Source organism: Dermacentor albipictus, chromosome 1 (genome assembly GCF_038994185.2).
Source record: "Dermacentor albipictus isolate Rhodes 1998 colony chromosome 1, USDA_Dalb.pri_finalv2, whole genome shotgun sequence".
In the NCBI taxonomy this organism is placed as follows: domain Eukaryota; kingdom Metazoa; phylum Arthropoda; class Arachnida; order Ixodida; family Ixodidae; genus Dermacentor; species Dermacentor albipictus.
The window spans coordinates 499,509,953-499,570,900 of NC_091821.1; the positions used below are offsets into that span (position 1 = coordinate 499,509,953).

At 47.3% G+C, this 60,948-nt stretch overlaps 1 protein-coding gene across 1 annotated transcript; it reads left to right on the top strand.

The window, feature by feature from the left end:
* The first annotated feature begins 16,943 nt into the window (after positions 1-16,943).
* On the top strand, positions 16,944-38,576 carry LOC135920348 (uncharacterized). The gene is made up of 9 exons (XM_070531790.1): positions 16,944-17,121; positions 19,535-19,594; positions 23,805-23,879; positions 25,721-25,778; positions 30,277-30,476; positions 31,306-31,578; positions 32,295-32,511; positions 35,009-35,167; positions 38,386-38,576. Exons 1-9 carry the CDS (start codon positions 16,972-16,974, stop codon positions 38,574-38,576), a joined length of 1,383 nt encoding a protein of 460 aa, XP_070387891.1. The 5' UTR covers positions 16,944-16,971.
* The last annotated feature ends 22,372 nt before the right edge of the window (positions 38,577-60,948 follow it).

Below are 60,948 nucleotides of genomic sequence, written 5' to 3' on the forward strand. Positions count from 1 at the left end.
CCCAGGGGAGATGAAGGCTTCGCCGCTGGTGTATAAGATCACGGTATGCATCCTTGATGAGCACAATAATCACTCTTGAAAAGCTCGCTTGAGGTGTCTTGGCTGGTAGGAACGCTAAGTGGTGTTTGGGGATCCTTGACAGATGGCGAATGCGTGCTCTGAGAGAGTCTACAGCTATGTGTGTCTGGATCATATGGTCTTCCGCGATGACAATTGTTGCTGCTGTTCAGGTGCACCGAGGCTGTCCTAAACACGTGCGTAGGGCTTGACCTTATATGCTCTCCATAGCGCGAATGTTCGTCTTGCATGTATTTGACAAAACTGGTAGACTGTAACGTAGGAGTCCGAGAAACAGTACCCTGTGCAGCTGCAACATAGAATGGACTCGTGTACCCCAGTTTTTCCCACAGAGAAATTTAAAGACCTGAGCAATGGCAACTAAGTTATTCAGATAGACTCAATGAGGGCTCCACCAGAAGTTACGGTCAATGATGACCCCCAGAAAGCGATAAGTCTTAAGGTAGGACAAAGCTTGACCGTTGATTGAAACAGGATACAACGACGTTTGTTTGCGCATAAATCCAACCAATGCGCACTTTTCAGTAGACATATTGAGGCCTTGCTTTCGGAGATAAGACACCGTCATGGTTGCTGGCCGCTGAAGCCTGGCTCCTACCTGAGAGCGAGCCATCGCAGAGGTTCAGATGCAAATGTCGTCAGCGCATATTGAGACATGAACTGTCCGCGGTAAGTACTCCACTAGTTGTACCACGAAGAGGTTGAACAATATGGCGCTCAATACTCCACCCTGCGGCACACCACGGCAGATGTAATGTTCCGAAGTTGGGCCGTCTTCGGTATGTAAGAAAAAGCACCTCTCAGTCAAATAGTCTGGAATACATGGACACATCCGCCCACAAACGCTCACAGCCTCAAGTGAGTTCAGTATGGCCTCAAGGGCGATGTTGTCGTATGCCTACTTCATATCTAGAAAACGTGCCGCTGATAGCCACTTGAGGCGTTTTTGTCCTCAGACCCAGGTTGCCATGTCAGTGACGTTGTCGATGGGCGAGCGACCTCGATGAAAGCCCATCATGGCGTCCCGATAGATGTTGAATCGCTCTAGGTACCATCCCAAGCAAGCAAGAATCATTTTTTCCGTCATTTTGCCGATGCAGCTCAAAATGACAATCGGACGATATGATGATAGATCAAGCGGAGACCTTCCACGTTTCAAATTGGGGATCAAGCGGCTCCATTTCCGTTGTTTATGAAAGATGCCGTTGTACCAAGATTCATTGTAGTAGTTAAGCATTTAGCACTTAAAGCCACTTGCGGACGTCATTCGGGAGGGAATCGGCAAAGTGGTTCATTCCTCGCCACTAACCCTTACCGAACCCCCCGAACCCCCCCCCCCCTCCCCTCAGGTTCTCGTACGCGGATGCTGTTCGGTTTTGCATGCAGTCGACGGGCCATTTCTCGTAGCCGCTTGCTGGCATTCCTCGACTCTTCCAAAGTCCAGTCCACCGCACGAATCTGCAAGCAACCTTTCATTCTGGTGCGCGCAAGTCTACAGTACGGCGCGCTCCCGACAACAGTCCGTGACGCTAACACTGTGGTGAGGCTGGCCACTTGTATCGCGACTGCCAGTACCGACAGATTGGTCTGCTGGGATAGCACCTGGACACCCGTTGCCCGTGCTATGGCGAACGCCCGCACGAAATCGAAGAATACTTGGAAAGTAACCGGCTTCCTCCTGCCCCGCAGCGAAGACAGTTACGGCCGCCATCACCTCGCCGGTACGCGTCACCAAACCACGATTGACTCGCCTTTGATTCCGTTGCAGTCAACGGTGGAAGCCCGCACCGGGGAAACTGAAAACGGCAACCTCCGGGGGTGTGGCCGCTGTCAGCCGAATCGCCAAATATCCTCCGCCGACGCCACCCCCTCGCGACGTACCGCTGACGCCTTCAATCGAAACTGCCAAAAGAGCTTCCGCTGCTATTACTGTTTCCCTCGACGGTTATCCGGTAACTGCCCTTGTCGATACGGGTGCTGATTACTCGGTTATGAGTGCCTCACTGGCCATTCGGCTACGCAAGGTGCTGACAGCGCGGGACGGCCCACATCTGATTACGGCTGGAGGATACCTCGTGTCACCCATTGGACGATGCGCCGCCAGAATTGCAATTTGTACTTCGACTTTCGTAGCCTCTTTCCTTGTGCTGCCCCAAGTCTTGTCGGCTGGTAATACCGGGCATGGATTTTCTCCAGGAATATGGGGCGATCATTAACCGGCGTGACTTGTTCGTGACTTTTTCTACGTTTCTGCGTATTCGAGTGTGGAGGACGAACATCACCGTGCGGATTTACGCGAGGTCGATGACTGTGAGGTTACCGCCTCGAAGTAGCATCTTCGTCCTCGTTGATTGCCCGCAAGACCACCTAGGAATAGGCATCGCTGAAGGTAACCCCACCTTTTTGCTGGATCGAGAAGTCGGCGTCGCACGAGGTCTCGTAGAGCTCCAAAATAGGCAAACCACGATCCTAGTTACCAACTTCAGTGGCGAATACAAGCACTATGCGAGGCATACCACCATGGCTTACCTTGAAACAGTGGCCGAGTCCAACGTCTGTGCTTCTTTAACGACTATCTCGATTCCGGAACCGAGCGATGCGGGCTTGACCAGTCACATCAACGTCAACCCGCAGCTAGACCAACCCTAAAAGGAGAGGCTCTTCACTCTGCTATCGTCATTTACCGACTGTTTCACCATCACGTCGAAGGTCAAGCAGACTCCTTTGACCAAACACAGAATAATCACTGAAGCGACCGTCCAACCTGTGCGCCAACACGCTTATCGCGTGTCGCAGAGAGAACAGGATACTATTCAGGCACGTACCCGAAGGGGGGGGGGGGACGTGTCTATCAATTTAAGGTCCTCCCTTTTGGATTGTATTCCGCTCCGGCCACATTTCAACGGATGATGGAAACAGTTTTATCTGACCTAATGTGGCACTCATGCTTAGTCTACTTAGACGATGTAGTTGTTTTTTCCACCACGTTTGAGCAACACATCTAGCGGCTTGAGGTGGTTCTTCAAGCCATCCGCACCACCAGCCTGTCTCTGAAGCCCGAAAAATGTCACTTTGGCTACGAGGAGCTTAGATTTGTAGGTAATACTGTCAGCAGCACCAGTATGCGCCCTGACCCTCACAATGCCATGGCAGTTGCTCTGTTCCCGATACCAAAGACATGCACAATATTTGTGAGATTGCCGAACCTTTGCAACGACTCATCAAGAACGACGTCACATTTGTTTGGGGTCAGGCACAATCCGAAGCCTTCCACGAGCTTAAGCGACGTCTACAGACACCACCGATCCTTGGTCATTTTGAAACCGAGGCCGACACAGAAGTCCATACTGATGCTATAACGTTGATCTCGGAGCGACACTCATACAGTTTCAAGCTGGCGTTGAACGCGCTATTGCGTATGCCAGCCGAACGTTGTCTGCCACTGAAAAAAACTACTCACCAGCTCAAAAGGAATGTCTCGCAGTCGTATGGGCAATCCAGAAGTTCCAGCCATACTTGTATGGACGCCCCTTCCGTGTCGTCAGCTACCACCACTCTCTCTGCTGGCTGGCGAATCTCAAGGATTCTTCCGGCAGTCTCGCAAGATGGAGCCTTCAGTTGGAAGAATTTGATGTGACAATCGTCTATAAGTCTGGCCAGAAACACACGGATGCCGACTGTCTCTCCCGCACCCCTGTCGGACCAGCACTACTAGATACTGACGACGACTCTGGTTTTCTTTGTACTCTTCCGTCTTTAAACCTAGCTCAAAAGCAACGCCAAGATTCCGAGCTCCAGCCCTTGATTGAATACGTTGAAGGCATTCTTTGTCCTCTTGCTGCCTACGCGGCGACATCCTATGCAAACGGAAATTTCACCCTACGGCAACCGTTTCCCAACTTGTTGTTCCCGCTCCTCTCTAAGGCGGCGTTGTACGGGCATGCCACGACGAACCAACGTCCGGGCATCTTGGTTTCACACGTACTCTAGCAAGGATCAAGCAGAAGTACTACTGGCGAAAACTCACAAAAACCGGGAAGCAGTACGTCAGAAGTTGTCGAGATTGCCAGCGTCGCAAAGTTCCACCATTGAAACCAGCCGGTCTGCTTCAGCCTGTACGACCTGCTTGCTCATTTTTTGAACAAGTCGGCATGGATTTACTTGGCCCGTTTCCGAAATCGTCGGCTGATAACCGCTGGATCATTGTCACCACCGATTCCCTCACTCTATACTGCGAAACACAAGCCGTTCAGCTGGCTACTGGTTTAGATGTAGCCAACTTCTTTGTCAAAAATATTGTCCTTCGACATGGTGCTCCCGCTGTCGTCATCACAGACCGTGGTACGGCCTTCACCGCCCAGTTGGTTCGAGATATTTTGCAACTGTGTGGAACAATTCACCATACGGCAACTGCGTATCAGCCGCAGACTAACGGGTTAACTGGGCGTCTCAGCAAAGCTTTCTATGTATGTTTGCTTTCTATGCTTTCTTAGCTTTCTATGTATGTCATCATGGATCATAAAAATTGGGACGAACTGCTCCCGTATGGGACATTCGCGTGTAACAATGTGTTTCAAGAAACCACCTGACTTCCTCCTTTTCGACTGGTCTACGGACGCGACGTCACCACTATGCTCGACGAGATGCTCCTGCCAGCTTCGTCTCAACCTACCACACCAGATACAGACGCCTTTGTTCAGCGTGCCGAAGCAGCGCGGCACCTTGCACGGCAACGAATTCTATCCCGATAAAGTCAAGATGCTCGTCAATACAACATACGTTATCGAGACGCCACATACAACACGGGAGGTCTCGTATGGGTTTGGACCCTTATTGTCAACGAGGCTGCTCAGAAAAATTATTACGCCGATGCTTTGGACCCTACACAGTTTTGCATCGTCTAGGTCCTGTCAACTACGAAGTTATTCCAGCCGAAATTTCGCACCACTCCCGTAGACTACGTTCCTTTGGCATTGTCCACGTTACCAGGCTGAAGTCCTGCCACTCGCGCTTGGCTCCCGCCCAGAAACTTTGTGGTGTGGCCCCGGTCGTCACGCCCATTGTCTTTCTCATTTCTTTTGTTTTCTCCTTGCGGCATTTAACACCTCCCCAACTTTTTTCTTATGGGAGGGGGGGGGGGCGTGCTAACTTTCGTCTAGTCGCATGGAAAAGTAGCCTCCCTACTTTTTATTCTTTTTTGTGGAGGGAGGGGTAATGACACGCGCTAGTTGCGCTAGAAGCCGAGGAGGAAGAAATATGCATAATAGCTGCTGCAGAAACGAACAGGGAACGGCCGTTCGCTTGGCACTGACTGCGTGCGTGCCTTTCCCTCTCGCGACAATATGTAGACACACTCTCCCGTCCCCTCTGTACCTCTACCGTTTGACCGGAGTTCCACACTTGACACACAGACATTTTACCTCTTTAACAGTACTATTGCTAACACATTAAGCAAAAAAAAAAAACCGCACTACACTCTCTCAAATTGGGCGCCGCTACCTTAGTGGCGGTGCGTAAGCATAACGTTGCGTCTTTCAAAGTATTTTGTCCTACTAGCGCCGTTACGGAGAACGCAAAGATCGGGAGGATTGCTGGACTGAATCTTTTCTCTTTTTTAGCATCGATGTTGACCTTCTTTACAGATAAGGAATGAGGCAGACTCTATCAGACTCTGTCAAAATCCATGACGTTGGGAACTTAGGGTGGCGTCGACGCACATTTTTCGTATCTGCTGGCTTACGCCGCTCACGACAAGCGTGGCCGTTTCGCCATTGCGGATTCCCTAATGCAGCTGCATCTTTCTGTTTGGTGCGATTTTCTGTGTAACACTGCAACCAAGTTGCCGTCACTAGCCCCGTGTGAGGAAGGCAAGGCGCATTCTGAGGCATTGTCATATTCTAATATACACCAGAATAAAGTTTCCTAGAAGTCTTGTCGCCGTTATAACTTCTCTTGATTCGTGCTTTTATGAAGCATAAGCTTGAGTCAAAAGTATGCGCACGCTTCAGAGTGCGTGCATACATCTTTACGGTTAAAGGTATCAACAGCAATAAATGGGCTAAACAGGGAGCGAGGCTAGAGAAGGCTCGCGCTTATGTTGATGTATTTTGTAAGGCTGTGATAACATAACCAGATTACGCTCATAAATCTGCATTATATCGCCTAAAATGACTCATTTCCTTTCACTTGGTAAGAATACAGTGCAGTTTCGAGGGCGCACAACGGTAACGCAGGTCCTGCGAGAATGAAACACTTGCAAAATCTTTATTTTCGATGCACCTCACGGCCCTTGATCATTCTGTTATCAATGTTGCGTGTTTTCACGTCGGGGTGGTGCTTTATATCAGAGGTGCTCGAAATAATTTAAGCACGACCATCCATAGGGATGCAACAAAACTCGCCGTCTACAGGCAACAGGAACTTAAACTTTGAATCAACCCGATTTTTTTTTTTTACTAAATAGAACGAACTGCATCATCCTTATTAATTGCTGCGGTGACAGCTTGTCACATGTGTCGCGAAATAGTTACCCAAGACTGGAATGGTAGCTGTGGTAATATCTACGAACTGCAGAAAGCGTATACTGTAACCGTAATAGTCCTTCGTTGCGTACTTCAAACCTATATCAAAACATAGAAGGCTTGTAAACGTAAATAACGTAGCAATATTGTCATGATCAGCAGCCATGCGGGCTGGTTATGTTCATGAGCGCCGATTCAATGGATGCAGGAATGGAAAAACTTTATCGAGGGTCCTGAGGATACGTGATTATCGTGAAGCGGGCCACTTGCCGATTCAATGGTCATGGTTATTTAGTTCGCTTTTATTCCAAAATAAATAAATTCGTCCCCGTCCCCGAAAATAAATAAATTCTTGAAATGCGAAAACCCAATTTCACTTTAATAGGTCATATTGTCATACAAGAAATAATTAGCTACTTACGATTATACCATGAACATGCGTCTACAAGTAATCTTGCTGCATACACGCACACACAAAATAACAGAGCACTGAATAAAGGAGAATTTGTTACGCGACTAGAAGCGAGCTATTATGCGACATGTTTTTCCCAACGACTTCATTTGCATCAATTAGCGCACTTTGGCGGCCCAGTTTCCAGCAATTAGCAAGTATACGTTCTTAAATGAGCAATGTTATGAAATTTTTGTAAACTGCAGTCCTCACGTTGTGCAAAGGCGCTATGACGTAGCACATAACCCAACGCAATTACAGAAACATCGGCTACTATACACGGTGTCCATTTAACGTTAGCCGAGGGATTTAAAAAATATATTATTTCTGAAACACGGTGCAAGTTGCAGTTTTAAGACCGACCTCTGATGACCGAACACCATAGGTCTTATAATTGTATCTCGAGTGAGATAACTTTATTTTGAATCCGGCGATTGGGAAGCCCGGGCCTGGGGCCGCCTAGGTGGCCTGTGGGAGCTGTTGCTCCCGTAAGGCTTCCATCGCTCGCTGGGCGGCCCACAGTTGGTCTGGGAGTTCTGGGCGGAGCAGTGCGGCCGAACTCAGCACCCGTATATTTTCTGGCAAGACTGCCATTTTATCTTTATGTGCATCTCGCACCATGATTTTTAATCTTTTCTTACTTTGAATATATTGCCTGACGTTCGCTGGGGCACACGGTACAAACGTACAATCACCATCGCAGAACATGGCTTTGCTGACCGAACAGGCATACCCTTTTGGATATTTTACAAGGTGAGCTGTTATGGGCTCATTCCAACAGCCATTTCGGTTGGCGATGTCCGCCGCCGCCTCCGGTGTCCGTCGCAGCTGCCGCCAGGCGCCCATCCACTGTGGGCCAAGAAATGGTTGGATTGTCATGAAAAAAAAAAAAAAACTGGCTGTGGCTTAGCTAAGGTTAAGCCCAGGATGCGAAGCATACTAGCCTTTATTTTAACGCGACAGCGTTAAGGAGCTCGTGTCGCAGAAAAGCCGGTGTCGTCGGCGTCGGCTCAGGCGTGCGGCGCTTGCTCAGGCGCACATTTCGTTGTCGCGCCGAACGCTGCGTTGCTCGACGCTCACCGCGTCCGATGCGGGGCGCGTAGTCGCTGCGCCGTAGCAAAGCCATCTAGAAACAGTCTCTGTAGCACGCCGCAACCTTCGCTTCTCCTCCCAACGAGCAGCTCTGTCTCCAGGAGGCATCTCACCTCGTGAGTGTCTAGCAGAGGCAAGCGCAGCTGCTTATATACCGCCGCGACGCCGCGAGTTGGAGCCCCGTTTCTCCTCTGTCGTGACGTCATGGTGTCACGTGGTATTGAAGGCGACACCGCCGCGCCTGAGGAGCTGGGTTGAGCTCTAGTAATATGCTTCGCATAAAACAAGAGTCACAGGCCGGCACCATACATGTATGGCATACCTATGAACTCAAGCAGGCTAGGTGACTAATTTGGCTAGGTTTCAAATTTGATGCCACTAAATAATAATGATGATGACGATGATGATAATGATAATAATAATAATTAGCATCGTATCGTGCCACTTGTCACGCGATGGCAGATGCGTGCAGCGTAGCGTCGATACGTGCGCACTTTGCACTGCATTTGCATATTAGTACACCAGGTCGCACGCCATGTTGCAGTTGCATAGGAAGCGGTACGAGGTTGTTTCAGTTTCCGATCACGTATGTGGCTCCTGCCCACTTTGGGCGAATTGTCAAGGTATGAATGGATTGTCTTGAAGAAGAAAAAGAAGGTTAATGAGATGTATATAAACGCCAGAAGGAAAAACATGTCTATCATGTCTGATTACGTCAAGCAGCCTAGGCTACCATCTCCGCCCCATTTCAAAGGGGATGCCCATAAATCATCATCGACATCATCACCATCGAATCGTGGCACTTGTCACGTGATATGACAGCCGCGCAGAGTAGTGTCAATCGTGCAAACTGCATTGTAGTTGCGTTGTGTTCCACCAGGTGTCTGGGCATGTAGCAGTTGTTTGTAGCAGTTGCAGGTTGCGTGTAGCTGGATCTCGTTAGTGCAAGTAGGCTCGGTGACTACTTATCACGCCCCGTATCAAAGGGCATGCCAATAAGTCATCATCATCATAAACAGCATTGTATCGTGCCACAGGTCAAGGGATAGGACATGTGCGTCACGTGGTCTGCAGTACCTGCGTTTACTCTTCGGTACACTCTAAGGCGACTCTTCACAAGGTACGAATCGCTGCTGAAGAAGCGAATCATAGCGCTACGGTTGCAACCAGCGAACGTCGGGCTCAGCAGACCGCTGTGCAGAGAGCAGGACAATCCATAGCTCGCCGTCGACGCCGGGTAGACAGTTCAGATCGTTCATAACGCAAAAAGAATGCGCCGCGAAGACCTTCTAATGCGTGCTGCTAAAAATGGAACTGCTATGGACACGCTCCTCCAGCTTACACTGTGACTGGGCTGGGTGCGCCGCGCAGGCCAGTGACATGCTTTTTTTTCGTCAGCTGAATAGCTAACTAAAATTCAGTAACGGTTAATGACATACCATAATTGCTGTGTTGCCGTCGTATAATTTGCTATTATAAACATTTTGCCGACATTTATCCCAAATTTATTTTAGAAATGTGTTGCCTCTAGCGTAAGAAGAGCGCACTTTCTTTCGGTATGCAATTATTTCAAGCTTACTGCAGTCGTCAGATGAGTGCAGTATCTTGCCTAGATACTTGGCTTTTATAATAATCTCTAATCACCTAGGAGAGCAACGATGACAGAAAGCGAACATGAATAGTGGAAATGGCGCATAACTCTCATTCTTGCACTTTTACTACACGAAGACATCCCAGTATGCTTGACATAATGGCTAGAAAATTACCCACAGCCCTTTTAATCCAAATCGTTTGCGTATAAGTTGAGCACGTAGTCACATTTAAGCAGGGCACGCCTATAAATTTGGCTTCGCTAGGTAGTCAGAAATGTAATTTCCGACTTGAAATTTAAATCGCTGCAAGTTTAATGTTAACAGAACCTCATGAGGGGCTACATGCAAAAATTGGTTAGTTTTCTACGGTTGAAAATTTTCACATGTGCTTAGTATTGGAGATCGTTACAATAAAATGCAGTAACTAGGATGCCCTTCTCTTCCTCACCACCAATTTTAACGTTTTAATACATTAGTATCTTTCTGCAGGTCTCAAGGCTAGTAATAAAGGATAGTAATAAAGGATAGTAATAGAGCTTACAGATTTGTTGGAATTGAGTGAAAAAGTATAGTGTCTACAGGAAGCAGCATATTAATTTAGGGTGTCTAATTTTCTACAAAGGATCGCCGAAAATTCGTAAGGTGCAAACGAATTGAAGCACGCAGTTTGCAAATCCGAAACTTTCCCCCCAAAATAGATATCGCATTTGTCTTACCTGTATCCACCGGAGCATTAAAACGAAGACATTTCATATACAATAATGCATATTACGTGAGATAACAATATTTATAAGGGTCTTGCAATGTCCTACTGAAGAATTTTGCTATATTTTTCAAAGCGCTGTATAACATATCAATATTGTGCAATTTAGATTAGTACTTATGTGGAAGTCACAGAACTGTGATAATGTTTTTATTTGCTGAGCGACAGAGAGATAAAATGACAGTTGAATATTTTGAAATTGTGCAATATTCAGGAATCCATCTCCTAAACTAAAGGGTCCCTAAATTGGTTTTTGTCGTACGCCTAGGCACAGAGAGTATCTCTCTAGGAATGATTTAATCCTCACAAGAATTACGTGTCAGCGCGTCATAATAAAGCAGGCACATGTGGTTAAACGTTGCCCTCCTGTCAAGCCATCATGCTTAGCCTTTACACCGTGTGGCCATCGCTATGTCCCGCCTCCTTCTAGCGGTGACTCAAGTGCTGTCTACTTCCGGTTCATTCGAAACGTGTTACCGCGGCACTATTTCCCCCGTTAAGAGGCCCCTCACCGGACCGTACATACCAAATTTTGGTTATGCCCTGGGAATTTTTGCGTGCCCTCTAAGGGGTGTACTGACGCAAGAATTTTTCAAGTGAGTCAGTTAACAGTGGAGATAGAAATACTTGAAGTGACGCGAACCCGTAATTTCAGGAGGCGAGCGTCACTGCCAACATAAACGCTCCTTGCACTTGCCCCGTCCAGCTACAACAAGAGAAATTCCTTTCCTGCGTTCTCCCACACCAGAGCCGGAGGATCGCGTGGCGAATATGCGACGGTCCCCACCATCTTTCTTCTTTTTTTTTGCAGCGCAGTTCTTAGTCGCCCGTTCCTGCGTTGAGCGTCGACGTCCCTCGGCGTAACCGAGCGAACGAGCACAGCCATGGATGAAAGTGCGAACTAGGAGCTCAGCCGGGGATGAAAAACGGTGAAAGCGAAGAGAGCGCGCGAAGAAAAAATTGGAGGACGCTTAAGCTTCGCCTTCAAGAGTAGAACGCGACAGCGTTCCCATCGACCCGCCAAGGGGTGTAAGACAATGCGCTACGGCGCAGGGATCACTTACGAGGCGCCCCGCATCGGACTTTGCGCCCACCTATCACACGGAGAGCGTCGAGCAACGCAGCGTTCGGCACGGCAACGAAACGTGCGCCTGAGCAAACGGAACGAACCAAAGAACTCAGTGTCTCGGAGGGGGAAACGATCTACGCCAGCCAAACGTCGTGATCGGCAAGGGCAGAGAGATAGATAGATAGTAATCTAAAGAAAGTAACGGCGCTTGATTCTGCAACCCGCGTGGGAGCACGGCGAAGCGTCGTCAGGGGAGAGGGACTCGGGGGAGAGGGAACCGGTCCGCGCACAGCCCCAATGCGCGCATGGCTCGCCACCTGTCGGGACAGCGCCGTACATTGAGAGGAAGGGGTCTTCTGTGTTTGCCGCAAGATGGCTCTGCGTGTGCGGTAAGCGCAGAAGAAATGTAGCGGAAACGCACTTCGCTATCGTGTAAATGCGACTTCTGTACGTTACAGGCTCATAATTACCCATATACACCGCAGTATAACTTTCTACGGCACGTTTTTAAGGCAACACCGCGTTCACTAGACGCGCGTTTGTACCGCTTTCAAGCATCGAACTCGTGGCTGAGTGGTAGCGTCTCTGTCTCACACTCCGGAGACCCTGATTCGATTCCCACCCAGCCCATCTTGGAAGTTGCTTTTTATTTATGAAGTGCCTGCCATGATTTATCGCTCATGGCCAACGCCGTGGACGCCGACCCCGACACCGACGCCGACGACACCGGCTTTTCTGCGACACGAGCTCCTTAACGCTATCGCGTTAAAACGGAGGAGGAGGATAAAGTGGAAGCACGACGAGGAATGTGGAGTGCCGCACGATACGCGCTCAACGGCGGCGACCAGACATGCGGCGAGCGCATAAATGGGAAGAAGGCGCTGGCGTGGGCTTCGGACCCACTGCGCATGCGCTACTTCACTTGCGTCGCCGCCTCTGGAGAATGCGCTCCGCGCGAGCCACGCGTTCCCGTGTTCGCGGTTTTTTTCTGAATAATGGGCGACGCCACCGGCAGAATTGTTTCGTCTGCTGGTGTTTCTAAACGAGCTGAGAGCCTCAGCACCACCGCCGAGAGGACATAGTAGTTCAGAATCAAATTATTTGCCCCAATATCTCGCGAGTTCAAAACACATGAATGGCAGCGCTCAAAATTCGCATTATGGGGCATCGTAATCGCCGGTGAGTTTTTTTTTTCTCTCCCTCGTGCGCTTTCGCCGAGTAGCGCACTTCCGATGATGCTTTCGCGTGCGAGCCGTCGCGTTCGTCTCGTTTTGCGCGGCGGACGATTTTGAAGCAACGTACGCGGAAATGCTAAACCATCACCGAGGCAAAAGGACAATATATCCACCACCCCACCCATCTTTAACACAACACGAAGCAGTCGGCTGGCGAAGGCTGCAGACAGGAACATTTTCCAATCTACACATCCTACATAATATGTTTCCCAATCAATACAGGGACACATGCCCATGGTGTGGGGCCATCCCAACGCCATATCACATCACATGGGAGTGCAGAAATAACTTCTCTTTCCACAAAGAAAAAGAACCCAGTGCGGAACAGTGGGAGGGCCTGCTCACCAGCGGCGTGCTCACAGTCAAAAAAGGATTGGTGCAACACGCTCTCAAAGTGGCCAGGCTCAGCGGTGCTCTGGAATGCCGACCACTCAAGACGACGGAGACTCCAGTAAAACATGAAGACCTCTGTTGGCCGCTGAAAGCTGTAAATAGAGAGATACATGTTTTCTTTCCTTCCTTCCTTCCTTCCTTCCTTCCTTCCTTCCTTCCTTCCTTCCTTCCTTCCTTCCTTCCTTCCTTGCGCGCTCTGAACGAGAACCCTTGATTAGCGGTATACATCAGTGCCACAATGACGCGCACCGAGGAAAGCACGAGAGGATGAAGGGGCATGATCGCGGCGCTGGATCACGGTAGAAATTGACACGTTCTCTGCACGCACGACTGCACGACGTGGGAACAAGCAGACGAAACGGAAGTACACATATCTTGCTACGGCGTGAAGTAACACAAAAATACGCAGGCGTTGGGTTTGCGTGTTTTAAATATTTCTATCCGCGTTAATTCACCTACTGCAGCAACGGATCACACAAATAACTGATGTTACCTTGATTATTTCCCGAGGTGACGTGTCACTATGAGTGATGGGAGTCGCCACGTGTGTGCGAGCGTGCGTGCACAGAACAAACTGCAAAGCAAGTATTTTCGGTATTATTCTCCTTTGATAATCGCCTGAATGAATACCTAATAATACGTTGTCTCACAAATGTCTTTAATGTACGCTCGTAAGATTTCTTTGCAGCCGTGAACGGAAAATGTTAAGCGCTGCCCCATCTAGGCTAGATCTGTTGCGAACTTCTAAACGCGGTGAAACGGGATATTTGTAACGTTTGCTCTACTCCCGGACTAAAAAGAAAACGAAAGAGCAAAAACAGGGGCAAAAGTACGTCGGCACCGGGAACGGCGTCCACGCCGTCTGTGGAGGCGGTGCCACTTCAGCAAAGTCAAATTTTTCGTTCTGTAATATAAATGGGAAACCGCACATGGAAACAGCGCAAAGAGACATTCAAAATCTGTACATCTTACACCATATAACTAAAGGTCAGGTAGGCACACGCCTGCATTCAGTATCTGCATCAAATCTTGCTTTGCTCCTGAGCAGCATATACACTTCTTACATGGGCTCAAGACTCCCGGTAAAAGGCTCTTGTAGATCTCAGGATTTCATGTCTATCGCACATATATGCAAGCCAAAGAGTGCAATCTTATTTCCAATGTCGGTATCAGGATGTTCTTAAGGGAGTCCGACGGAATTCTGGGACGAAAGTGTTCTTCTTAAAGTACTGTAAGGAACGCTTCCAGCTAAAGTACGGTTGCAAGCAATGGACTGTTTTGTTCCGACGTCGACCGATTGTCGCCTGTGTCCGTGGCCGGAAATAAGCGATTACTGTTTTGCAGATTGTGAGGACGCCGTGCTATTCTGGGAACATCCTACAGAGAACACCACTGAAATATATGCAGGGTGTCCCACATAACTTGAGCCAAGAATTTGAAAATGAAAGGCGCGTCGGAAGCGAATTGAACCAAACGCATAATATTCGCAATAGCCCATAGTAACTCAGACATTTTTTTCCCCATAACTCACTAATTAAGTTTAATTACCCAACTTTTCAATTATTCGCTGAGAACCCTAAGTATGATACGCATGTTTGTAAAGTACCTTCAGAGGCCACTGACCCAGTTTTGTCTTTACGATGTGTCTCACGTAGTCCTTTTTTCCGGATTGCAAAGAAAGCCGCAAAATATGAAAAAAGACACGTGACGGAGCGCTTGAGAAGTGGCATCGTGCTGCTCACAAGCGTGTGTTCGGTGAACAAGCTAAATGTTGTCATCGCTTCTTTAGCGGCGTATATAAAACATCTGATTCATGCAATCAGTAAACTTGAATTTCTTTTAAATGCTTTAAACCTCGTGAAAACTTGCATGCTGGTTCCGGAACGGAGAAAACAATGTTTTCTCCGTTCCCATGTATGTACATAGGAGCGCCCGAGCTGAAGCTTCATGTTAACCACCATTTAGCTTAACACGCAATAACACTAAAAATAAAGACGACAAGTTTGCACGTTTCACTGCGCATGTCGCTGCTTGCAGATGTGAGCCGCCATTTTAGGACATGATGTTTCTAAGGGTGAGTGAAATGGAATAGCACTCTTGGCGATAGAACTTGTCGTTACGTTAAAAACAGAAAATACCCGAGAATTCGTGAACTTCCTCGTTGTTGGTTGTGTCATGCAGAGTCCCTCCATGTGAAAAAAAAGAAACATGGAAGGACCATGGTTGTATGCTGAATTGTGTTTTCTTTTTTTTGAGGGATTAATTATTATGATCACAACATGCGGATTCAGATGATGGTGGTTTATGGTCCACCCCCATGCACACGTGATGCATGCGTATGCACGCGATTTTCATTTCTCCAGAATAACGCGATTGGTAGTCAGCGCTTGCGCTGTATTTTTCCCAATGTGTGTTGTGCGTTGGGTACTTGTGTTATTCTCAGAGTAATTAGTTCCTAAGTGTATAAAAGAAAATCTCAGCTAATGAACCTAAGCGTGACCTCCGTCGGACTCGGTTTGTTGCATAAAAAAACTAAAATTAAATGAGAAAACAACTTCATAGCGTAATGAATTTCGCGACTTCCATCGGTAAACGCTATGCAGAGTCGACGCCAAAAGCTGACGGACCGCAGGACCTGCGAACAAATCTCTGTCTTCTTTTTTTTTTTGAGCCTGAACAGGCAGCCTGGTATTTGGATTTCCAGCTTGCATTATTGTAAATGCGAATGACAAAGTCATTTAGGCTTTGGCGGCTGCGGTCACAATCTGCTCAGACATTTGTTTTTTTGCAGATAGCGCAATGTTTCGACAGAAACTGAAGCCGAATGTAGCCGGTGACTTTACCCGTTGGATAACGGACAATAAGAAGGCTAGTTCACTGCTGCAATGTCTGCACCGAACAGGGCTGCATGCATTTATTTCATGAGTATGTTTTATTTTGGTACAAATGACTTGACGAACGTCCACGAATAAAAAGGAAAAGCTATAACGTGATTTCTTTGTTTTCTTTTTTCGTAGTCTAGACCTGCTCTCTTCAAGGCTCTCTGCTCTCTCGGCTCTCTTCAAATTTCCAATGACCTGCCAGGTCATTGGAAATTTAGCGTTTCTAGGAAGCCTTTATAATCAGGCAACCCGTTTGGGGACGGAACAAATCCCCATCGGAACTGGCCAGCGCTTGTTCTTAGGACACACTGCTCGTGCGGAATACGTTTCCAACACGGTATGCGTAGCAGTTTCCCGCCGTCGTGGCTCAGCGGCTGTGGTGCTCCGCTGCTTAGCACGAGCTCGCGGGATCACATCGCGGCCGCATTTCAAATTGCGCAAACGCCTGTGTCCCGGGGACGGGGGCATTAAAGGACTCCGGGTGGTCAGAATGAATCCAGGGTGCCACCCCCCCCCCCCCTACGGCGTGCCTCGTAATAAGATCGGGGTTTGTATCTGCCATCCCCAAATGCGATATCGGTTTAAACACTTACGTTGAAGAAGATACGCTCTTTAGCTTTCGTGACGTCGATAGGAAATTACTGCTCTCGATTTTTTTCTTCTACACTCTCATTTCAGAGCGTCCCATTTCCTGACATGGAGCTCTCGCGCTTTGTGTTGTTTGCGGAAATGAACACGAGTAGTTGGGGCACCAAGGAAATCAACGGCGAGCAGCGGAAACGGCCGAGATCACACACCCAGTCGCCCTCTCGAACGGGAAACGACTCGGGGTATATGAGAGCGGGCGTCTTTGAAGAGCCCCTCGTTCGCCCTGCTCTGCCCGCCTTCGCCCGTCATGTTCGACCGCCGCGTCTTCCCCGCAGTCCTCTGCGCGATCGGCTGGGCCTCGCTGTGCCGACCGGTGTGGGCGCATCACGTGGGCAAAGGCCAGCATCTGCCGGAAGTGTTCCGGTTCGCGCGGTGTCGTGCCAGCTGCCTCGACAAGGTGGGTGCACCCGGTCGGCTGCGCCGTCTTTTTTACTCGGTGTTTTGAAAGGGACACTGCACGAGGATGTCGCGTTCAACAGCTACTAAAGACAAACGTAGCTTGGGATTTTTTTTGTAAGAAACGTGTGTACAGCACCGAAAAACGCCACTCTTACAGTGGTAAGGCAGGAAAGACGCAGAAACGGAGGGAGACGCGCCCTCGATGTTGCAGCACTCGTTAACCTTAACGCATTAAGAAATCACAGTGGACTAAGTTAATCGTTTGTTATCCATAAAGATGGACCACCTGGCATTTTCAATGGGCCTGGACTGGGCAAGTTTCCAGGACTTACACAAAACCGCGACGGCGCAAATACGTAAAAAAAAAACACTAATTTAGGCATTGCGCTGACGCGAAGGCGCTGGAGTCTTGCCGCTAAATTCCAAAATGTAACTCCGACCAATTTTATTTTATCATATTAATCGACGTCTTACGGCGCAGTTGACCAAAATAGGCTTTTGAATGGATCGTTTATTACTGGGAACTGATTCAGTGTTCCTCTTTATAGTCCTCGAGACATAACACTAGCAAAGCGTGGTAAATATCACAGCCGCCAGTAATCCCACAAGCGCAGCTCTGATACGGCCATAAAAGTGGCAAACTCTAAAGGCGACATCACTGTTCCCGCGTTAATTTCTGATGACTTTTGTGATACCTCTAACGTAGTAAACTACAAGCGACATTGCATAGTTTGCCGTAAACATTACGCAGGATGCGCTTTCAGTTAGTTTCAGTCAAGGACCTGTTATTGGCATCCACAATCAACATGCAGCTTTATTTCTGTGTTAGATTTTACGCACAGCCGCCTTAACTAAACAAGCTGACAACGCTCAGGTATCGGGCCCTTATCATAAAGTACCCAAATATTTATACAAATAACTTTATGGACAGAGCGTATGCTTACATACGTATATACGTAAAATGATGATGATACTGTTTTCTGACACTGGAGAAGTTTTTCCAGTAAAATGCCTGACCACAACTCTGCATGTCTGCGCAAAGTACGCAAGCATGCAATGCCCACTTATCGAGGAGAGAAAGGGAGGAGGGCAAAATGCACAGCACCTAGGGTATGAGCGGAGGCGAAACACCTCTCATTTGAGAAGGACGCCAAGCAGCTGATCCTGTCGAAGCAGATTTCAAGTTCTTCAAATAAATCCTAGTGGTGTCAGGATGCTCGCAAAAGACTCCGCCTTGGTTGCCTTCCCTTACTTTCCAATAAACTCCAGGAAAAATATGTGGCTGTTCCATTATCGCTTCCCAAAAGTTTCCGGTCGTGCTTAAATGAGCACGACCAGCGTGGTGTAGTGATCTAGCACGGCGCCGTGTTCGATCCATGCCGGTCGGGCTCCATCGTTGCCCGCGAAGGTTGCTCTATTGTATTGGACATATTGCATGCTTTTTTAGGGTCACCCTATCGTATTAGCGCATTGAAGAGGGCGTTGTACATACGTTTATTATCTCTAACCGACTTCAGCCTATCAGAAATATGTATCAAGTACGAATGGATTAGAATAAGGCTTGCAATAATTTGGCGGATTCACAAGTGAAAATTTTGAACACGTTGTGGTGTTTACTCTTACAGCTGGGGAGAGCCGGTGGCTTTTTCCCTGACCACATCTAATAAACGAAGCATGCGTTGTTCGATAAGGAATCACGGAGGAATGGTTATTCGCTGACTGATCCGAATGATTAAATAAGTATTGATAGGTTTTATAGTAATGTGACATCGTAGTGACCGCAAAAACACTGTAGCAAACCTGTGAATGACGAAACTAACTTTTATTGGGCGAATTTGTGCCCAGAAAAGTAGGTTACAGTCCAAGCACAATGATAGCAACGGACACAGTCGGCGATCGTCGCAATCTGATCTGCGGGTCAAGCATGTCGGCTTTTTACGGGAATCATCAAAGGTTCGAGAGTAATCGCTGGTGCCCGCGGGTCTTCCAGAAAGTACTACAGAATTCGCGTCGCGCATAACATCAGATCACAGACGGTGCATCGACAACAGACAGCGGGAGGAACCACCGATAACATTCCAGAAACTTCCGATAGGTGCAGGCCCGTCTTGCGCTGAGCGTTTATGTTAGCCGGTAAATCGCGGTCACCGGATAAAAAGAAGCACACGCGTCAGTATTATATATGTATACAACTTGTATTGCCGTTTCTCCGGTAATAATTTTTCTTCTTGCATTATACATACGGTCTTACTGTCCTACATTGAAGGTGCACTGCAAACATCAGCGGGAAACTCGGACTCTATATTCGCCAGGATGTAGTCACAACAGCTTATCCCGTTCAATTTTTTTTCTTCCTCTTCCAAGTGCCACAATAGCTGATTTACTATTTTAACTACTACCTTGACTTCCAGCTTGGCCTGAAGACCGATAACGACGACATCGAATGTACCGGAGACAAGGAGTGCAACATGGTGAGCCCGATTTCTTAGCCGTTAGTGTTTGGTCATTCTGAAGTATTAAAGATATTTTGAATGCTCTCGAAGACCTCAATGTCATCAATCTTCTACGCTCTCCAAGAGATTCTGCATTCACGCTTGAGAAGAAAGTGGCTCCTAGAGTTAGAAAGTATTTTGTGCTTTCTGCTATCTTTTTGCGTGTCATAAATGTTCTTTATAGGCGCATTTTTAAATGTTTATTTCCAAATGGTGTAATGAGTATAAAATAAATACACAAAGTTGTGTTTTTTCTGCAGCCTTACTGTACTTCACCAACAATTTTTATTGCGACTCTGCCTTTGTAGAGCAGCATGGCCTCGTCAGGCACTCATATAACTTTAGCCATGTTTTCTCAAACAATTTGTACGTTGTCTTATAGAAAGAAGGAAAGAAATGAGAGCCAAGACGACAAGCAAACAGCGCGAGTTTTATCTGCACATAGTAGAGAATGAACCTTTTCATAAGAGAGAAGCCACCAACCTGCTACGAACCTCAATTGGATGTATGACAAGTGTAAGAATATTGACTGTGAGAAGCCGCAGGAGTATAAACACACAGTAAAACCCCGCAAGAAATTTCCGCGAATACCGCTGAAAGTGGCGCTGACATGTGCTCTGCATTTGATGTAATGGGAGAATGAATCTGGATAGGGTCTGCCCCAATTGGCACCTTTCACCTGTATACCGTCTCCGCGCGCACTCTTTAAATCCTTCTGGTCCACTGTATCTCTGCCCTGTATCTCGCGACTTCGCCATGTGTGCATGTCGCTGGTACTCTGAACAACGAGCTGTGTATGCCATGAATTATTGGGCACTACGCACCGCCAACGCAGCATAGCATGAACCTGCAAAATTTATTGCACTGAAAACGTGGTTATTCCGTAGGCAAAAACTTTATGATAGGGGCGCCGTCTTCTTCATTATGCAAACTTTGCTTTCGTCAAGCGCTGATGACAAGCATAACCTTGATACATAGCAGAAGATTCTCATTCAAGGATTCAGGCAAGTGCCTGATCTCTTCCAGCGCATCTTTGTAAAACTGCTGTATGCTAACGATGAGCAGACGTTGTGGCCAGCAACTTGGTTTGAAGGGTACTTCAGGCGGTAAGTATCCGGCTAACTTCTTTTGAACTCTGGCTGCTCTGTTCGAACATAGCGCCCTTTGTTCTCGTCTACCCGCCGTGGTTTCTCAGTGGCTATGGTGTTAGGCTGCTGAGCACGAGGTCGCGGGATCGAATCACGGCCGCGGCGGCCGCATTTCGATGCGGGTGAAATGCTGAAGAACCCGTGTGCTTAGATTTAGGTGCACGTTAAAGAACCCCAGGCGGTCGAAATTTCCGGAGTCCTCCACTGCGGCGTGCCTCATGATCAGAAAGTGGCTTTCGCACGTTAAACCCCATAATATTTTTGTTCTCGCCTGACTTCGTGAACATGTCAAAGTCAGTGGACTTGCCTATATAACATTCTTATGTTGTCTTCTCCTCCTTCACTTGTTGATTACCTTCTTCGCAAGTGCTCGTCTTCTTAATTGGCTGCTGCATGCAGCCGATTTGCAGTAACCTGTAGGCGAGTGAAAATAGACGCATAGGCTAGCCGAGCGGGCAAGCCTAACACTGTAAGGGGGCCTTTCGACATTGATCTCACGCTCCATTTTCAAACAGGCGTGCATTCCGGTAGAAATAATTCAACTTGTTCCATGTGTCTGTGCTATGAACGCGACGGAAACCTATAGTTAATCGTAACCGGGATTCTCTTGCGGAAACAATACCCCAGATACCTGCGGTAAGTCTAATATGGCAACACTGTGGTTTATACCAACTCATTTCAAATTAAAGATTATGTCAGCAAAAATAGCTCGCCAATGTCGGCAGACCACTGATGTAGCAGGAAATCTATGACTGCTGCGCGCTGCCACATGTCCACTTCTTCTGTTATAACGACGACATCGGCTACGATCAAATCCGCATGTCATTTTTGGCGAGGCAGAAGCTTGCAGACAGGTGTCGCTTGAAAATTAGCACATGTGTATAAAAGGTAAAAGCTTCAAGGGCACAGCGCCGCGTGTATGTCACAACTATTATTAAAATAGTTAAATTCGTTTGTTGTGGTCCGAAGAGTGAACCACGTGCAACGCGTACCTTTAGTATTCTACATGTGGCGATGCCCTAAGTTCAAGCGTAAATTTTGCGATGCATGATCACAGTACCTAAAGGCCAACGTCAACGAACTTTCACGGTGCCTAAACTGCCTCTGAAATAGTATTATACAACGTTGGATCAGTCGCGGCAAATCTGCACGGCTCGTAATTGTCTCATTTCCATGCTATTACCACTTAAACAGCACCTTATCCGAGGACTCCTGAACTTGGCCCTTAGCGAATGTGACGCGAATCCCAGAACTTCGCCCCCGAGATTTCCAGCCGCCACATCTCGGAAGCCATGTCGAAACACTACGATGGCACTCAACAATCTACAGCTTGTGCGTAATTTCCGGCGCATATTGATGGCGGCGTTTCTTCGTTTCAGTCAGTCAGTCAAGAACTTTATTGAGGTCCTAAGGGGGTTTAAGCCGTTGGAGATCGCACGCGGAGAGCTCCTTGGGCCGAAACCGTAGGCGACGCCCAAGTCGGGACGGGAACGTGGTGACGCTCCGCCAGTTCTTGGGCCCTCTGGACGGCCCTGAGTTGGAGTTTGAGGTCCGGGCTTTTGAGGACTTCTTCCCATTCGGGCTCACTGGAGAGAGGGCCCTCTGGTAACGCGGTACATTGCCAAAGCACGTGCGAGAGTGAGCAATAGATTTCTGGGCAGTCTGGGCAATTTGCCGGGATTTCTGAATTGTAGTGGCTTAGTAGGCCTCGTGACGGATACGAGTCCGTTTGCAGCATTCGAAACGCGGCCGCCTGCGCGCGCTCGAGTTTGGCATGCGGGAGCGGGTATTTTATTCTGACTTTTCGATAGTGTGAGGTGATTTCTTGGTAAGTGAGTAGCGGGTCATTAAACTGAATGTCCAGCCCCTCCGAGGCCGTGGGACCGTCGCGGCGGGCAAGTTCTCGCGCACGGTCGTGGGCAGTACGAAAAACATCGTTATTCGAGGGCTATTTTTAATGAACATGCACCTATTTCAGACGTAAAAATTTTCACTGAAGCTTGTAAATATCAAGGCTATCTCAAGCTATAGGCTGCCTGCGCAGTGCAAAGCTTTGTTGGAGTTGGTCATAGAAGCTTTGACTCGTGATCTGCTCTCTAAATATGTGAACAGACAAATAATTTTGCTAGCATCCACTGCACTCAATTTAAAAGCGCTTGCTGCAACTAGAAAAAAAGATCTTATAATCTTCTGATAGCGGAAAGCAGACTTTGATAGAGGCCATCAATGTTTAAATAAAATTACTGGAATCGGAAAATCCTTACGCATAAGCATCAAGTTTATAATTCAACATCCTTGCGAAATGAACCATATATCAATATTATGCATTACACCACATCTACTGTGTCATCTATAGCGGATATAAACTATGAATTGTACACCGCATATAAATTTGTGAAGAGTTTTGCGAAAACTCCACAAACAATTTCACATAAAGCGCAGCCTAATACATATTATTTCTTTGCGTCTAATACAAAAGTAGCAGCTTACAGAAGTGGGATAAATATTCTTGTTGCGGATTTTCGAAGGCGAACTGTATGATTTGTGCTTCAACCATTTTTCAAGTTTCTTTTCAATTTCCGTAATGTTAAATATTGTGGCTATAACTCAGAACTATGCATCTCACATTTGCTGGGAGCTAACCTTCCTACATGCAACAATTTTTATATAATTTGGTTCGGCGGTCATGTAATAAAGAGTATTTATGCGTTTGTCCTTATTTTTAACAGGTAAATCAGAGTTAGCCTCTACCTAAAGCATCTCAAGTCGGGATCTCATTATGTTTTCTGTCGTTATTTATTAAATTGAGTTCACCATGGTACGCAGTCGAAGAATATAAGGTGTCGTTTTCATACAAATGCACAATGAATCTACAGTTCTCGATCGAGTTCACAACCAAAAACACATTGAAAATAACTTCTATGCGCTTCTCGCTTTGAGCATCTATCCGCGCTAATTATATCTGTATGCGACGTCACAACGAGTGGCTCTTGCTTGTACTAGAGGCAATGTTCCCTTACTTTGCGCAATATTTTTTGCAGTGTTGGGACGTGTGCAAGTTTTTCAACAAAGACTTTGAAGTTTGGAAACACATGTGCACCGTGGAGGAATTATGTGTAAGTACTCAACTGCTAGCTATTTGCAGGTTTTCAATTAAACAAAAAAGGGCATGTCGGTGCAGACTACGTCACTTGCGAGTAGAAAACGAAAGGATTCAACACCAGTGAAGGGTGTCGTTTGGGTTTCTCACGTCTTATAAGAGACCCTAAAAAATTGCGCGCATTTGATTTCTCTTCTCGATAGCAAACTTCCCAGTGCACATTTTTTCTGCTTATGTATGAGTGACCATTTGGCTCGAGGTTGGGAGGCCACCATAAGTTATGGGAATGCTTGAAAAAGAGTTCCTTTCACAGAATTACCAGAGGATGGAAATGTGGCGCTACTCTTTGCAGGGTCATTGTGGTTTCATTTCAGGTAGCACTGAAATGTTGTCAAGCGTATAGATTTTTAAAAATTCCAATTTTTGTGGATGTGAGTATGCGTGACTGCTCCATCAAAATTTCGAAGAGGTCACTTCATATCGCGAATTTGTTAAACAAAGTGATTGTGATAACACGACCCCCTCCTCCGTCCTCCCCCCACCCCTCTGGGCTTTACTGGAGTACGTTTTCTAAACATCATGCTGGAAATTGCAAAAGAAAACAAACAAATACAGTTTAGTTAGCTATGGTATGTTATTCTGATTATACAACGCACATTTATTGCGCACAAGTAAGCTAGAGCACCGTCGTTTATTGAGTGTTTTATAGCGAAATAAAATTGATCTGTAAGTAAAAATTGTTTGTTCCGCTAAACTAATGTGCTGATCACAAAGGGTAAATGCATGGATCGCTGAAGAGTACAGAAATTTCAGCGCCAGTATGACCACGAAGAAGAAATTACGAAGCCTACTTAACACATTTGCAAGGGTTGTGGGGTTGCAGCTGCATCGGCTGTGCCTGTGTCCCGTGCATGCGTCCCGTGCATGACCCGTGCTCTGTGTTTCGAGCCTTAGTATTTCTCACTATAGAAAAGTCAACCGTTCGGTTAGTAATGCCATTAAAATGATGCATATTTTTCTTGAGATGTCGCATGTTCATAAGAACTTGCACTTAGCGAGCGAGGAAAATGACTCAATGGACTCAATTGACCGTTATTTAGAAGCATGCGGAAAACCAGACAATTAAGATAGAAAGCATCTGGCTTCATTGACTTGTGTAATTTTTGTAAACCATGTCTGTAATAGAGCTCTTTAAATCACGAACGTTGCAGAAAACGGCCGTTGGCGCAGCTTTTGCCTCCAAGCTGCTCATGAGCGCTGAAATACAAGCATAATTTATTTATCGAAGATTGTCCTCAATCATTTAGTTTCAGTTTCAGTTTGTTTATTCAGACATACATTGCCTGGGTTGAGAGGACTAAAGGCAGATGAACTCTGCCTGACTAGAGTCCCTCCACCCTTACATTTATGCGTTAGGCTGCCCTGATTTTTACCTTTCTAGCAATGTATTTCTGCGTTATCCTTTACAATTGCACAGTTGATTTTGTTCCTTCGTAAATACGAGTGGCTAACTAAAGTGTCTATGCAGCTGCTGCTGATTTATTGAGCGCCTAAACAATATTTTCGCACTACATCATCTATGGCAAATACTTGTAGACAGAAGTAAACTTGCTTACTTACTTTCACGAAACTAACGACAAATGAGAGGTTCTTCAATGAAGGCCCAATGGCTTTCCTTTATTCAAAAGAACGCCATTTATTTAGCGGATGTTCTTACTGCAACTTCTTCCCTATAGAGGATTTAGTGGTAGTGCGCGAACTATTCAACTTGTTTGCAAATTTAGAGTGGTTTTCACTTGCTTGCTCATTTGAGACTTCTGGAAGCAGTCTACCCATATTACAACCCCTTCTGTGCAGTTTCCTGGCTGCCAAGTGGCCTGCTCGTTCTGGCACAAGGCGTCCCAGAAGCCACCCGGTATGTTGCACCTTTGTCTTTTCTCAACTAAGGACTACAGATAGCTGGAACAGCCGTTACTGCTATATCAAAACGGGAACAATGAGCACACCGGGGTGTCTCAAGTTTACAGCAAACTAACACTTGGTTACGTCAAAAACTGTGCTAGTTGGTTCTGCATGATTCAAAGGGTAACCGCCCATCTTAAGATTAACGCAAAGAACTAAGAGCAAAGGCAAGCGTTTTTCTTTGCTTATGGGCTGTGGTCCTAGCCTCAAGATATGCTGTTACATCTTGAATTTTAACATTCAAACGTGTGGTACGATATCAAGGAGACATGCAAGAACTGCAGATTGCATAATATGGGGCCCTATAACGTAAATCTATTCCAATATTTTTTTATTCCAATCTCCTAACGTCAAATTTGCGTGAAAACCGACGCAAGCATCGGGCGGTCACCCGGGGGCAATCTGAACAGACCAATCAAAAGCTCTGCTCGTAGATAGGAGCTTACTTTTGTTTGCTTGAAAAACAAATAACATTGCCTACACTGCGCGGCTTGCCTTATCTAATTGGCTGACAAGAGGGGAGGAGCACGCTCAAGTGGAGAGGGATCCGATGGGGCCGAGCAACTGCACTGAATATCGATAACCGGATGAAGAGGGTGGTGCCCGGATGAAGAGGGTGGTGCCGGCGTCTGCGATTGGTCCGCTTTCCCTTACTTAGCTTGCGGTGGCTAGGGGAAACTCGCGGCGGCCTGCAACGGAAGCTTAAGAATGACGCTAAAACGGATCCTCAGCAAAGAAGAGTTGGCAGAACGAGGTCGTAAACGTGCCGAAAGTGCTCGAAAGTGTTACACGGCCACGCAAAATGTTTCATTGTACGGAAATAAACCCATGCTCCCCGGCAGGTGCGAGTAGCCAGGGCCTGAGCGATCGGTGGCCGCCATCTTTTATTACTTTCGGAACGGGGCAGCTGGTGGCTACTCAGAAGAAAATTCAGTTTTGCTGCTCATATTAATGCATCTTTAACGCGTGCGCGTCCCTTTGATGCGGTGAGTTTATGCGATATTGTGACGTCGCGTGAAAGGCAGGTGAAGTGGGTGCAGCCCGAGAACTTTTGACCAATAGCCGAGGGCTAATCGCGAAAAGACGTCGAATCAGAAATAACTATTTTTCTTTCGTTCTTTCAAGTCATGCATAATCAATGTTAGAGTCTTTGATACATTGGCGTTTCTTGATCGGGAGACGAAAGATCTCATCAAGAAACGCCAATGCATGAAAGCCTCTAACCCTACAGCTAGAATAGAACTGGCAGAACTTTGCAAGTTAATCAACAAGCGTAAGACAGCTGACATAAGTAAGTATAATATGGATAGAATTGAACATGCCCTCAGGAATGGAGGAAACCTAAAAGCAAAGAAGAAGAAACTAGGAATAGGCAAGAATCAGATGTATGCGTTAAAAGACAAAGCCGGCAGTATCATTACTAATATGGATGAGATCGTTCAAGTGGCTGAGGAGTTCTATAGAGATTTATACAGTACCAGTGGCACCGACGACGATAATGGAAGACAGAATAGTCTAGAGGAAGTTGAAATCCCATAAGTAACGCCGGAAGAAGTAAAGAAAGCCTTGGGAGATATGCAAAGGGGGAAGGCAGCTGGGGAGGATCAGGTAACAGCAGATTTGTTGAAGGATGGTGGGCAGAGTGTTCTGGAAAAACTGGCCACTCTGTATACGCAATGCCTCATGACTTCGAGCGTACCGGAATCTTGGCACAACGCTAACATAATCCTTATGTATAAAAAAAGGGACGCCAAATACTTGAAAAATTATAGACCGATCATCTTACCGTCCGTTGCCTACAAAGTATTCACTAAAGTGATTGCAAATAGAATCAGGAACACCTTAGACTTCAGTCAACTAAAGGACCAGGCAGGATTCCGTAAAGGCTACTCAACAATGGACCATATTCACACTATCAATCAGGTGATAGAGAAATGTGCGGAATATAACCAACCTTTATATATACCATTCATTGATTACGAGAAAACGTTTGATTCAGTCGAAACCTCAGCAATCATGGAGGCATTGCGGAGTGAGGGTGCAGACGAGCCGTATGTAAAAATACTGAAAGATATCTATAGCGGCCCCACAGCCAGCGTAGTCCTCCATAAAGAAAGCAACAAAATCCCAATAAAGAAAGGCGTCAGGCAGGGATATACGATCTCTCCTGTGCTATTCACAGCGTGTTTACTGGAGGCATTCAGACACGTGGATTGAGAAGAATTGGGGATAAGACTTAATGGAGAATACCTTAGCAACTTGCGATTCGCTGATGATATTGCCTTGCTTAGTAACTCAGCGGACCAATTGCAATGCATGCTCACTGACCTGGAGAGGCAAAGCCGAAGGGTGGGTCTAAAAATTTATCTGCAGAAAACTAAAGTAATAGTTAACAGTCTGGGAAGGGAACAGCAGTTTACGATAGGTAGCGAGGCACTGGAAGAGATAAGTGAATACCTCTACTTAGGACAGGTAGTGACTGCGGATCCGGGTCATGAGACTGAAATAATCATAAGAATAAGAATGGCCAGGGGTGCATTCGGCAGGCATTCTCAGATCATGAACAGCAGGTTGCCATTATCCGTGAAGAGAAAAGTATAAAACAACTGTGTCTTACCAGTACTCACGTACGGGGCAGAAACCTGGACGCTTACAAAAAGGGTTCTTCTTAAATTAAGGACGACGTAACGAGCTATGGAAAGAAGAATGATAGGTGTAACGTTAAGGGATAAGAAAAGAGCAGATTGGGTGAGGGAACAAGCGCGAGTTAATGATATCTTAGTTGAAACCAAGAAAAAGAAATGGCCATGGGCAGAACATGTAATGAGGAGGGAAGATAACAGATGGCCATTAAGGGTTACAGACTGGATTTCAAGGGAAGGGAAGCGTAGCAGGGGGCGGCAGAAAGTTAGGTGGGCGGGTGAGATTAAGAAGTTTGCAGGGACAACATGGCCACAATTAGTACATGACCGGAGTAGTTGGAGAAGTATGGGAGAGGCTTTTGCCCTGCAGTGGGCGTAACCAGGCTGATTATGATGATGATGATGATGATGATGATGATAATCAGTGTGTTCACGTCATATCAGATGGAGAGGTATCGCGGTATTTGTGACGTCACGTGACAGACAGGCGAAGTGGGAGGGGGGGAGGGTTCGAAGAAGTTTTTGACCAATCGCGGAAGGCTGAATGCAGAATTGCAATATAAAGTTTGGGATAGTCACGTTATAGTGCCCATGTTCAATCACAAGTAAACGTACACAGCGATGTTCAACCACATTATTCAACCACAATTCAGTGAACGTTCTATGTGGAATAATTAAGAAAGGGAGGTAACGGATGCGACACATGGTAATATTTGAAAGACACTTCATTGGCCAAGACAAAGGTGAGTTGGATCAAGAGGCGATGACTTTTCCTTCAGAACTTCAGCATGGGATGATTTCTGCAACTATAGCTGCATCATCTAGGCAAAATATATGCGCTACTGAGAAACTTCGTGAATCTCCTTGAACACACAGTAAGGTTCATTAAACAGTTGCCGCATTCCGAGTATTTGAGGAAATCGCCGTCGCCGTCTTTCGTACGACACAATTTCTCGGGATACAACAGTAGGCACAGCGTCACCACCTAATGTCTACTAATAACGGAGGGTCATTCTATAGTTCAAAAACAAAAAAATGTCGCAAACAATAATGAGCCACAGGCACGGTTGTTCTTACGTATTAGCATGATGCTTCAAAAAAGAGTACCTAGAAGTGTTGGAATCGATGTTACGGGAAGCATTTTGTAGGTAGACGGCTATCCAGCATTGTTCAGGCTTCCGCAGAATATTGCCAGCTGGAGTAGCGTCAGGCGAGCATTTGGGTGCGGGAAGAGAGTGTGTGGTGACGGCATCTGAAGACGCTGATGACAAACGTATGACGGCGACGTCATGCTTTTTACTCAGGCTGTTCGACTGGAGTTTAGGACATGGCGATCGCTGGATTCTAACAGCTACTGGTGGGGTATAAGAGAGGGAAACACCGATTATAACTTCATCTTCGAGTAAGTTCTGTACACTCGCATGTACTTACGTCATGTGGTGTCTGTCAAAACGACAGGGGCATTTGTGATTTGGCGAAAAAACGCGAAAACCAATTTGACCTGGCCCAATCATGAAAGCGGTACAATGGCGCACACCTTCTGCGTGGCGGTGCCTGCTAGGAGCACGCGTCTCAATCCAGTTCAATCTGTTGCAATGCCAATTCACTGCCGCTTGAAGAGCTCGTTAGGAATCGCATCTACAGAAACCTTTCTAATCTAAATTAGTCTGTATACTGACAGCGATAGAAATTATGCTTTTTAGAATAAGTGAACAAAGCCCAGCTTCGTTTTCGCGAGAGCATACGTTTGGGTCTCAAACTCCAGTTTGGTAAAGGTTTGGTTCGTTGTGCCTTGGGCCGCCTTTGCAGGCAGCGCAGTGACCAGCCACTCTGAGTACCGGGCCGTGTTCTCCGAGCCTCCGCGGCTGGAGGCGCATGGCGCACACGATGTGCGTGTCACGTGGTCCCGGCCTCTCGGTGCCCAGGACGACCTTATTGAGCGCGGGCTGGTCTACGTGCTCTTTCTCAGAGGGCTCGTCGACGATCAACGCTGGGAGGACGCCGGACAGGTACTGCACCTACGCACTACAGATTCGCCCTTCCTCCTGACGCACGTTTCTAAATAGTTTGTGTAATTACTTTCCCTATGAATTACGTAATTGTTCTTCCACCTTTTGTGGCTTACGAAGACCCTTTTTCACGGTAGGAGAGGCACTCAAAAAACGTAATTAACTCAGTCAGCCTAACGTAATGTTCCTCTTTGGTGTCTCTTTAAAGTGTTTTGTATTTACAAGACTTTTCGGCTTTATTAGAGTGGCGATCAGAAGATCATCTTTCTGCAAAAAATTGAGTGACATACGGAGCCTGTGCGTAAGCGTTGTGCCTGTTACTCTCTGGGCATTAATTCATACGAAAGGAACCACGGAAGACAGAATGTTGACAAATACCGGCCGCATTTGTTTGATCTAGTAGATTCATGAGAAGCGCCAAATAAAGGCGAGGACATTAGCAAATATAAAATTCTCACACGAGCGCCAACTGCCAATCAACTGTTCGTTCTTTTCTATAAGACGGCAGTTATATATCTTGCAGCAAAACTTCCTTATTGGTAAGCTGTGTTGCCAAGTGGCAAGTTTTCGTCTGAGGAATATAGAGAGAGTACTCTGAGCTCTTCTTTGCCTGAAACGGTATTTCAGTATTAAAAAAAGCGGTTATATCACATAAGGCTACACCAAAGAGGCTACACCTGTAGTAAAGAAGGTTATATGACATTTAGTTATATATCTGCGACGTTGGCAGCGATGCTTCACTGCACACATCGGTCATAATGGTGCTGTGACTGACCACTTCAGCCATTTAGCCGATTTACAGCGCCATGTTTCGCGTCCGAAAACGCAGACACAGTACCACAACGCTACCCTGAGCCGCAGCCAACTGAAGGATTCCTCGGAGCTCGAGATCATCGCACTGTCGGCGTACGGCGTCTTTGCTCACACTCGAGTGTCCCTGGACCTGGAGTCGGCAGCCTTCGACTCGATGCAGGCGGACGCCTCCGCCTCCTCCGGCCTTCGCTGCTCCGAAAGTGGAGGAGCTGAGGCACTCCAGCGGACCCCGGGTCGAAGTAGACATCGTCTGGGACATCAATCTGTCGCCGGAGGCCAAGGAAGTCAAGTATGAGGTGCGACCTGACTCCCACTACATTCAATTTCGGAATGTAGAATTTCTTCGCGGTCCTTCTCACATAAAAGTACGGTCTATGGCTGGGCAGAGAGAGATGGGCGCCATGTCATCTCGTGCCGAGGAGCAGGATGAAAGAAAGGGAGAAGTCAGGGATGTTAACGAGAAATCCGTCTCGTTGGTTACCCTACACTGGGTGACGGGAAAGGCTGAATAGAAAGATTAAATGCCGCGCAAGACGTCTGTAACGGACAAAAGGGGACGCTGGGAGGGTCACTTGATTGCTAATGATAGGCATGTTGTAGCACTTTATTCTGTGGGGCCACTTACAGAGCCTTTAAGTAACGGAAAGCTAGTGAACATTTTGGGCATGCGGAGTTGCACGCGTAAAAGCATTTATGCGCCGCCGTGCAATACGAGACGCCTGTCTCATAAAGGTAACTGGTTGCCGTGATGAAAGCTCTGCTTTTAAACGCCAGCTTTTGTTACTTCTTGATGACAAATAAAGAAAGCGCAAATGCATACATTCGCTTTAAAAGACCGCCTTAAAAACGAACTTTCGTTTATCGATTGCTAGGAATATCTTGCCGACTCGTTTCAGTGGTAGTACTGATGTTTTGCAAAACACTGTCGCAGAATTCTGCTTTACGCCGTTTCCCCAGTGCTAGTCATAAGTTATTTAAAAGTGAACTGTTACGCGGCCCCGGCAGGTCATGTGGAAGGTCCTTGACACGGCAGTAGACGTGACGGGCCGCTTGTACACGTCGCGGCCGTCAGCCACGCTGCCGCTGTGGGGGGGAACCTCGTACTCGATCTTCGTCCGACGCCTCTCTCCCGTCACGGGTGAGCCCGACGCTGAAACGCTCTCTCGATTCCTTGACACGCCCGTCGTCGAGCCAGAGCCGAGCACAGAAGAATCCGCCTCAAGTAAGCTTATTCGCCTATTATAGTGTGTTAGCATTCTTACTGTACTCGGACTTTCCGGGGTCTGTCTGTCTGTCTGTCTGTCTGTCTGTCTGTCTGTCTGTCTGTCTGTCTGTCTGTCTGTCTGTCTGTCTGTCTGTCTGTCTGTCTGTCTGTCTGTCTGTCTGTCTGTCTGTCTGTCTGTCTGTCTGTCTGTCTGTCTGTCTGTCTGTCTGTCTGTCTGTCTGTCTGTCTGTCTGTCTGTCTGTCTGTCTGTCTGTCTGTCTGTCTGTCTGTCTGTCTGTCTGTCTGTCTGTCTGTCTGTCTGTCTGTCTGTCTGTCTGTCTGTCTGTCTGTCTGTCTGTCTGTCTGTCTGTCTGTCTGTCTGTCTGTCTGTCTGTCTGTCTGTCTGTCTGTCTGTCTGTCTGTCTGTCTGTCTGTCTGTCTGTCTGTCTGTCTGTCTGTCTGTCTGTCTGTCTGTCTGTCTGTCTGTCTGTCTGTCTGTCTGTCTGTCTGTCTGTCTGTCTGTCTGTCTGTCTGTCTGTCTGTCTGTCTGTCTGTCTGTCTGTCTGTCTGTCTGTCTGTCTGTCTGTCTGTCTGTCTGTCTGTCTGTCTGTCTGTCTGTCTGTCTGTCTGTCTGTCTGTCTGTCTGTCTGTCTGTCTGTCTGTCTGTCTGTCTGTCTGTCTGTCTGTCTGTCTGTCTGTCTGTCTGTCTGTCTGTCTGTCTGTCTGTCTGTCTGTCTGTCTGTCTGTCTGTCTGTCTGTCTGTCTGTCTGTCTGTCTGTCTGTCTGTCTGTCTGTCTGTCTGTCTTTGTTTGCATCTAACCGTTTTCCTGCCAAACTGGTCTTGTCAAATGGTTACAGTATTGGGCTTCTGTGCTGAGGTAACATGGTTCAAAGCTAACCGTCGGACCTACTTGAGACACAGAGTATGTGGCAACGTGTAGTAAAGTGCCGATCTTCAACGAATCTCTTTCCCGCCGACATGGTACCTTACAAAAGTACCATGCATTTTAAATGTTTCAGTGCTCAAGATATGAATGTGCCCCCGATCAGCTGCGAGAATAAAGCAGGATTATAACCTTGTACAGTGGCAAAATGCGATAAGGAGGCTTGGTATGGAAAACGTCCTCCAATATGCCCGTGCATAAATGGCCACATTAGTTGCATTCTGTAGTAATCTCAACAGTGCCCGTAAACAGCCCACTCAATGCTACTGCTAAAATATTCCGCCTTTTCTTCAGGCTTCTTCTTCTAAAGGCAAAACGATCTCATTTGTCATCGCAAGCCTAATAATTAATTTCGCACATTTGAAATTTCACTTCAACCAATGCCAGCCAGCTCTTTAGTTGATCTGAATTATAGCAGTGTCACAAATAGCAACATGCGCGCTGTCTGCGCGATTGCGCTCGCTCAGCACAGAAAATCGTGCAACCACTGTTTTTTTATTTTTCTCATACGTACACCTCTTACACACTTTCGTAATCATTTCTAGCCCTTATTTAATTGATTCGTTCATTTCTTTCTTCGTGCCTGGTTTTATTTTATGCTAGAAGCTGGTTATGGAAACATGTCCTACTCACGTATTGTTCACCGCTTCTACCGGAGCTAACCAGCTGTTGGCCCACTTACCCCAGCTTCCACTGGAATTCTCTGGAAATCAAAATAGCATTGACAAAGATTGAAGTAGCGAAAAAAATATTGTTTGAACGTCAAAGACGTCGGCAAAATCATTTATGTGTACGCATACCCTGTTCGATTGTTGTATTCATATAGGACGTTGTGGCCAAGTACTGCACCAGGGTGGCCTGTCCTGCTCTGGTGAGGGAAGGGAGTGCGTTACCGGTTCTGGTCGCCGGGATCAGGCCGCACTCCAGGCCTGTTTATGCAATTTTATCAACAGGAGGATTTTTTTTTTTTTAGTCTGGTGGAAGATTGCGCGACAACAGGATTTGAACCACGGTCCTCCTGCATGCGAGGCGGATGCTCTACCTCTACACCACGGCTGCACGACGACGCGACGTGCTATGGAAAGAAGAATGATGGGTGTAACGTTAAGGGATAAGAAAAAAATAGATTTTGTGAGGGAACAAACGCGAGGTAGTGACATCTTAGTTGAAATCAAGAAAAAGAAATGGGCATGGGCAGGACATGTAATGAGGAGGGAAGATAACCGATGGTCATTAAAGGTTACGGACTAGATTCCAAGGGAAGGGAAGCGTAGCAGGGGGAGGCAGAAAGTTAAGTGGGTGGATGAGATTAAGAAGTTTGCAGGGACGGCATGGCCACAATGAGTACATGACCGAGGTAGTTGGAGAAGTATGGGAGAGGCCTTTGCCCTGCAGTGGGCGTAACCAGGCTGATGATGATGATTATGATGAAGATGATGATGATGATGATACCCTGTTTGGATATTTCACGTCGTCATGAAAACGGTTATCAGCCATGTGGCTCTTGAAGTCGCGTGACGCGATTTAGTCAAGTTTCCCTGTTTTTCATATTGTTTATGTTTCATTTTCAGCAGCAAGCTGCGTGCGCATCGAGATGGTGGCGGCCTGCGCCGTCTTTTCCATGGGTGCCATTTTCGTCTGCGTCGTAGTGCTGGCACTGGTTGCCGTGCGAAAATCCATCAGGCCCGGAGGGGAAGCCGCAGCCACCAAGTCCACGTCCACTAAAAAATGTGAGTGACCACCTCGGGCAGAGGCGCAAAACACGCGGTGTGTTCGCATTCCCGGCAGCTTTGAAGCCTGTGTGTTTTTTTTTTTTTTTGACGACCCTGGTGTCCGCTTCGCGCTAAACTATTTTGCCTTGTCTCAGCACTGTGACGCCACGTCGTGTCGGCAAAACGAAAAGAAATATACCACTAATGTAGTTGAGACATTGCTACTTCGCGTGCGGATCTCACTAAACTCGCTGTGGCCTATACTATACTTAAATACACAGGGAATAGCAATCGCATTTTATTACGCGAAGGTCTGATGCACGCGAACTTTTGGCCAAGTTTTCCAAGCAGGTTGGTCAGGCGCAATCTGGCTTGGACATCAAGGTAGTCTGCATCTCATTTGACTTATTTTTTTTTTTCTACACGAAGTGGTCGTTTGTGCCAGCTCTTTTACACGTAAAACGCCGCTAAAGGTGGCCGCCTTCCTTTGCCTTCTACGGAAAGGATCGGAACACACGCGCCAACATTCGGTGGACCCGCGCCAGGCATTTCACAAATGTCTCAAAGGATTTCTTTTTATAGCCATGGCGTAATGTTACGCAAATACATTATAGCCAAGAATTCAGAGTTTTCAGAGATGAAAGTTTACCGGCTTATGAACTTCTGTAAGCAGTATGAAGGCGAATAAGAGCCCTTTCTTTTGCACCATTTAAATTTACCGCCCCAAATACGGGCAATTTCATACTACGTTCATTTACTGATACTTCCTTTCATACTTGCAGCAGAAACGAAGGTGAAGCTTCAGTAAGCTTCGTGTAGCCGAAGATGGGCATCTGTTCTATCTATATTATCCGACAGAATTGGTGTTCGACGTTGGTTCACACCTTGACCTGATTAAGTCAGAAGTGCACATATTTGTTAACTATGTCGTGTTATCCGTGCAAAAATGGGACAGTGTGTCATAATTGCGTTTCTTTTGTTAGTCTTCTTCAAAGTTGGCGATCATATATTTCGGCAGGCGAGTCCGTCAGCGCCACAAAGGATTTATTCAATGTTTTTTAGACAATGAGTCTTTCGAATGACTGCCGCCTTTTAAACTGAAGGGCACACACAGCATCATGACTGACGCATCGAATGCTTTAATAGAACACACTGTAAAAGAAATAACAAATAAACGTGTCGCATTTCCCCAAGGATTTGGCGGTCGCACAGCAAACCTCCCAGACTCGACCAGCGCTTAGCTCGGTGCAGTGCAGGCTATTTCGTCGAAGCATTTCAAAGAGGCAGGTGAGGCACAAGAGCGGCGTGCATTTTTTTACCAACGCATGCATTCTAGGCATTAATAGTGGGTTTTCAGGTAGTGATTTTCTTTCTGCCGGCTGGTCTGTCCTGAGAAAATGCCTCGGTGTGAAGCGCACGCGTAAATAAATTTCAGTTGATGTGGTCATCGTTACATTCTGTTCCCGCTAAAAAGGAAGAGTGTCATAGTTCATCAGTTTAGTTTTTTCTGTCTCGTAACTTGACAATTTTTTACACAGCGCATTTGAATACTTCAGAGCGAGCTTTATTTCTGGGCCAACTCGGATGCCGCTTATTCAAATACATGTAAAACGTAGAAATGCTTTTTTGAGTAAACCACTGGACCGATGTGAATAACATTTGTTAAATTTGAGAGAAAACCTTCAATAATTAGGGGAAAATGAGACATCCGCCAAAACCAGAAAAGCGAAAGAAAAATTTGTCCTGGTCGAGGACGAATTTTTCTTCAACTGCGAGGCTTTTCTTTCGAGGAACCCATATGGGTTTCCTACGTAGCACTCAGTTATGTTTGGGTGGATGTCTCATTTTCCCTTTAATAATTACTTCTGTCCACCTTGCGGGTTGCCACAGAACTTTAGGTTGAAATTCTAATTGATGTATGATGCACGGTATTGACATACAGCTGGAATTTCTTTTGAAGATCCCCGAAAATTGGTAAGTATATGTAATAAAAGCGTGTAGTATACAAATCCGTAACTCTGCGTTCAAAAGAGATACGGAAATTCTGTTAACTTTGTATATTTGAGCATCTCAAGCGCAGAAATCCCTTATATCATTTTACACTCCAACTAAAATTGTTATAATCTTTACGAGAGTATTGCAAAACTCGTACTCAAAAATCAGGGGGACATTTGAGAGTGGTGTATAACACATCAGTTGTATCCCCTTTAGCTTTATTATTAGGCGCAGTTTCAAGAGTTCTGATCACCCTTTTGACCACTTAGTAACAACACTAAACATGATACTGAAGTTTTCTAAATTATTAAATATTTAAGAATTTCTCTAAACAACGAACTGCAAAAAGTAAGAAACCTGTTTCCTAGAATCACTATATTTTGACACTTTTTTAATGCAGCAACCGTCATGTAAATCGGTCCGATGTTATCTCGGAAAAATAATGTGCGCTTCCTCATGTATTTAGACAGGAGCTCTTGAGCCATAGCTTCCTCTTAAGTTAAAATAAATTATTCGAAAAAATGACGCTTTGTCCGAAGGCGAGTACAGAAAGAACAAGGAAACGGAGATCGGTCAACTGCCTGTCCCGATTTGGTCAGTAGCCCTCCATAGGAGATTGCTAGAAACAAATGTACACGTAGTATACGGTTTGTGGAGTCTCCAATCTGCATTAGGCAAGAAGGCCGAATGCAGGTTTCGTATGAAGACAGCCATGGCACCGGCGATATGAGTGGCGCTTCGGCTCGTGTAACTGATATTTCCACACGGGGTTGTGGGCTTCTGGATGCACGTTCTGTGCACAGTGCGCCACCCGTCTTCATTAATGTTTTTTATGCTTGCAAAACTGTCCTTGGCCATTCGCACGTAGTTCTAAGGCTGGTACCGTAACCAGGTCGTTGAAGTATGTTTTCTTGGACCGTTAATGAAAAATCACCTGCCGAGCAGGTGCTTCAGTTTATAAAGATCCCAGTGACTTCTTTGTTTCCTTTCCGTCTCACATATTTCAACTAGCATGTGAAAGTCCCGCTATATTAGTTATTCATAGAATATAACGCAAAAAATGTCATTCGCCATGATTCGCTCGAATCGTGAAGACATAGATTAGCTGCCTTTAGCCTTCACAGTGTGCCATAAGCATTCCTGCATTGCGTCGAAAACTGTAATGCACTCGTGTACTGGTCTGTGCGAAGGAATCGCGAAAGCTCTGATGCGATGTCCTCCGGTGCGTCTCGCTCGCCCAGGTGGCTCCGAGCGTCGCAGCAGCAGGCGGAGCTCCCAGCTGTGCAGCGGCGCCAAGGCCCTGCTGGGCGCCCATTCCGGAAGCAGCCCTGCGAGCCCCGTGGGCGAGTCGTGCGAGGACTTGCTGGCTGAAGCGCAACTCGAGGGCGGCGGCACCAAGCAGTGCTTCGTCTACGACAACCAGTTGGCCTAACAAGGGGCTCCATGTCGAGTGCAGCTCGCCAGCACACCGAAGGAACTAAAAAGAAAAAACCGCGAGCCATAACCGACAGTGAATTGCTGCTCTTCAGACATTTCCCAGAAGATGCGGTCCTCTTCCAGACCACCCTAAGTGCCAAAATAACATTTCTCGTGGGAAGGCGGTTCTCTTCTGCACCACTGACGACGGCATACCGTTTTTCGTTGCCGAAGAGCTCCGCTTGCAAACTCGTGGGTGACGTGTTCTAGAGATTGAGTACGCCGTCTCCAGTTAGAAGGGCGTAGACGCTCTGGTGGGCGTAATGCTCTGCTTTGGCTATTTCTTATGCGGTGCATGAGTGCTTCTGCACTTGAACATTAGACAGCTAAGTTGAATGGTTTGAAGAAGTTGATTTGAAGTAGTTCAAGTCTCGCTTTATAGGACTGTACACATATCCTGGATCTGAGCAGCTCATGCTGAGAAAGTGCATCAACTACACGCATGTCATAAACAGGTCCCAACGCAAAGACTGTTGCGTCGCCTACATTGGCGAATTCAAAAGCCTTCAAACGAGTCTAAGGCAGACTCGGTATCACGCAGCCAATGGGAATTCAGGTTTTAACGCAGAATGGCTATCTCACCCGAAAACGAAGACGTGCCAATGTGTGCCCATTCGGACAGTAGAAGTGATAAATAGGCCGAGTAGCAAATTGCCTTGCATTTGCGCGCGCACGCACGCACACCCATAAAGCGCGTCTAAGGAAACACCATTCTCTGTAAACAAAGTACCGGTGTTGTCCAAAGTGCGTGAAGTGTTGGTATGTCTCGTTCCATTGTCGCGTGTATTGCACCGTTCTAGCGCTCCAACTAGCTTCTCGCGCATTCTAATGTTTCATCTTCATTTCTTCGTAGTTTCTCGTTTTGCATGTCCTATTTATTTGTCATGTTATTAATCAGACATTAAAAGGGAGGTTTTATTTATTTGTCAACGGTTTATTTCTTGGCCATTTGTTTAGTGGCTATGGTTTCGGATGTATATCTCTGAATTCTTTGTGTCACCTTTATTATATAGAAACCTAGAGTTAAAATGCACAGAGTGCTTAAGGAGATTATCGATATCGTTCGAGAGGATGTTTCCAATTTAAACTTCCAGATCATCGCTCACCCACACACACAAAGTACCACTGCGTTTCCGAGTTCTCTGCAGATTATCAGCGCTCTTTGTCAAATGCATCGTTCTGTAGTCCTTACGGGATGCGCCTGAAATTCGTTTGTCTTGTTCATTTACCTAGGGCTGCACTCTGAATACTTAACTGCGTTTACGTAGGCCTGATCGACCGAAACGCATATGAGTGTGCGCCATATCGCCGCGTACTATGGCCTTGCAGTAGCCGTTCTCGCGAGCGCCCGCATACGGCCAGACAAACCTGCGTATAGCCTTCGCAATTTGTGACCTGCTGCAATGAAACTGTAGGGTTTAAGGTTCCGACACTACCCAGGGAATTATGAGTGACTGACGCCATAGTTGCGGAATAGTTCCGACTATCTGTGACTCTGCAACGAGCACCAACGAGCTTGCTTGCTATCGGTGATGACGGCATTCGCTTCCGCATGCATGGCCATGGCAATCGCGCTTTCCTCCGCATCCACCACTCAGCCAGCCGTGATTGTTCTGTGTTGTATCAGTCATCCGTTGTGATCCTCTACCACCGCGGACATGAGGTCGCCGCGAGGGTGTCTCGCTGCCTCTGTGTAAACTGCTCCACCTTGCGAGCCGTAGCATCGCCAAATGGCTTCACTACGCGCCTGCCGGCGGCCCTGATGGAACTCGGGGTCCATGTTGCGGGTAGAGGCTGGGCATAAATATGACCCCTGACCTGTCGCGGAATCTTCACGCACTCTGTGACCTCGGAGATGGCCTCGAGACTGAGCTTCCGGAGGAATGTGCGGCTAGCCGGGGTCAACGATGGACGACGGACTTGGGCTGTGTGGATAAAAATTGGGAGAAAGCGACTGTTCAGTTGTAGCGCCAGTGACATCGACACGATCGCCCTAGGAAAGAAGACGAGATCAGGCGACGCCACGAGCGGTGCTGGAGCTTCTTTGGCTGGGAACCGGAGAAATAACAAATCAGTTGAGTTGGAGCTCATGTGCTCCATACACCAACTGTTCCAGGGAATATGAGCAACCTACACTGTGCAAATTTTCAGTACACGGCAGTGACGCCACTAAAAAGTGGCGCTCATCTTTCTTTTTGCAAAATCTAAACATCTGCTGTTTTTCTACCACCGGGCAACAACTAATAGTGTAGCTTTTATTTAGAAACAGTCACAAAATGAAAATGTTAGAATCAGAAGTGACGCCTGCCTTTAGAAAAAAATGACGTCAGCGTTCTATTCGTATTGAAATGGCTCTGCATGTTCGACCTTGGAAATTTTCGCGAGCTTAAGTCATGAGTCATGATTACACAATAAAATTCGACAGTTATACCTGTAAGAGGTTTGACTAGATTTTTGATGGCGCGATGATTTGATTATTTTTGATGCAACGTTATGTAGGATATCTCTGGGCACAGATAAATTTTCCAGCATTTGAGGAGGAGGAGGAACAAATTTTTATCGTACAACCAGCACTTTATGATGGCCGGGCCTAAGCCTCCCTTGAAGGGACGTCGAGGGCTCGCTGCCGCCTCGCGGGCGTACTTGGTCGCCCAGGTTTGGCCGTCCAGGGCGGAGCTCAGCAGAGCCTCATGAAACCTCGACGAGAGAGTCGTGGTGTTAGTCTGTGTGTATTGTGCTGGGCACTCCCACAGCATATGCGGAAGCGTAGCCGGGTGAATGCCACAGCACCGGCAGTTGCGGGTAGTGTAGACGTCTGGAAATATAAGGTGGAGGTGGGCGATGAAGGGTACGTGTTTGTTTGTAGCAGACGGAGGGTGGTAGCCTGCGCCCGGCTGAACTTGGGGTGAGGCGGGGGGAAGGTTCGGCGAGTGAGGTAAAAGGCCTTAACGAGATCTTTATAAGTTGTCAGATTGTCCCTAGTGTCTAACTCATCTCCAGTGACTCCGGCGCGGTTGACTAGGCCTCGCCCAATGGAGTGGGTGACCTCGTTGAGATTGGGGAGGTGTGGGTGGACTGGGCCCGCATGGGCCAGGATCCATGTTATGGAGATAATTCTGTCTTTAGAGTATGGTGCCTGGCAGAGGATGCGAAGAGCTTGGGGAGAAACACGGCCTTTGCTTAAGTTAGTGACGGCTGAGCAAGAGTCACACACGATGGTGTGACAGGTGGGATCTAAAGTGGCCAGGGCGATGGCCGCTTCTTCAGCCGTCTCGGCAGTGGGGGTAGTGACGCTGGAGTCGTGCTGTAGGACTCCACCGCGTGTGGCGACGGCCATAAATGGTGTGCCATGGGAATGTTGGGCTACATCAACAAATGTGATGCCAGGTACGTGAGCAAGGGCTTTTATGATAGCTCCGGCCCGAGCTTGGTGCCGGGCCCTGTTATATTCAGGGTGCATGTTTCTAGAGATAGGGTCTATGTAGATCCAGCTGTGGATGTGGGTTGGGATCGGCTGTGTGGGGCCCTGCTGCTGATGGTGATTTGATAATCCAACGATTTCATGCACTAAGGCACATCAATGGTTCGCCGCGGCTGATTGTAATACTTTGTCCGGTTAGGTTAAATATGGCAAGCTGACTCGAATGCTGTTATAGCGGTCCCAGAAAAGTCGCAGTTTCGCCCGCAATGCGAAGAATCGATTGCGGTAGCAAATTAGCAGACAGCTATATGAAGTAAGGGTAGTAGTTTTATCGGGCATATAATCTTCATTAGCTTACTAACTGAATTAACGAGCACGGTGTCAGAGCACAAAGGCAAGCATGAACACATCACCCTCGATGAGCGCAGACAAACGATGAGCGCCGGAGCACAACGCCGCCTCCCTCCTTCCCTCTCATCCTCCGTGGCCTTTCGCGCGACGGAAAACGGCGCGTCTGCTCTCCGCTTTCTCCTTCGCGCGCGCCAGATAGAGCCGAGATCGCGGCTTTCCTCGCGTGTTTTCCCTCGCACATGCAGCATACGACGCGTGGCGACGGTGTTAAATGCCCTTGGACAGTATACGGAACATCACGGCGACGCGGACTGCAGACATACCCTTGGAGTGTCCATATGATTCCTATTGCAATAAAAACTAGGCATGATAAAAGTTGAGCAAGGTGACATTTGTTAGACGGCAACTGCCTAACGCCAGGCGTTCTCCGCAATGCGAGCATTTATTATGAATCCCATGCGTCGTCGGCTACGGGGCGTCCTGAGAATGCACAAAAGACAATCCTCACTGTCCAAGCATTGGATGCGTAGTAACGAAAAGCATTACTTATGTGGTCACTCTGATAAAAAACTTTAGCTTCAGCTGTACTTTTGTTGGACTTTGCAGCGTGTACCCGAATGTTCCCTCTGTAAAAATTGGGGAGGGACGTGAACAAAAGAGAGATTTTGCTCTCACACTTTTGAGATTGGGGGACGGGCATGTGCTCCCCCTGCCATCTCGGTACATACGCTTATGTTTGCCCTCTTGAACAGCATATCGGACAGAATTCATTGAACTTGGTTCTTGAACATATATATTGTGAGAAAAGGTATAGGGCAGCCAGTCTCTTCTTTATTCCCCCGAGTGAAAGCCCCACCACCAGGCCACAAGACGGTGATGACGAGTAATACAGATGAGAATATGAAGCATATGAATAATGCTCACACTAATTTCCCCGCGCACGCAAGCGACCATCCGGGCCGCCACTTAACCAGGAGGGAAACGCCGAACAAATCGTTTAAGACGCGAAACGTGAACGATCTCCAAACCACGATAACGATGTTCCGATGAAAAATCTACAGGAGTAACGCGATAGTTCACGGGAGATGCTTGTTCATTAATAATGTAGGGTCCAAAGAAGCGCGATTCAACCTTCTCACACAAACCGGGTGTACAAATGGGCGTCCAAAGGAGCACTTCCTCGCCAGGATGAAAGGAGACGTCGCCACGAGAGGTGCCGTAAGGTTGCTTGCGATCTAGCTGACTGACTTCTGTGTTGAAGCGAGCACGTTGACAGCATTCCTCAAGTCTCGAGACGAACTGTTCGGGTATACTGGCCGAGCTGTTAGTTGGGGCATTGAAGAAAGCGGCGTCGATGTTGAATGTCGGTGAACGACCATAAAATAGTTAGAAATGTGAGTACCCCGTACTTCGTTGGATAGCGGTGTTGTGAGCAAACATCACAAAAGCTGAAAGTTTGTCCCGTTGTCGTGGTGTGGCCCGATATACATTGATATCATATCTTTTGGTGTGCTTTGAAATCGCTCTGTTAAGCCATTTGTTTGAGGGTGATATGCGGATGTCGTCTGATGAACTGTGCGACAAGCTCCGAGTACTTCTTTGATCATTGTTGACATGAAAGTCTTGCCGCGGTCGCTTAACGGTACACGAGGTGCACCATGACGCAGCAGAATGGCATCCAAAAAGAAGGTGGCAACGTCTGAGGCCGAACTAGAGCGTAGAGGAGTGGTCTCTGCGTAACGTGTGAGCTGGTCAACAGCTGTCACGATCCATCGATGACCTGGTGGCGTTATGGGCAGAGGACCGACTAGCTCTCTCCCATCGATGGCAAAGGGTGTCTCGGGACATGGGATGGGCTGTAGAAGGCCAGCAGAAGTCGGTCGTTTCCGCCGTTGACACTGGACGCAAGAAGCGATGTACTTGACCATAAAGGTAGACATGCTTGGCCAAAAGAAACGGCTCCTAACGCGGTGGTATGTTTTGTGGAAACCCAAATGGCCAGCAACTGGGTCATCGGGAAAGGCTTCAAGGACTTGTGTGCGCAGCGAACGTGGAAGAACAGGTGCCCAGTGGTGTCCGTCGGAGTTGTAAATGTAGCGGTGCAGCCCATCGTTGTCCAGCTTAAATAGTCGCAGTTGTCGATGTAATTGGGCATTTGGTGGAAAAGTAGTTCCGCGCAGGCGTTCGATAATGCTGTTGCAGTAGGGATCAGAACATTGACACGAGGCGAGCTGAGGGACGGGATTGGAAGATAACGTGCCAGTAACCGCTAGCGGTAATAACGGGAGTGGAGACTTAGTCTCATCATCAAGTGGCAAGCAATGGAGAGATGTACTCGAAGATAACAGTGGCAAAGGGCAGGGAGAGAGAGCATCGGCATCTTTATGCTTTTTCCCAGACTTGTAAACAACGTCAAAATCATACTCTTGTAAGCGTACCACCCAACGACCAAGACGTCCAGAAAAATTTTTTATTGACGACAAGTAGCATGAGGCGTGGTGGTCGGTTATGGCTGTGAAGTGGCCTCCATAAAGATATGTTCGAAAATTTTGTATTGGCCAAACCACTGCGAGGCATTTCTGCTCTGTGATCGAGTAGTTCTTTTCAGCAGCCGTTATGCGCGACTGGCATAAGCAGCAACTCTCTCTCGTGAGGTGGCATCACTCTGTAGAAGGACAGTACCAATCCCATCGCCACTAGCGTGGGTGTGCAAACAAGCTGCGTTCTCATCGAAGCGACAGAGAACAGAGCCTATGATTAATGCTTGCTTGAGGGCTCGGAAAGAACGTTCGCAGTCGTCTGTCCAAGGGAAAGCAGTGTCAGACGTGAGCAACTTGTGCAGCGGCGACGCCATGGCAGCGAAACGTCTGATGAAGCGGCGGAAGTAGGATGCCAGCCCCAAGAAACTTCTTAATTTTTTTTTTTATTTTCAGGGCGAGGGAAGTGAAGCACGGCAGCAACCTAGTCGGGATCTGATCGACCGCCATCTTTACTAATAAGTTGTCCCAGCACTTTGATGTTCTTTCTGGCAAAATGCCATTTCTTTGTGTTGAGTTGGAGTCCAGCGTTGGAAATGCATGTCAAAACTTCGTCCAAATGCTCAAGGTGCCGACCAAAAGTTATAGAAAAAATAACGATGTCAGCTTAATAACACAAACAGGTCTTCCAATTAAGGCTGCGCCAAACTGCGTCGATCATGCGTTCAAATGTTGCAGAAGCATAACATAAACCGAAGGGCATGAAGTTCAACTCGTAAAGCCCATCTGGTGCTGAAAATACTGTCTTGTCCTTGTCCGCTCCGTTCATGGGGATTTGCCAGTACCCTGATCGGAGGTGATATATATATATATATATATATATATATATATATATATATATATATATATATGACAAAAGAAAAACGATTTTCATTTCATGCCAGACCCGGAAGTGTTCTTTTGAAATAATCAGAGAAAACAAGAAGCGACGAACGTAATGCAATACACTACTGACGTTCCGGCCGAAAGAGCAGCCTCCGGCCAAAAGGTCTGTTATCATCTTACAGCGAAGCTGTATATGTCTAGGGTTCCATGTATTTTTGTTCTCCGTGAACAAAAACTATCACCATCAATGACTCATATCCCCGTAAGCATTCAAGCTCCCATTAGCGAGCACAACAATACAATGGCTCATAGCCCCATAAGGCAGAGGCTACAAGCACTCAGTAAAGTGAAGCGAACAGTACTTAAATTCTTTCTAATCACGCATACAACCTAGAGAACAGCAAGACGAAATCTATCACCATCAATGGCTGATACTCCCGTGAGCAGTGGCTCATACCCCCGTGAGCAATGGCCCATACCCCGTAGGCAAGCAATCGAATCGGATCGGAAAACATTTATTGGGCTCTAGAAAAGAGGTCTTCGCGGCTTCAGACGGCCTCTTCCAGCTTCTGATGGATTCTTCTGTCTGCAATCACAGGGTTGGTGACCTAGTCCCAGGCTCCACTGAGTATGGCCAACCTGCGAGCTCGCTCTACTAGGCGCTTTTGGTCGTTCAAGCTTACGCTGGAAAGCATACTCTCCCACTGTTCCGCACTGGGGTTCTTAATTTTATAGATAGTTGGGGACTCAATATATTGACAGGCCCATGATATGTGGTATAGATCTGGTTTCTCTCCGCACCATGGGCACTTGGCCTCGTACTGTGTAGGGAAAATTTTATTGAGAAGGTTTAGATTCGCGAAAGTACCCGTCTGCAGTTGTCGCCATGCAACAGCATCCTCTCTGCTTAGATCCTTATCTGGGCGTGGGTACTTCAGTCTGACCCCTTTATAATAATTTAGGATATCTGAGTAGCCCATGGGTACTGACTCGGGTTCCTCAAGGCTGGATGTGTCGGACGCCCGGTTGGTATGCCTTCGAGCTATCCTATCCGCTTATTGGTTCCCTGTTATGCCAGCGTGCCCTGGTACCCAGATGATGGTATGCTGAACTTTGTTTCCCGGGTCGCATGAGCAGAGTATGTGGCGTGCTCTGCGCCCAATTCTGCCGTTTGTATAATTACGGCATGCTGCTTGAGAGTCTGTTATTATTACTAGGGACCTGCCAGATCGATAGCCCTCCAGTGCTGCCAGAGCCACAGCTGCCTCTTCGGCCTAGACTACCATGCAGTCCTGTAGTGACGCGCTGGTGATCTCCAAAGATGGAATGACTCATAGTCCCGTAATGGTTACGCCTCCTTATATCACACCACATGGGCGTGCCCCAACGTGAAGGCGGCCCCGCAAATACCCAAACCCACACCCGAGCCGTGCTGACTAGTTCGGACCCTCGTAACCAGCAGCAATTGGTGCGGTGGGCCCGGGAGACAGCAAGAGCCGCAGGAGCCCTGGACTACGGGCGCCTCCCGCACAAGCAGAAAGACACCTGCTTGTCCTAATAAATGTTTCTTCTCCTCCTTCTCCCGTATAAGGTTCATGGCCACTCACATTGCGGGAATTAGCTATGATGACACTACCCCTGTTGTCGTTGTCGGCGATTTCAATGGGGATACGTCAGTCCCGAAAAGGGCGCGGTTTAAGCGTTCCGTGTGGCAGACATATCCCTTGCGATGCCACACCGATCCGACCCAACCGACCACCCAGCGGCGCACGTGCGTCGATCTGACATTACCAAAGAATGTGAGTGCAGTTGTGAGTGAAGCAATGATCACCGATCAAGACAATAAATGAGTGTGCGTACCTTTGTCCAAAATTATGTGTCACCTCCATGTCGTGTATTAAACAGTCTCGCTGGTGAACCACCTTCCCAGAGTGGAATGGCTCATGATTTTTTTAGGTAAGTTAGGGAAAATGAAATAAGTACCTAGCAAATGGAAGTTAAGATGTTTACTGTTTCAGATATACAGATATGTGTGCGCAAATATCTAAAACTTGCAGTAAAAATTATATGAGCATAAGATGCAAAAAGAAAACCAGTTTCGCATTCAATTCTTTTTGTCTCGCGCACAAAGATGCAGAGGGCTTCGCAAATGTTCCTGTGGCTATAACCAACTACGGTAGCCCAAAATAAGATGATTACGGTAAGAGTCATATTGAAGCCAATGTTTTGGAAGGGTTCTAAAAATATTTTCCTTTGAATAGTACACCGGCGACATGCTGAAAAGAAGTGTTGTAGAGATTCAGTCCCATTGCATAAGGTACACAGAGGTGATGTAGCCAGACCGGACTTGTGGAAGTAAAAGTTCAGTGCGGGGACTCTGCACCGTAGCTTCCTAACTGTGGGTTACTTCAAGTTTTCTATTGGAGCACCATTTCCTGTCCCAAGGAAAATTGAGATGCGGGAAATCAGACGTTGACAACGATGACTTGGCGAAGTTACTTGTAGACGCATATTTCCTGAATTTCGCCGCAGTAATGATAGCTGACGTTGGCAAAATGAATATGGTGCCAAACGGCAATGTGCGGTCGCGACCATACAAAACATAAAAGGGTGAATATCCTGCGGGGTCATGTCGGGACGAGTTATACGCGAACGCCACGCAAGCCAGCGTGGAGGCCCAGCCGCGGTGATCGTTGGAGACGCAGATCAACAGCTCTCTGTGATTGTTCGGTTGAGACATTCCGTAAGACCGTTCCTTTGTAGGTGGCAGGCGATGGACAGTTTGTGCTCAGTGGCACAAGAGCGGAGGAGGTGGTCGACAACTCGAGATAAGAATGAGCGGCCGCGGTCTGTGAGTAACTGTCGAGGTGCACCGTGGTGGAGACTGACGTCGTGGAGGAGAAAATCGGTGACGTCAGTTCCGCAACTAGTCGGCAATGCCAACTAGTTGCGGAACTGACACGCGACACGTTGCGCTACTGATTACGCGCAACGTGTCGCGTAATCAGTAGCGATGGCGATCCACTTGTGCCCTCTAGTCGTTGTCAGAAAAGGGCCAAACAGGTCAAGGCCTACGCGAAAGAATGGTTCAGAGGGAACTTCAATGGGCTGGTGTCGTCTGACAGGTGCCAGGGGAGGTTTCTTCCGGCGCTGACACAATTCGCAAGTTGCGTCATAACGACGCACAGAGCGGTAGAGATCCGGCCAGAACTGGCGTCGCACGCGGTCGTATGCACGCAAAGCTCCATAATGTCCCGCCGTCGGTGCATCGTGAAGTTGTTCGAGAACGACGGGTCGCAGATGACGAGGAAGGACAAGGAGCAATCTAAGGGCATTCAGGGTTGATGTTGCGGTGGTAGAGGATGCCGTCATGCACCACGAACATGCGGCACTTGCCGTCGCTGCGGCCAGATTGCACTTCGGCGATGATGGACTGTAGGGATGCGTCGCGTTGTTGTTCAGCGCGCATGTCGGTCATGTCAGTCAAAGCCAATCACGCAGGTCACCGGATCATGCGCAACAGAATCGGGAACATCCACGGGGTGACGCGAGAGGCGGTCAGCGTCCTTGCAGAGGAGTCCAGCATTGTAATGAACACTAAATGAAAATTCCTAGAGCCGCAAAGCCCAGTGACCTAGCCGTCCAGTCGGGTTCCGTAAGGTAGGTAGCTAGCAGAGTGTGTAGTGGTCTGTGACAACCGAGAACGTGCGGACGTACAAATATTTATTTATTTATTATGCCAAGCATATTACTAGAGCTCAACCCAGCTCCTCAGCCGCGGCGGTGTCGCCTTCGATACCACGTGACACCGTGACGTCACGACAGAGGAGAAACGGGGCTCCAACTCGCGCCGTCGCTCACGGCGTCGCCTTCAAGGCTGACCACGTGACACCATGACGTCACGAGAGAGGAGAAATGGGGCTCCAACTGGCGCCGGCGCTCGCGGCGTCGCGGCGGTATATAAGCAGCTGCGCTTGCCTCTGCTAGACAGTCACGAGGTGAGATGCCTCCTGGAGACAGAGCTGCTCGTTGGAATGAGAAGCGAAGGTTGCGGCGTGCTACAGAGACTGATGAAGAGCGGTAAAAACGTCTGGCCAAGCAACGTGCTCAGTATGCGGCTCGGCGACAAGTTACTTACCAAGTTTAGCCACCAATATGCTTCGCACCTGACTAGGCTTAACCAAGCTAAGCCTCAGACAATTTTTTTATTTATTTAGTTATTTATTTATTTACTTACTTATTTATTTGTTTATTTATTTACAGATACCGCAGCCCAGAAGGGCTATTCGAGGAGTGGGTGAATACATGTGGAAAATACAAATATGCGAGTAACATGGGAGTAACATGGCTAAAGGGAGCGCTCAATAGTATCCCCAAATTCTTTATGCGGTGAACAGCGGATGGAACCAGGCAGGTCATTCCAGAGTTCAATAGTCCTAGGAAAAAAAACTGTATTTAAAAGTGTTGGAACTAGCCAAAAGACCGATAAGTTTAAGTGATTGCTGATTCTCGTGATTAGGGACTTTTCACGGGTCAGATATGTGTTAGAGGAAGCATTATGTGGAGAGTACAATAGAGAGTTTAGAAGTTTCCGAGACTTAATGTGACGACGGTGGGAAAGAGGGGTTAAACCGAGCATATGCATATGAGATGACGGTGAAAACATTCTGTCATAGCGGCGGTACATGACACCAAAAGCTTTTTCTGAACAGATTCAATTTTACGGCTGTCCGAAAATTTGTAAAGGTTCCATATGGTAGCCGCATATTGAAGAATAGGTCTTACAAGTGTTTTTTATGTAATTAGCTTATTTTCTTTCGGGGCAACACGTAGGATTTGGTTTAGGTAAACAAGTTTTTTTAGTGCTTTCTTGCAAGTTGTTAAATTTATAGGAGGTATTGAAATATGAACAATTAGCATGCTTGCGAAAGGACATGACAACTGTTTTTTTAAGTTAATGTTCACTTACCAGAGTTCGAACCATTCACAAAAACTTATAAAAGATTGATTCAGAGTGTTATTCAGAGTGATTCAGAGTGTTTGCAGTCGTCAACGTAAAGCAGAATTTTTACTGAGACAGAGTTTGGATGTCATTAATATAAAGCAAAAAAGCAATGGCCCTAAAATAGAACCTTGGGGTACTCCGGAAGATACTGATGTGCCAAGAGAGTTGAATGAATTAAAATAGATGAACATACTGTGAACGATCATAAAGAAAACAACGGATCCAGTCAATATGAAGTGGTTTATTAAGGATAAGGTGTAGAACGGCAGAAATCTGAGCTAGTTGGTAAGGATTCATTATGAAAAAAAGAAGTGAGGCATGCAGACAGGACACAAGAGTAGAGAAGTGGACAACACGAACGCCGACTATCAACTGAAGGGAGCACTGAGGCGAAAAAAGAAAGAAGACACAAAACTCATCTGCGCAAGCTCAGGAATGGTATCACCGCGTGTCAGTCGTGTACATGTGGCGGTCTACGCGAGAGATAACTGTTAAGGCACTTAATCTCTTCCTTATGTAAGGTAATCGAAGGCTGACTCACGCATGCACTTCCACCATTATAGATATGCCATGCCTCTACCATAAGACGCGTATCTTCATTCTTATGCCTGTACAATATCGCGCATTCACCTAACTCTGGCAGACAGTTACAATCTTGGCAATGTAGGGAAAGGTTAGAAGGCGATCCACCAGTTAACGACCTTCTATATTTCATTAGCCTCTGATTGATACACCGTCCCGTTTGCCCTACGTAGAACTGGCCACAGCTAAGGGGAATTTTAGAAACCACATCCGTATGACATTCAATAAAACTGTTGTTCTTATTGTGCTTCACTGGACAAATATTTGTTCTTTTTTGCCTTTTACCTGCTCCTTTTTCCTCTGTACGGCAGCGCATATCTTACTTAGCTTATTGGGAGCAGTGAAAGCAAGAATAACATCATATCTGCTTGCAACTTTTTTAAGCCTGTGCGACACTGAATGAATGTACGGAATAGCCACTATTCTTTTTTTGGCTATTACTGCTTTCTGTAATCACGTTCGTCCCCTTCGAAACCAACTTATTTAGGCGCTCAGCCACAGTGGCCACCGCTACACTAGGATAACCTGCTCCAAATAGGCGCCGGACCTGCGCATTAACACTGGCGCTCATTTTGTGCATGCAGCATCTGGTGAGAAAAGACTTAAGGCCATCATCATCATCAGCCTGGTTACGCCCACTGCAGGGCAAAGGCCTCTCCCATACTTCTCCAATAACCCCTGTCATGTACTAATTGTGGCCATGTTGACCCTGAAAACTTCTTAATCTCATCCGCCCACCTAACTTTCTGCCGCCCCCTGCTACGCTTCCCTTCCCTTGGAATCCAGTCCATAACCCTTAATGACAATCGGTTATTTTCCCTCCTCATTACATGTCCTGCCCATGCCCATTTCTTTTTCTTGATTTCAACTAAAATGTCATTAACTCGCGTTTGTTCCCTCAGCCAATCTGCTCTTTTCTTATCCCTTAACGTTACACCCCTCATTCTTCTTTCCATAGCTCGTTGCGACGTCCTCAATTTAAGTAGGACCCTTTTCGTAAGCCTCCAGGTTTCAGCCTTCCTTCTGCCTTGGTTCCTGACTTGAGGCACGATATGGCAATTCCGTTTTTTTACTACATTGGAATGCTTGGATTGAAAGTTTAGCAACGGCTTCGAAGATCTTGGGGAGTACTGCCAACAAACGTGATTTTGTTCGAAGACCAAGGAAATGTCAAGAAACTGAATTTCGCGTCCCTGAGGAAATTCCTTGGTAAATGTTAATCCTCCTCCATAAAGTTTAAATTGCTCACTTACTGAGGTAGCAGCGGAATCGAATTCTTCCCTATTGCAGAAAATCAGGTAATCATCAACGTAACGAAATATCTTGATAACGCTATCACCTAAAGCTTTCTCTAAGCAGCTGTCAACCTTACTCAGGTAAATATTGCTAAGAATTGCGGCAACCTTTGAGCCAATACAAATGCATGATTTCTGCAGAAAAGCGCCATCTCTCCAACTTATTAGCGCGGACTTCGAGTAAATTCAAAGAATTTCTAGAAAAGCACCCGTGGAAACACCGCATCTGTCAATAAAAGCCGACTCTTGCACTTGTTCTTTAATGCACTCATTTACGGAATTTAGCAACCCGTCATGCGGCAAGGAATAATACAGGTCTTCGATATCCATACTAAAATCTGTACAATCACCAGGATTTTCCTCTCTCAAATACTAAACTAGTGCCTGAGAATTACGCAAGCAAAAGGGGTCTGAAAAATTTAGTGAAGCTAAGCAGTTCTGTAGGTAACTAGCCACACAGATCAGCTTTCAGATCAGATCAACTAGCTCAGCTTTTTCTTCTAAGCTTCATTTCTAGTACTCTGAGCCCTTGTCCATGTTCCCCTACTTATCTCCACAATCCTGCTTCGTTAGCTTCCTTAATTTCGAAATGTATGTTCCGCGCTTGAACCATGTCGTGGTTTAGTCGCAATCGTGTCGTCCCATTGGAAGTTCAAATGATGTGTGGCTTCCTTGAACCATCAACTGGGCATGCCAGGAGGATGGGAGCTATCCTTTTCGCTGAATCATGGCGCCAAGTTAGGTCCTATCTGGAGTGTCTAAAGGTCCTTTGCGCAGCCCTGGGAGACGGTCGCCATTGGACCCGCCCCTACGCCGATTGAAATAGGGTAGCCGTGCAACATGCGGACTTTCTATGTAGGATGAAACTACCGGAGCTTCAACAAAGTAAGAGGAGACACCTTTCTAATAATCCACCGTCAAATAACGTACTGGTCCTTCGAGACGCCACCGTAAGTGAAACCCATTGAAAAACCCTTACTTTAGGTCGTAAGCACTGTTTTAAGCCTAACGTAAAGCCCGTTGATGTTTTAAGCATACCACGCTGCATAACCAGGTTCGTCCCGGAAGAAGAACGTTCGCGCTCTATTTCAGATTGGATTGCTAGCATTAAACAATCAAGTTCTCATTTTAAGACGTCTGACCCTGTCCGACCATTAGGTAATTACCTTGTGGAGCATAAACTTAGACCAGTAACATCTGACAAGGAAGGTTATTTCGTAATTATGTCAGATGACATGTTTTCAGAAAAAGCGATTTCAGCCATAGAAAAGAATTTACAGCCAGTAAAACTCAAGCCGTCCGCAGATAAGCAACGTGCAGTTGACCTCCTGTCAAGACATAATCTTGATAGGGTTGTCTCTAATGTCAAGAAATCAAAGTCCCTCACCTTAGAACTGTTTTTCTCGGTGAAGACCCATAAGCAAGAAATTCCTTTTCGTGCTATAGTGTCAGAGAAAGGGACATGGCAGATCGGTGTCGCTGGGTACCTACAGAACTGCTTAGCTTCACTAGTTTTTTCAGACCCCTTTTGCTTGCGTAATTCTCAGGCACTGGTCCAGTATTTGAGAGAGGAAAATTCTGGTGATTGTACAGCTTTTAGTATGGATATCAAAGACCTGTATTATTCCTTGCTGCATGACGGGTTGCTCAATTCCGTAAATGAGTGCATTAAAGAACAAGCGCAAGAGTCGGCTTTTATTGACATACGCGGTGTTTCCACGCGAGCTTTTCTAGAAATTCTTTCGATGCACTTGAAGTCGATGCTGATTGGGTGGAGAGATGGCGTGTTTCTGCAGAAATCAGGCATTTGTATTGGCTCCAAGGTTGCCCCTATTCTTAGCAACATTTACCTGAGTAAGATTGACAGCTGCTTAGAGAAAGCCTTAGGTGATAGCGTTATCAAAATATTTCGTTATGTTGATGATTACCTTATTTTCTGCAATAGGGAAGAATTTGATTCCGCTGCTACCTTAGTAAGTGAGCAACTTAAACTTTATGGTGGAGGATTAAAGTTCACCAAGGAATTTCCTCAGGGACGCGTAATTTAGTTTCTTGATATTTCCTTGATCTTCGAACAAAATCACGTTTGTTGGCCGTACTCACCAAGATCTTTGAAGCCATTGCTAAACTTTCAATCCAAGCATTCCAAAGTAGTAAAGAACGGAATTGCCATGTCGTGCCTTAAATCTTCTCTCATCAGATCCTGCAAGCACAAAATGAGCGCCAGTTTTAATGCGCAGGTCCGGCGCCTATTAGAAGCAGGTTATCCTAGTGTAGCAGTGTTGTTAGATACGGGACCTTTCCTGAACCTCTTTCGAGTTCACCAGACCACATCGAATCACGTCACACCTAATTTAGGAGCGCAGACACACATCTACCACGTTCCCGAGGCACGGCACGTCCAAACAAGTTGGCGTAGCCCACCTCGTGCGCCACATGTGGAGCTATTGTCCCACGGCTTGGCTCTTCCCGAAAGTGTAGCAGGAGCCTGGCACGGTTCCAGGTAACGTGGGGCCCCAAGCCAAGCTACTCTGCAGCTCTGAAAGGTCGCTCGAAGACATCCCATCTCCCCCCATCCGCCTATTGTGACGGCGCTTGCAAGCCGTGAGGCAACGACGATCCTAATGCACCGTGAAGCCCTGGGAGATATCCCCCCCCCCGTCCGCCTTTGTGACGGCAGCTGCAGACCAGGAAGGAAATACTGCAGAGAAGTAATCCCTCGGACAATTGGAGCCCAAGGAGCGAACCTCTGCGCCGGTTGTGACTTACATTCGCACGTGCGCCTACCACTGGACGAAAATGACACCACCTGAGCGGGCTCTCCGATTGGCCAAACGGGACGTGACTTCGAGACACCGAAGGGGTTAAAAGCCAGAGACCGGGAGCATTCATTCATTCATCTCTTTCGAGCTTATGACTTTATGACTGTTAATTTCTTTGTACTCTCACTGTAACTAATGTATATAAACCTCCAGTTTTCATCTCAAAGTGCTCCTCAACCTCGGCCAACTCCCGCACCCAACTCCAAGGTCCAAAATCGGGGGGACAGCAATTGGGATTGTCCTCCAGATCCAACAACTGGTGGCAGCGGTGGGATCGTCCTACAACTCTAACTGGCGGCAGCGCTATGAATGAACCTTCGTCCAGAAAAGTCCTAAGGAACTGGGAACAACGAAGAAGAAAGAGCCTTCGACCCAGAGAGCCCTGAGGAACCGGGAGGAGCGGACCGATGAACCAGACGGCATGGTGCGGCAACCGTAAGTGAGCGCGTGGTTTTTTGTCCTTTTGATTCGCCAGATTTGAAATGCTGTGTTTATTTTGATAGTTCTAGGATTCGGGAATTTGTTGAATATTGTGTGTTTGCACAAATTCATTAAGGAAAACAGTTGTAACCACCAGTCGGCGCAGCTGCCATGGATCTTAGAAGGTTTACGAGAGCTGACCTGCTGTGGTTGTGTGAAGAGGTCGAGGTAGACGTAGAGGACTGGACGGAAGCAGAAATTCGTAAAACTATTCTCGAAAGTGACAATAATTTGAAATTCATAGTACAAATGGGGGAACAAATTCTAAGCAAAAAACGGGAACAGGAGGCAATTAGGCAAGAACAGGAAGAAATGAGGCAAAAACAGGAAGAAGCTAGGCAGAGACAAAGGGATTTCGCAGGAAGAAGGCCTAAGAGAAGTAACGAGGCAGTACGCTGCTGCATTGAACAATAAGATTCATGATCTGAAGCAGGAAATCAAACAAAGTCAACAGCGGCTTGAGAAATCTGTAGGCTGGACGCAGCGAAAGTGGGAGGAAGTAGACAGCAGATTTCAGTCGAAAGCCGACAGAAGTAGTAGTACCTGTGAGAGTAGCAGCACGTTCACAGGTGAACTTGAAGTGCTAGCAGCTAACGATGCCTTAGTGGCAACAGAGGCCGTTAAAGGCCAGAGTGAGAGCGACGAGGTGCTGCGCGAACAGAGCACTCTAGAGACAGCTAGGCCAGCTGTGAATGAATTGGCACAGTTACCGCGTGTGTGCGTCGCTTTTAATGTTCGCGAGGTGAACGAAGTAGAGTGTACTGCTGACCCGCAAGACGCGGGCACCCATCTCAGGTCAGATGGGTGCTAGGTCAAAGTGAAGTGCGAGCGGGACGATGCAGTTGAGGGTAGTTCTCAGGATTGCGAGCTGCGTAGCTCAAGAGAAGACAACTGCATTGTTCAGGGATAGGTGCAGCTCTCCGGCAGTCTAGATGGCCTAGATAGGGATGATTTAGTTAGAAATCATTCAGACTGTGCGCGTGAGACTACGATGGAGACCGACGGGCTGTGTGCCGATGCACAGCGTGAGCTGGGCAATGCAGTAGAGGGCAATTCGCAAGAGCGCGAGTTGCATAGCTCGAGTAAAGACGGCTGCATTGTTCCAGAGTCGGTTGAGCTGTCCGCCAGTCGAGACAAAGAGAGAGTTGATTTAAAGGATGATCACTCAGACTGTGCGGGTAGGATACCGATCCGGGCCGACGAGATGTGCACCGGCCAGCACGAGGCATCAGAAGGCGGCATGAAAGAGAGTTCGAGGAAAAAGCACGGCAGAAAGAAACGCCGTGAAGACCGAAAGACGGTGACTAATGTAGCGCAGCCAAAGAAGGCGAGAGACCCAAAAACGCAGGGCGCGAGGAGAATGGAATGGAAAAACTTTAATTCTCTATATCTCAGAGAGATTGGCGGTGGGCCGGTGTCTTCATGTTTTGAGTCCTGGCCGCTTCACAAGGTCGGCGCCCCTATTCCAGGGCACCGCTGAGTCTTGCTGCCTCGCAGGCATGCTGCACAATTGCCCGTTGGGCTGCGAGCTCGCTGCTGGTGAGCAGACCCTCCTATTGTTTCGCACTTGGGTTATTTACTTTATGGAATGCGAAATTACGCTTGCATTCCCACGTGATGTCATATAATGTGGGGGTTGTTCCGCACCACGGACATGTATCCCTGTACTGGGTAGGGAACATTTTGTGTAATGTGTGCAGGTTGAAAAACGTACCTGCTTGCAGTCTTCGCCAGCTTACTGCCTCATGTTGTGTGAGCGATGTGTGGGGTGGGGGGTATTTAAGTCTCCTTCCTCTGTAATGGTTAAGTATTTCTGCATACGTCGGCTCCACCGTTAAGGGGGCCTCTAGGGTTTCTGACTGCCCTGCTCGGTGCGTGAGTTCGCGAACTAGGCGGTCCACCCTTGAGTTGCCCTCTATACCGGTGTGTGCCGGTATCCAGAAGATCCTATGTTTTATCTTTTTGTTAGAAGGCTCTGTTTTGAGGAGGATTCTCAGTGCTTCCTTACTGACTCTGCCTTGTGTGTAGTTCCTGCATGTTGCTTTGGAGTCCGTTAGAATTATCAGAGATTTGTTCCTGCGGTAACCTTCAGCCGCCGCTAGAGCTACGGCGACTTCCTCCCCCTCCGTTACAGTGCAGTTTCTCAGGGTCGCGCAGCTAATTGGTTCTCCCGTGTGGTTTACCACTGCTGCCGCGACTCTAAACATTCTAGTGTTGCGGTCCCATGGGTATACGGCCGCGTCTGTGTATACGGTGTTTTCTAGTGCGGCTAGGTTTCGTTCCACGAAATCTGCTCGTGCCTGCCTTCTGGCGGCGTGGAGATTCGGGTCCATGTTTCTCGGTAGGGGGCTAACCTCCAGTGTCTGGCGAACGCTGTCTGGGATGCTAGCAGCCCGATCCTCTATTCCGTCTGTGTTATGCCCTATTCTTTTTATGAGCTTGCGACCGGTGGCAGTCTGCTGGAGCCTGGCGATCTGTGCAACGAGCTGCGCTTCCGCGAGTTCTTCGAAGGTGTTGCTCAGGCCCATCTGTAACAGTTTATCGTTGGGCGTGTTTCTAGGCAGATGTAGCGCCGTCTTATACGCTTTCCTTAGTAGCGTTTCCGTCTGTTCTTTTTAGTGCTTGGTCATGTTGTGGTACGGGAGCGAGTACGTGACTCTGCTGACCACTAGGCTTCTGACCAGCTTGATTGTGTCTTCTTCTCTCATTCCGCTTCTTCTTTGAGACACCCTCGTTATCATTCGGCTTACTTGTTCTGTCGTTTTTTGTAGTAAGCTGATTGTGTGGCTGCATTTCTTGCTTCCTTGAATCCACATGCCTAGGACGCGTATCATGCTCCTTTCAGGTATGTTTTGTCCCTCTAGCTTTACTATTAGTTCTTCCTTGGTGGGGTTTCTTCCCACTCTCAGGATTTCTGATTTTTCGGTAGAGCACGCCAGGCCCCTTTCTCTGACGTATTCTGCCACGCACTCTGCCGCTTCCTGCAATTTTTCTTGCTTCTGTCCCAGGGAGCCTTGATTGACCCAGACCGTGATGTCGTCAGCATATATTGCATGCTGGATGCCATCAATCTTGCTGAGTCTTCGAGCCAGTCCGATCATTGCGATGTTGAAGAGTATTGGTGAGATCACGGAGCCCTGCGGCGTGCCTTTGCGTGGGGTGGTAAAGATGTCGCTTCGCAGATCCCCCAATCCCACCGTTGCCGTGCGTTTGGTCAGAAAGGCCCTCACGTAGTCGTGGATTCTCTTGCCGCAGTTGGCGTTGTTCAGTCCTTCCATGATGGCTTCGTGGCTAACGTTGTCGAAGGCCCCTTTGATATCTAGGGCCATGATAACGTTTTCACCTGCTCTGGGTGAGGTGTTTATGATTTCTTCTTTTATCTGTAGCAGGACGTCCTGTGTTGACAGGTTCGCCCGGAAGCCAAACATGCTGTGCGGGTATAGCTCCTTGTCCTCCAGGTGGTGTTGGATTCTTCTGGTGACTATCCTTTCGTAGAGTTTACCGAGGCACGAGGTGAGGGAGATGGGCCTCAGGTTTTCAATCTGAAGCTTTTTGCCGGGTTTAGGTATCATCACCACGACAGCGTGCTTCCATTCCTTCGGTATCGTGCCCTCTGCCCACAGTGTGTTGAGGTATGCTGTGAGCTGATCTATCGCCTCGTCACTGAGGTTGCGTATTAGGGAGTTTCTGATCTTGTCGGCGCCCGCGGCTGTGTTTTTGGTTGTCGCTCTAATTGCCGCGTAAACTTCCTCTCTTGTAATCGGTCTGTCCATGTGGGGGTTCTCTGTCCCCGGATACTCCCCGTCGTAGCCTTTGGGATTGTCTTTGCCGTAACATTTTACACGCACTGCCTCCAATAGTTCCTCGTCGGAGCCTTTGTGCTGGTGGACCAGTTTCTGGATTGCTTTGCCGCTTTCTGTTTTCGTTTTGGTTGGGTTCATGAGGGCTTTTAGTATGCGCCACGTCTTGGCTGTGCTGAGCGGGCCGTGCAGCGAGCTGCAGAACTGCTGCCACCCTTGCCTGGCCAGCTGTGTTGCGTACTCTTCTGCCTTCTTTGTGATCTCTGCTATCTTCTTCTTGAGTTTCCTGTTTAGCTTTTGTCTTTTCCAGCGTTTTGTGAGCCCGCGTCTTGCCTCCCATAGCCCGAGTAGCCGCCGGTCCACCTCCGGTGTTTGTTCTGTTCTATCTATTTCCTGTGTGTAGAGTTCTTGTATCTGTTTTAGCTGTTGGCTCCATTCCTCTATCGAGGTGATTTCCCTTTTTAGTTGTTCGCTGTGCTTACGGAAGGCGTCCCAATCTGTGATATGGGCTGTGCCGATTTTTCTTTTTACATTCTCCGCTTCGATTGTGGTTTTCAGTACATAATGATCGCTGCCTAGGTTCTCCAGCAGGTTCTCCCACTCGGCCTGCTTTGCTCCTTTAACAAATGTTAGATCTGGGCAGGTGTCTGGGCTAACGCTATTACCCTGGCGCGTTGGCTGATTTTCGTCCGTTAGGAGGTCGCAGCCTGTGTTTTCTGCCGCAATGCATATTTGCTGCCCCTTCTTTTCGAATTTCTGGTATCCCCAGCTCGGGCTTTTAGCATTGAAATCCCCCGCAATTATTAGGGTGTTTGACTTGGCTAGCACGTTTGCTTCTGCAAAGAGTTTGCCGAAGTCGCCCTCTTTCTGCCTAGGGGGACTGTATAGATTGACTATAAATGTGCTTTTAGCTTTGTGCTTCTTTTTGGGTATTATCTCGGTTATTATGTGTTCGATTTTCGTGTTCTCAATTCCTTTGTGTGCTATGGTGACTATCTTGTTGCTAATGAGGGTTGCGGTGCGTCCACTCTCCTGGCACGTGTATCCTTTTAGGGTGGGTGTTGTATTAGTTTCTTGTAACATAATAATGTCTGGTGGTTTGTCTCTAGTGTTTATGTACTGCTGTAGGAGTCCCTGCTTTCGCCGGTATCCCCTACAGTTCCACTGCCATATTTCTAGGTTGTTTTGTCCTGCCATGATGTATTATTGT

What these genes read in the sequence shown, in the direction of transcription:
- LOC135920348 (XM_070531790.1), top strand. Translation starts at nt 16,972, where the DNA reads ATGTTCGACCGCCGCGTCTTCCCCGCAGTCCTCTGCGCGATCGGCTGG. An exon ending in GCTGGGAGGACGCCGGACAG is followed by an intron (nt 30,477 to 31,305) that starts GTACTGCACCTA and finishes CCGAAAACGCAG; the next exon opens with ACACAGTACCACAACGCTAC. An exon ending in CACAGAAGAATCCGCCTCAA is followed by an intron (nt 32,512 to 35,008) that starts GTAAGCTTATTC and finishes TTTCATTTTCAG; the next exon opens with CAGCAAGCTGCGTGCGCATC.